Source organism: Dermacentor andersoni, chromosome 3 (assembly GCF_023375885.2).
Source record: "Dermacentor andersoni chromosome 3, qqDerAnde1_hic_scaffold, whole genome shotgun sequence".
Taxonomy (NCBI): domain Eukaryota; kingdom Metazoa; phylum Arthropoda; class Arachnida; order Ixodida; family Ixodidae; genus Dermacentor; species Dermacentor andersoni.
In genome coordinates, this window is record NC_092816.1 from 24,091,284 (window position 1) to 24,163,372 (window position 72,089).

At 44.7% G+C, this 72,089-nt stretch overlaps 2 protein-coding genes across 2 annotated transcripts; both read left to right on the top strand.

Moving 5' to 3' along the window:
* The first annotated feature begins 8,212 nt into the window (after positions 1-8,212).
* On the top strand, positions 8,213-25,431 carry LOC126520751 (solute carrier organic anion transporter family member 4A1-like). Its single transcript, XM_050169531.3, has 6 exons — positions 8,213-8,481; positions 15,873-15,975; positions 18,211-18,310; positions 21,228-21,349; positions 22,555-22,956; positions 24,942-25,431. Exons 1-6 carry the CDS (start codon positions 8,218-8,220, stop codon positions 25,145-25,147), a joined length of 1,197 nt encoding a protein of 398 aa, XP_050025488.3. The 5' UTR covers positions 8,213-8,217; the 3' UTR covers positions 25,148-25,431.
* A 1,117-nt stretch (positions 25,432-26,548) lies between these two features.
* LOC129388266 (solute carrier organic anion transporter family member 4A1-like) lies at positions 26,549-32,083 on the top strand. The gene is made up of 5 exons (XM_055078412.2): positions 26,549-26,760; positions 27,758-27,914; positions 29,162-29,432; positions 30,765-30,967; positions 31,555-32,083. Exons 1-5 carry the CDS (start codon positions 26,549-26,551, stop codon positions 31,765-31,767), a joined length of 1,056 nt encoding a protein of 351 aa, XP_054934387.1. The 3' UTR covers positions 31,768-32,083.
* Positions 32,084-72,089: the final 40,006 nt, after the last annotated feature.

Here is a 72,089-nt window from a genome sequence, read left to right on the forward strand (position 1 = left end):
CTCTTACATACACTTCTAGCCTAATAATTTTGTTTGCGAATATGGGCCAAAGTTCGCATGCTAATTAATGCTGTATATTCATTTATCTATTACCCTTAATAACGGAATAAAGCATAATTGTGATTCGCCAGGCAAAAAAAAGAAAAAAAAGAAAAGAAGGGAAGAAAAGGACCCGCAGCTGGCACGAGCGGAACGTACTAGTTCTGCGACGGTGTAATTCAAGGATTCCTTTCATCCGATTCTATTGCTTTTTTTACCGTCCGTTGTTCATCGTTGACCGTTCCCGATGACAATGTGGGCGGGGTGACCGCCGACGAAGCCATTAATTAAAGGGAAGCTGAAGAGTCTGTCAAATTCAATAAGACGCTCATATACGGATGCGGGAACCTTATAAACCATGTAGGTAAAATTAGGAGCGACGTAATCGTCGGTTGAAATTGCGCTGTAGCTCCGCCCCCCGTCGAAAGCCGCGCGCTGCTGCTGACGCTGACGATGCGAGCGGAGACCGGAAACCGCGGTGTTGTGACGTCAACTCTAGTGTTTCGTTCCTTCGCAGCGTCCGCGACCGTGCCTGACCGCGCTTGTTTCTGCGTGCGTGCCATCGTAATCTGCTTCGATCGACCCTGCATTCCTTTGTTGGTGCGTCTGCGTGTATGTAGAGTGGTAGTCAACGTGCGTGGTAGTCAACGTCAGAGGTAATCAACTTGAGTGGTAGTCAACGTGGTAGTCAACAGATGAAGGTCACTACACGTACTGCATGAACCGGGAAGCTTTTCACGCGTTTAAACCGTCTTTGTAGATTGCCGACAGCTTTGGACAGCGCACAAATGCCGACGATCGCATCCCCGCTTACGGTTCACGAGGAGGCATGCAGGAACACAACACTACAGTTGTTTGACCGGAAACGAGCTCACTAGATCGGCGAAAGATCGGCGAGATCACTAGATCGCTTTGCAAAAAACATACTCACCAAAGAGCATTTCCAACACGAGGAGATCCCAAGACTTTGCTTTCGTTCACGTCGAAAGCACTGCTCGCATCAGCATCGTTTGCTTCTTCGAGAGGCCGGCTCTTCGCAATCGGCTCGTACATGTAGGGAGTAACGCCAAACTCCTCAGAAAAACGCAGTCTCTCTATATTTTCCATTACTGTCTCAGAAAAACAGCACCAAACTACCTGACACCGCGCTTCATGTGTAGCGGCAGTGGTCGGTTACTAGAGTTGACGTCACGAGGCGCCCGACCAATCACAGGCGGAAACGACACGCGCCAGCTGGGCGTGTCCGCTGCTGCACTTTTCGTCGAAATAAAATATATTTGCGCTTTCTTTCGCTCAATTTCGATACGATATTCGAATTCGGAGGGTTGAAAACCATTATGTACAGATGTTCACTCATTTTTTCTGGAAAACCTTTCAGCTCCCTTTAAGGGAATGAAACTATGATGAAACAGATTCAAAGCAATAGTTCCTTTTTTCAAATGCCCAACATGGATTCAGGCCTGGCTAATTGCCCTGCATGTCTCAACTGGTAGAATTCTGCCATGATCTTTTTTATTCTTTCAATTTAGGTTACCAGGTAGACTGTACTTTCCGACATTCGAAAGCCTTGCATATTATTCCTCATGCTGCTACATAAATCACCATGTATCTACAATACTCCTAATATAGTCGATTAGATCAGAAATTATTTTCTTGGGCGAACGTAGCATGTCTTGATCAAGAGAGCTAAATCAAATGGTGTCACTGTACCTACTGGCGTGTCTGAAAGGTCTGTTTTGGGGCTATTGTTATATTTAGTTTATATAAATGGTATTGTGCAACGACTTCATTGCGAAGTGCGGTTATGTGCAGACGACTGCGTCATTAAAAGAGAGATATACAAAGTGACCGCCATGTTAGCTCGTTACAGAGTGACTTAAATATAATTCAAGGTTGGCGCTCGAAGTTGGCAATTTTTGCAAGAGGGCAAAATGTCAATTCATGTCTTTCACCCGTAAACGCCTCCCAGTGTAATTCGCTTATAATTTGGACGGACTGCCTCCTGAACGGCTTGAACATATCTTGGGGTCTAGATGGGGTGTACTATTTGGCCCACTAAATATCTTGGGGTCTGCTTTTCAGAAAGTTCGATCTGCCATAAAGTCCTACCTTGCCATTGACCTACCTTAATGTCATCAAGGATACTCAACCTCCTTTAGACGCCATTTTCATAAAGCCCCCAAAATTGTGAAAGAGCAGCTTTAGAACACAAATGCTCACACAATATTCGAGCACGCTTGCGCGGCTTGGGACCCTCAAACCTCTTATCTTATAGACAAACTTGAACACATTAAAAACCGCGCTGCCAGGTTTCTTTTCTGGAAATTACAACTTCCGTAGCAGTATTACATTAATTAAAGAAAACCTTGGCTGGTAAACACTAGCACAGCACCGCTTAGCAACGAAATTAGAACTTTCCGAATTTACTCTGTACTCAGAGGAATAAACAAAACTTGTACATATTTTCGCTCCATTTCATTTCTTTACGAAGCGATCACGAGCTAGAAGTTCTTGAAACACGCTTTCACACTGATGTTTTCCGCAAATCATTTTCACGCTTACTTCAACGCGCTGGAATAAGTTTCTTGGGAGTATTGCTGAATATAAGACTTGCTCTGAGTGTCAGTCGATTTTATCGTCTAACCTGTCGTAAGCGCATATCATTGCACTTCGCGCAATAAACCATCTTTTTCTTTTCCATGATGTGAATGCGACTGTGAGCCTGCCGCGACGCTTTTTTTCTTTTTTCTTTTTTTTTCTTTTATGTTGCGTTTGTGCCTTGCTGTATACTTTTTGTGAATGAGGTCATTTTCCTTGCTTATGTTTTTTGTTTCGTTACAAATGTCCCCCACCCCTGCAATAATGCCCTTGTGGCAATGCAGGTGCGTGTATAAATAAACAAGAATTAAATACATTTGGAATAGAATCGCCGTACATTATCCGGGCCTGGTTGTGTACGCGACACGCTTTGCGCAGTTTACGAGTCGGTTTGAGTTATACGCATTAAACATTTTCGCACAGGTGCTCGTTTGCCCAAAGGCAAACAGCCTTACCACTAAAGCTGTAAAAAATAATTTACATAACCATGAACTCAAATAACACGTGGAACGTGAGATGCGGCAGTTGAATCACCACCACTGCCGCCGCCGCCGCCGCCGCCGCCGCCGCCGCCACCGTCACCGTCATGATGATGATGAATAGTTGAATAGTGTGTAATAATTAGGGGCATCTGGTGCGTAGTGAAATATCTGACAGGAGAGTCTGACAACCTTAGCTATTAAAGCTTATTTGACGCAGTTTTCGTTTCATTTGTCGCAGTTACCATCATGTTTTCTTGCCACAATATGTCGCCAAACAGGAAAATTTCATTTGTCGCCATCAACAATTCGATCTTACCCCTTGAGGGTGAATGTGTTGGGCATGGCACCATCAAGGGTCCAAAAATTGTTATGTACTGTGTATGCGTGTTTGTTAACTGAAAACAAAACATCGCCCAAAGCCGCCAAAAAAAAAAAAAAGATGCCGCAGAATTGTCGTATTTAACGTGACAGGTCATCCATCAGTGTTGATTACAAAAAAGAGAAGACCACATGGCCATTACAAATGCACATATACTACAGTCAAACTGAATAACTTCCTTCTTGCACTTGGTTGCGCAGGAAGTAACAATAACAATTTTGTATTTCCTATTCTGTATGTGGTCACGGTCAGAGCTTAATTAAACGTCATGCCGTATGGGCCTTTATGGAATGAATGAATGAAGGTCGTTTATTAATAAATGGGGAGGGACTTGAAAGACGAGGACTTCTTTTCCAGCAAACAAACGCGAGCCTCCTGCGCTCTAACAAAAGCCTTCGGGTGCACGTCACAGCAGTTGGCTCGTGAAGCTGGTAGACAAGACGTCTCGCGGGAGCTTCACGACGAGCACCCGAAATGAAATAAAGCCAGTAATTCCCTGTACTTCAACGCAAAAAAATAAAAATAAAGAGAACTCAGAGAAATTCTTACGGCCAGATGTTCAATTCTTTAATTAGATCCTAATATGCGCGTTAAAGGTCAGATACAGCGTTCTGAGGAATATAAAAGTCAATCTTGCTTCACCTCCCCTTTCACTTATCTCATTAGCGTTTTTCTTAGTTCAGCAGACTCGTGCGTTTCGCGAGAAGCTGTTCCGAGAAAGTCAGCCAGCCAGCCGCTTCCTCTGCTCTCTGAGGGAATAAACGTCTCGTCGAATCAAAGCACCTGCATATGGAAGAAGCCTCAGACTTTTAGCGGAGCAGCCAAGTCTGATTGTGTTAAACAAATACCAGCACCTTTTTTTTTCTTTTTCGCGTGTGCGTCGTCTTCCGGAAATGTAAAAGAAAAGCGGGTTCCTAACGTCATTATTTCCGTTTACCTGAGCAATATTGCGTCTCGCGAAGGTGCCACTCCCGTAGGACCTTTGACTAAACTTACGCACCACATAGCCATAAGCAGCGCCCAACTTAGGTTCGTATTAATTGAAGGGCGACTGTCAGTGTGGAGTAAGGATGGTCTTCCTTTGACTCTTTCTATTAGGAAGTGCCGACAGTCGGAAGCGTGGAACTGTATGCGCTCAACTTTCACTAAAGGAGGGCTGTCGCTGCAGGAAAAAAATAAAAATAAAATAGAATACGGGCTTTCCTTTTCGATAAAGAGCTTCGCGCGTGTGTGTTGATTTCTCTCTCTCTTTCTTTCGCCACAATTTAGTAGTAGAGCAATGATGAAAGAGGGCAAGTTGGAATTACCTGTCGTGATCACAGCGCAAGCGAGCGAGTACAGCAGAGAGAACTAGAGAAATTACTGTCCATCAAATAAAAATTTTATATTTTTCAGAACAACGCGTGTAGTACTAAGCACATTCGTTAAAAGGGATGTAGTGCTTCCCGGCAGAGTCATTAAAGCACTAGCAAGCCGATCTAATAAAGCCCGCGTGATCCTCATTCTCCCTCCCGTTTAGCTCTGTGTGCGTTGGTGCACTCTCCCGGGGTCGTCTTGCTAGCGTCAAATTTGGTTGTGATGGTTGGTTTGCTAACTTTTCAGCAAATAAGTTGCGCGAAAATTCGAAAGGGAGAGAAAGTTTATAGAAACTGGAAATCGTAATCTAAGCGGAAGATGGCGAAGCAGCACTCTTACTCGTCACAATTATTAGCTTAGTAACTACGAATATCCTTAAACAATGGTTTATGGCAAACTATCTTCTTTTTATTTTGGTCCCGTGCCGTATCACAATTCTTGGCCTTGACGTATATCTCCCGTTAATGGTTTTTGCCGCATTACGTGTCATCAACAACTAGTATTCCGACAAAGCAATGGAAACAGGATGCAACAGGGATTGCAAATTTTCAATTCCCTCACATTTTTTTTTTACTTTGGTTCTGTATTGTATTCTAGGCCCTTCTTTTTTCGATACCCTCCTTACTCAGTGCCGAAGACATCCGGACTGTCTTCTTCATCATTTCGACACAAAAACTTCCAGCATAAACGGCTGTCTTCCAATATGCACAACCCAGAGCAACATTAAGAAAAGAACAAGAAAATGAAATACCACATGACACGGTTCTAAAGAAACATGAAAACGGAAGGGAATCTTTTCAAAGAGGTTATAATCAAGGAGAGAATTAATAAAATGTTAATAACGAATCTGGAGAAACAGCGTTCGTAGAATGAAATAGTGATCCGATAGGTAGAATAAAGCCCCGGTACCTAGCCGGGTAAAGGTTTCGTGTCTGTTAAAAAATTAAGAAGAGAAAAATGAAATAACCGACGAAGAAGAAACAAGACGATTGCGCGTGCTGCACGTGAAGCCTTCAGCGCGGACACGTACAAGGTCGCATCATCCGCCGTCACCGTTCTCCGCCACTCTTTGCAGGATTCTACGCTGACGTGAGCAAACCTTGGCGTTGATTTCAGCCTTTCAAACTGCATTAACTACCATGTGTCGCGGTCTGCTTCTGTTGCTATTTGGAAACAATGTAAACGTTTGCTTTTGCGAAGCTATCACTGCGATTGACGCGAGAGTAAGAATTAGGCCACTATGGTTTTGAACACGATCTCGAGAAAGAAGCTCCACGGCAAGCTGAGCTCTATCCTAAATTGGTGCAGATGGACAGGTCTGCCAAATTATGATGTTAAATCGAAGTTTTCTTTGCTTCCTCTCCCCGTTTTGTGGTGGCTTCCTGCTGTCTTGCAAGATGATCCTTGAAGGGTCCGTGTTGAACCATATCGCCATTGGTGGTGGTGGTTGGCTGGAGGGCTTGGTTCAGCGCAGTGGTGTAGAATGCGTGGCATGCTGCCCGAACTTGAGGAGCATCCATGTCGAGAATAAACACCATGGACTGCGATCAACATATCGCCCCCCCCTCCCCTCCCCCCCCCCGAAAGAAAGCGTAAGGCGTAGCGACGTCGATATGCAGCGAAACATGGCTTCGAACGGAAGTGCCCACTTGGTCGTAAATTTGCCAAGCCAGGTGGCGTCGATAGGCAGTGACTGGCATAGTGAAAGGCAGAGAGGCAGTAGTGAAACCTGACCATGTCGGTTTACGAGCGCGAACTAGTACTTTGAGAAACACTTCGTTGCGAAAGGCTTTGCTTCGGTTTGTATAGTGTGCGATAGACCCTGGTTTCAGTCAGACGTGTCTGCTGTGTTGGAAGCGCAGAAGCTTACGTTGAAAATGTGTTAGAATTCATCTTGCGTCCATACATTTTTGTGTCAATACTTTCGTTTTGTACCTCACCTGCTTCTAAGGTAACTATTGTCTGACTCCTTTTGTATACTAAGTTCTTATGTGTTTTCGCAGAGCAATTTACTAGCGCTAGCGTTTCCTTCATTTACTCTTTTGTGTTGTTGAGTGCCTCTTGGATAGGTTTCGCATTTTCCGGCTTGGCGAATTTTGACACGTCACTAGATTTTACCTAGTTTCTTTGTTTTCCTTTACAATGCTGATTGTGCCATGTGTTTACTCCTTTCTTTTTTGTTTTTTGCAAAGACGAACAAACGCTGGGCTTAATCTTATTCGCGCAGTGCGTAGGATCCCTTATTTATAAAAAAATTTTTTTGAGACGCCTTTCCTTGCATGAATTTACATGAGATGAGCTAGCCGAAATATAACGTTTTGTAAGAGGGAGCTTATTGAAGCAAAACGAGTAACAAAACGGGGATTGGTGGCGATCACTGGGAAATAAATGCCTCCGTGCTTCAGTGGACGCTGAAATAGGGATGAAAATAAGCCAGACAGGCACATTTTTTATTTTACCAGCAGATCATCTCGATGATGAAGTGGGTTTCATTTAAGCTTTCTTTCCAAGACGCAGGTCGGCGTATGCTCATCCTTTGCCTCCGAGATGCACAGCGCGCACGCTGCCCGATCTCGCAGGCCGTGGCTCGCGCATAACTTTAATGCAGTGGCCGCGCGTGCTCGCTTTGACACGCGTCCGCAGGGCTCCTGCCAGACGAGCATGTGGTCCGGAGAGAACCAAGGCTCGGACTTTTCCGTCTCCTCCTTCGGCATATCGGTGCCGCAGCTGGTCAAGGGTTCGCCGCAGCTGCTGGCGCGCGATCAGCCCGGCTCCGGCAGCGACCACGACGTGCACTGCGGCCTGCTCGGCTTCTACCCGGCCTTCCTGCAGAGCTACCGCACGCCCCGGTGCTACCTCGTTTTCCTCTGCGTGCTCGGCATGACGCAGGGCTTCGTCGTCAACGGCCTGGTCTCCGTGGTGACGCCCACCATCGAGAAGCGCTTCCAGCTGCTCGGAATCGAAGCCGGGGCAAGTCTGCGGGCTATGGCTTCACGACTCTGCGGTTGTTTCGTGTGTCGTACCGCGTGTGATAAATTGATGTGCAAAGTGTATATACCTTTGCTAAATGCGTTTACGCAAGACGCCAAAAAGAATTGATGTGTGCAATTTTGTTGTTCTGCTATGCGCAAGTTATCGGTACACAGTTTTTATTGGAGGGTAGTTATGAGGCATTTACTTGCACTGCTGTCATTGTATATGTATAGGGTCGAAGGCCTGTAAACAACGCTCTACGTTTCACCTTCGGCTCCCGTCCGTCTCACCATGGAAATAAACATCCGCTCCTTGGTCTCTACAAAGCGCGCGAGCTGCGACCGTCTCCTGACAGCCTGGTCTGTCGCAAAACCGCAGATGATCCAGAGCATGTTCAACGTGGCGTCGTGCGTCATGATAACGCCCGTGAGCTACCACGGGGGCATCGGCCACAAGCCGCTCATAATGGGCATCGGCGCGCTGGTCATGTCCGCCGGCTCGATGGTGTTCGCCTCGCCGCACTTCCTGGCGCCGCAGTACATGGTGGTGGACAGCGGCGCCGCCGACGTGTGCCCGCAGCGAGGCCCCGGACAGTGCGGCTCCTCGGCGTCGTCCGGTGCCACCAACGCCAACGCCTTCAAGTACTTCTTCATGGTACGCGTGCCCCTTCGTGCGTCGTTCAGCTGCCGGGGAAACACACTGTGCGCCGTTTGCGTTTAGCAATACATTTATTAATGAAGCTAGATATGACAGCCGCGTAGCATATCCAGGTGAAACCTGGCTATAACTATCAATCAATCAATCAATCAATCAATCAATCAATCAATCAATCAATCAATCAATCAATCAATCAATCAATCAATCAATCAATCAATCAATCAATCAATCAATCAATCAATCAATCAATCAGCGGCACAAATAAATATCTTAATAGAGTGACTTCGGTACACTTGGACATTCCACGGATAATTTGCTGTATCCCGAACAAAGTTCAAATAAATAAAGTATTCTTCTGCTGCCAAGTCTAGCTTAAAGTAGGAATATTTCATACAATTTGCCTCACATTAAAACGAATATATTGCATTCTTTAAAGACGTACTCTGCGACGAAAGTGCTTGGTGGTCGTCTTCTGCTCTCTAATTTTGTTCTGTACGCCATCAAATAATTAGGCTTTTATCTAACATGACGCCGTGAAAGCAACGGCGCTTTGTCAAGATTCGACGTAACCGTGACAGCTCATTCCGTTCGGCTCTAATGAAATCGTTCGTTGAGCGTACAAGATGTCTTACTTGTTCACCCATGGTTCACCTGTGCTGCTGTTACTAATAAACCCCTTCGCGTTCCCCAGATATGTGTAACTCGAGGTATCACCAGCTATATTTACATTTGCAAGCCTCGAGGCGTAAATGGATCGAGGAGTAAATGGCGGAATCTGATTGCAGAAAGAAGGTAGCTAATGTACACGGGGGTGGGCCAGTATGAAAGGGAACGCCATATTTGTGGTAAAACTAAGTTTACTTGTTTCCGCTAAAATAAAAATAGTTCCATCATCTGGATTTGTCAACACGTGAACTACATGGGGAACAGCAATGATTAGGATTCTCACTTATACATTTGCAGGAATCGCACTCGGAAGACAGATGAATTGTTTCCTTTTATGTTGGTGCAGAGTATACATGTTTCATACCTTTGGATTACGCCACCTGCAGACTGCGGGCATTAAGTGTTGTTTCCACCAATGCTCAAGCCGCTTCGCCTGTAACAGCTTGTTTAGTCAGTAAGATAATTGGTCACATGCAATTGGTCAATAAAAACACTAATTGAATTAGAGTGAACGTTACTGAGTAAATAATCATTATATTACATTATACCAAGAATGTAATTGATCACAAGTAATTACATGTAAATTTGTTACGTACACGTTTGGCACACATACACGCGCACACACACTAACACCCAAGAAAGTGGGTACATGGGACGACAGACTGCAGCTCGATGGGGCGCACGCATCATACGTAGGTTGTGGGTTTGGCTCTTACCGTAGCCGAGTTCTCGATTTTCCCGCTTTCATTTCCCTTTTCGTTATGTCTACATTTCAGTCAAAAAGCAGATAAATTTTCCTATACATTCATTGACTTCGTTGTCTGTTCGCTTCATACGAGGGAGAATCAGAAAGTCGTTGCCCCCCCCCCCCCCTTTTTTTTTTCTAGCCACATTACGGCTGTAAATGCGAAGTCAACATATCCATTCCAGCGGCGGACCTTTCTTGGACCGTCCCGGCCTTATTTGCCGGTAGCTCCGCTGCGCGGCGCTGCTGTCAGTTGAAGATGTGGTTGGATTTTGTGGCGAATGGACGTGCTTTTTCGGGGCTACGTGGCGGCGATGAAATCATAAGTTTTTGTGCATGCTTTGAGCTTGCTTCTGTTCTTTATTTGCTGGTTTTTCCCCTTTAAATAGTAATTGGGTGGTTTTCCTTTTCTTTCCTTGTTTTGTCTCTCGTATTTCGGGTACGCGGGTGTGCTTCGTGTACATTTGTTTTGCAGGATGGTTAGAGCGTCCTTTTGTGCCACGTGCTCCAACACGTGCAGCTGGGTGGGACGTTGAGTGTTTGTAGTCTTTAAATGGTAGCTTGGAAGTGGCAAGGCAAATAGCTATTAGTGGTTTTACTGTGCGTGTTTTGGTAGAAAAGTGAGAGCGTGGCCGCGTGGTTGAGCGCGTACGAGAGTGTCATACCTTCGGTCTCCGCGGCATTGATTGTTTTTGAAACAGTGGTGAGAGTTGCTTTGCGGCATTTTGAGGATTTGGATCCTGCGCGTATCGGTTTTTGCTAAAAGGCACGTGCTGTGCATTGATATAGTATTATAGTATTTGCATCAGTAGCAGCATTATAACAGTATTATAGTATTTGCAAAAAGCCGTGCAATACATGGCGAGAAAGCCGGTAAAGCAGGCAGTACGCGGGGGTTCCCTCAAGGCAGATGAAGAGACGGATGAGAATGGAGAGGGCGTCGAATCAAACGGCACACAATGTGAAGTCGATACTAGGCTGCAGAAAATGGAGGCTTTCCAAGAAGAGCTTCTCAAACAGGTGCAAGAGCTCAAAAATGAGCTAAAAATGGAGCGTGATGCATGGAAGGTAGTTGAAAAGAGACTTGAAGCAGCCGAGGAAAAGCTGAACAGGGCCACCATTGTGACCGAGAATGTGCGTGACAATGAAACGCAGATCCCCGACGCGACAGGCGAGGGGGGGTCAGCAAAATACGTGGAACGCATGCAGGGTCATGAAGGGTTAGCTGAAAAGAGCGGCGCCTACCTTGAGGCCGCCACGCGGAAAAAGCAGGAGCCCAGGGGACAATGCCCCATGTCGAGTCCGAATCACGCGGAAAAGGACAAAGGGAAGCAGGAAGAGGTAGGAGAGAGTGAAAGGGTGATTATCGCAGGTGACTCAAACCTGGCTGGGTGCTCAAAAGCAATTCTGAAGAGGGTGAAAGGCGACAAAACAGGGGCGGTAGGGACATTTCCAGGGCGGACACTGGGTTCTGTCATGGAGCGAGCAAAAGAAAAGCTCGCGGAAAATGTCCATGTGCGCAACCTTGCATTAGTAGCAGGTGGGCTAAATGACGTCCTAAACAGGAAAGGGCCAGGACTAGGCCAGCACTTGACGAAGGGGGTGGACGACTTGCGCGAGCTATCCCCTCAGGTGCAGATCGTGGTGTGCACGGTGCCGGAGGTGCCTGTGCGTGACAGTCACGTACAAAGAGCCGTAGTGGCTGCTAATGAGGCAATATAGAAAATGAGCCGAGAGAAAGGCTTCGTGGTTGTCGAAGTAAACAGGGAAGCGTGAAGTTGTGGTGGTTTCAAACGAGACGGGATCCACTTCAATTACAGGTTAGCACGAGAATTGGGCTGGCGACTTGGTGGTCGCGCTGTTGCTTCTTTAGGGGGCCCGCGGGCGCTCAGGAGGTCAGAGTAGATAGTAATGATGAAGGTCCCCTAGGGGAACATCAGAAGAGCATCGCCGTCGATAACAGAAAAAGGAGGAAAGCAAGAAAAAGAGCTCACCATGCAATAGGCTACATAAACATACAGGCTGGCAGAAGAAAGGAAAAGTGGGCAGAGATTGAGGAGCAGTTACATAGAGAACAAATAGGGGTGTATGCGGTTACAGAAACGCACCTTAGAGACTCGGAAGAGCCGCCAGTTATTGAGAATTATGTTTGGCAACGGTGCAACAGAACTAAGTCGGAAAGAAAGGGAGGGGGAGTCGGAACGCTCATCCACCAGGGAGCCAAATAGAAAAGAGTAAATTCACAATGTCAAGAGCATCTTTGGCTATCAGGTACAATGAGTGGGAAAGAAACTTGGCTGGGCGTTACGTATTTGTGGACCAGAAAAAAATTACGCAGAGAAGAATAAAGAGTTAGTGGAATGCATAAGCGCTGATATTAAGGGTTTCGGGAATGGTGCTGAAATTGTCCTATTAGGTGACATGAATGCCCACATACATGATTTAGATGGCTATGCCGACAATAACGGGAAGTCCATGCTAGACCTTTGTGAGCAACATAACCTCGTGATCGTGAATACAGGGCCTAAGTGTAAAGGACAGATCACGTGGGATGTGGGAAACCGGCAATCGACCATTGATTAAAGGAATTCATGATAAGTTGAGAGAAAGGGTCGTCGATGAGGAAGGGTTTAGCAGCATAGGGAGTGACCATAAACGCATCATTTTGAAAATGGGATATGTAGTTGGGAAAGAGAGCAAGGAGACCAAAATGGCCAGTCCAAATTTGAACGCTGAACAAATAGCAAATATAGTCACTAGAGTTGAGGAAGAACTTGGCAAATGGCCAAGAGTGGGAATATGGTGAGGTTCTAAGTGTAATAACGACAGAAATACGTTAAGAGAAACAACATGTTCGTCGGAAAGGAAAAAAGAAACCGAAAAGCTGGTGGAAGAAGGAGATACGAGAAGCGATAGCCGAACGACAGAAAGCATCTCGAGAGCACAGGCAGGCAAAGAAGGCGCAGTTGCCACAGGATGAAGTAACCAGTAAATGGGAAATATACCGGGATAAAAAGTCTATGGTTCAAATACTGGTGCAAGCAAAATTAAAAGGTGAAAGTGAACGTTGGTTGTCAGAAATACGTGAGAAAAAGAAGGCCGCACCTAGAATATTTTGGAATCACATAAAATTATTAGGCAGGAAGTCAACTACAATACAACAACATATCCTAGGCGAAGATGAAAACAGACTGGAAGGAGAAGCGGCAATAAATTACATCTGAAAAGTAAGGCGAATCTTTCCAAGGCAATGACGAGGTTGTACTTGAAGACAAAAAGAGCATGAAAGAGACCCAAGTGGAAAAGGAGCTGGTGCTGACAAATTTAAACTGGAAGAAAGCGGAAGAGAAAATTCCTAAGCGCACAGCCACAGGGCTAGACGAGGTTCCCGATAGGCTGATAAATGAACTAGGACCTAAAGATAAGGAAGCTCTGATGAAAGCAGTGGAAAAAACTTTAAAAGATAGACGAATACCAGACAGTTGGCGACAAGGTAGAATGAATTTAATTTATAAAGGTAAAGGGGAGAAAGACAGAATTCACTCGTATAGACCGTTGACCATTACATCGGTAATATACAGGCTAGCAATGCAGGCAATCAAATTAAAGCTTCAAGCATGGGCAGAGAATAATGGCATTTTGGGAGAGCTTCAGAATGGCTTCAGAATAGGTAGGCGTTTGGATGATAACTTGTTTGTTCTTACTCAGTGTATTGAAATATCAAAAGCAGAAAGCAGACCGTTGTATGTGGCCTTTGTAGACATTACAGGAGCCTACGACAATGTAGACCGCAACATTTTGTGGGATATTCTGGAAGGGGAAGGCTTAGGTAACGAATGTCTACAACGTTTGAGAGATTTCCCTCGAAAATACCGTTTGCGTTGAACGGGAAGGGATGAGTAGCGAGGAGAAAGTTCATGTCAACAAGGGACTGAGGCAGGGGTTCCCTTTATCCCCGCTGCTGTTTATGATGTACATGGTGAGGATGGAGAAGGCGCTAGAAGGAAGTAATATCGGGTTTAATCTCTCATACAAACAGGCGGGTACAGTAATAGAGCAGCAACTCCCAGGTTTATTTTATGCGGACGACATTGTGTTGATAGCTAACAAGCAAAGTGATTTGCAACGTCTGTCCAATATCTGTGGACAGGAAGGCAACAATTTAGGTTTGAAATTTAGTGTTAGAAAATCAGGTGTATGGTATTCAATGAAAACAGTGAACAGACAGTGGAGATACAGGGCCAAGAAATACATCGGGTTACAGAAAATAAAAACCTTGGTAATATGGATAAACGAAGGCAATGTATATGTGGAAACAAAGGAAAAAACCATAACAGTAAAGGGGAAGAGAAATGCAGCCATAATGAAGCACAGAGCGCTATGGGGATACAATAGGTACGAGGTCCTCCGAGGCATATGGAAATGTGTAATGGTTCCAGGACTTACTTTTGGAAATGCGGTTGTTTGCTTTAAATCAGGGGTACAGTCAGGACTCGACGGGAACCAAAGGTCAGTGGGTCGCCTCGCATTGGGCGCTCACGGGAAGACTACAAATGAAGCTGTGCAGGGTGATATGGGCTGGACTAGTTTTGAAGTGAGGGAAGCGAGCAGTAAAATTGAGTATGAAGAACGGCTGAGGAATAGGGAAGAAAGTAAATGGGCTGGGAGAGTGTTCAGGTATCTGTACAGGAAAAACATTGATTCACAGTGGAGGAAAAGAACTAGGAAACTTACCAGCAAGTATGTGGCCTGTAGGGTGGGCAACACAGCAACAAAAACGGTCAAGCGGAAAGTCAGAGGCTGAATTAATCTCATGGGTGGTGGCAATGGAAAAGAAACCTGCCATGAGTAACTACTTAGGAGGAAAAAAACGAAATTAGGAAAGAAACCATTTATGATAACTCAAAGGGAAGCTCATTACTTTTCGAATCGAGATCGGGATGCCTTAGAACACGCACCTATAAAGCGAGATATAAGAAGGAAGAAGAAGCATGTGCTTGCTGCGGTAAAGCTAGGGAAACGACGCAGCATGTTTTATTAGAATGTGAAGACGTCTACCCAGCGGTCGATTTAGGCCCCACTGGCCTGCTTGAAGCCCTTGGGTTCAGCGGGAGCAGTGGTAAAGCAAACATGTCCGCAATAGACATTAGTAAGAGGCGATTGGAGGATTGGTGGAAGAAAAGTAGGGAAACGACAAAAGACGGAGATGTATAGAAGCCCAGTTCGCAATAGGAGATCAGAATATTTGGGCGTGGTAGTTCATAGTTTTTTTTTTCTTTTTTCATTGTTTAACCTAGGTAGGACATTAGGCAGTATAGTAGCAAGAGCTTGGTGGCGCAACCCACCACTCCGTTCAAAAGGGGACGCCCATAACATTCATCCATCCATCCGATGGCAGTTGGGCTTCACAGGTCCACGGCGTACAAGCAACGAAGTGTGATTCATTTTCTATAGATCAAGGGACGAACATTCATCGAAATCCACAAGGAAATGCAGCCCACGTAGGGGAAAGGTGTCTCGCTTTGATAAGTGTGAGATGGTGGTGTTGCGAGTTGGCAAAAGGCCGTGGGGACTTGCAAGACAATGAGCGTTCGGGGAGGCCGCGTGCGTACGAATTCTACCACAAGGGCATCTCAAATTTAGTGCTGCGATGAGACAAATATGTGAACTGGTGTGGGGAGTACGTGGAAAAATAGTGTAAGGTACGTGCAATAGTACGTATATTTGTAATTACCTGTATGGACCTTACTTTGGATAATAAAGAAATAGGGACAAATACATTCTGATTCGCCCTCGTTTATTGTGCTTACTAACGAAGTCGAGGAACTTCGATCGCTTGTTTGCTCTCACTCGAAAGGAAGAGTTTTAAAAATTCCAGGAGCTGCGAAACAGATGCTTCGAGAAAAAAGCGTTGAGATGTCTCTAACACAAGATGCCGTTGTGGATGTGATGTAATTTCTCTCTCTTTATCATGCAGGTAGGACATGCGCTGCATGGCGTCGGCTCGTCACCCTTCTTCACCCTCGGCGTGGCTTACTTGGACCAAAACACGCCATCGGCCAGCGCATCTATCTACATGGGTAACTATACCTTGGCTACAAACCAATGAAAGCTTACTAAGTGCCTTATAGCTCTCATTCAGATTGACGTCAATCGATGTGAAACGATGTGAAACGCTGTGGCGCTGTCATTACAGAGGTGTGCAACGCTGGGCCAGTTTATTAAACTCAGCTTGTGACCGCAAACGACGCAGCAGAACGGAGGCTGACAAAAGGAGCATGCGCAAAAAGCGCTCATGCTAAAAACTGAGGGGTTTTATTTCGAACGGAGAATTTATAGCGCCAATAGCCTACACGATTGGAACACGAGCTCTTTGCCAGATAAGGAAGGGGTGAGCATGGCGCAGAATAACAGCTGACAAGCAATTCTACTTGACAAGAACAGACAATACGTGCTTTGTCGTTGTGCAAATGTTCAATCGCTGCTTTTCTGCGATGTTTCTCGTCACGAGCCATGCTGTCATTAGGCAACCACCAAACCGATTGAAAAGAAAACTCAATTTCTAGTGACACTTAGCAACAGATGCCGAATGCAGAAATGCTTTAATTCGTAAGTGTTCTTTGGGATTCCCTAGTCCCATTCGCTAATTATATGTCTAGTATCAGGAATAGCCGGAATGCTCTCTTACGAACAATTCTTTCGTAATAACGGTCTTTCTGAATACATTCCCGGCTGTATTGTCTAGTTCCTCAATCACTTGCATAGTAGATTGGTAAATAACAGAGGAAGAAAAGAATAAAGTTTACAACTCGCATTCCGTAACGAAAACATGTAACACGCAACTCTACTGGGTACCTCTAGTCATGACGAAAACATTTGTGAGACCTAATGGTGATACTGGCAAAATGCAAATGAGCTGTAAATTCAAGTACTTGTTCAGAACGATTTAAACACTCCATATAGAGAAGTGCGCACAGCTGGTATTTCTTTCTTGTTGTTATGCGCGTATATTCGGCTAGTTCTTTTTTTTTTTTTTTTGCTACGAAGTCACAGAATTTCAAGTTACAGAATTTCAAACATGATGCTTCACTGTTTGTGTCTTTCTAAAATTTTCGCCATCTTTTGCAAATGTAGTGAAAATATATGCAGAAAATATAGATGAGGCTGCTTTCTGCTTAAAATGTTGAAGCGTTTTGCATGTTTGAGCGCTGGAGCTTCCGCTTGAGCTTACCAACGAAGACAGATAGCTCTATTTTGGCGGGCGGGCTCATGACACCAGGCCTATAGTGTATGTAGTAAATGCGCATTTATGAGAGTACATTTTAGGGTCATAATCTGTCTAGGCATGACAGCAAGTTACACTCGAGGAAAGGTGCTCCTTTCCTTATACCATGCGCCTAACACCAGCACAGTATTTATGACTTCTCGGGTGTCTTTGTCATGAACAAAAACCATCCGGCTGCAAAAATTTCAGTGGTCATGTGACAGAACACGGTAGGAACGGCGGTTTCACACATCCATTGCAAGGTGTTGTTGAATAGCAAGTCACATTTAAAGCACAGCTTTCGGTGTTTTTGCTGCCATGGTTGTTATGCGCAACATTCAATATACCACAAGATGTATAAGCAAGCACCGGTATATGCTACAGCTACCATTGGAGAATCACTTATTCGTGAATAGGGTCAATCCCATGCGCCTTACACGTCATGATGCTTTTAATATGCAAGTGTCAGTGAAAGGTCTACTTAAAGTTACTGGCTGCGCAAGTGCTTTTGTCAAGGCACGTGCTTTACGACGCATGCGCACAATAACCGCTAAACGATGGCGGCGGGAGACCCGCCCGAAAGGACTGCCACTGCACATTTGATCTCTTATAACTTGTGGCTGGCGCAGCATGGCCTTAGTCGCTTTTGCGCCATTAAACCCGAATTAACTAACTAACGTTGCACGAGGTGTTCGAAATCTGCATCCCTGGAGGCCGCTGCGACTCTGTGCAATGCCTGTCACGTGTTTCCTGTAGAGTGATCAACATAAGTGCATAAGACACCTTCAGCTATAACATTTCATGTTTCGTGATGTGTGCGCAGGTCTTGGCCTATCGCTTTTTGTTTATACATAGTTCTGCATAACGAGTCAACTCAATATAAAATTAAAGTTCATGCCTATTCAAGCGAGAACCTTACTCAGTGGCGCCTCCAGCAGAGATTGTAGGTAGCTAGAATGACGGTGCTTATTTTTAATTTTCGCGTGAACGCGCAGAGACAATAACTCCATAAGAGGCTGCCGAAACACGAGACTGAAATGCTGTCTTGCAGGTATTTTTTATGCCACGTCCGTCCTGGGTCCCGCCATGGGCTTCCTCCTAGGCGGGTACTTCCTTTCAATGTATACGGACATAACAGCCGATTCCTCAAAGTGAGTACATTCGTATTTTCTTGGCCACCTTTCGATTACTAAGCTGGAATAAATTTGGGGAGAATATGTATATGCGAAGAATCCCTGGAAAGTATCCGACCATGCTCCTGGTTTATGCGTTGTCCTAATCTCCTCCAAAGTAGGCCCCTACTATTTGCACCACAACGAGTCCCACTGTCTTTCTACTTCTTGAAATAGTCCTGGAACCGGTCCTCGGGAAGTGTTGTAGAGCAACAACCGCGTTGCACTATAGTGATGTCGTGTATGAAAGTATGTTCTCTTCAGGGCGCCTTTCAATTTTCAGAAACAGCCAGAAATCCCGTTAGACCATGTGTGGAGAGTAAGGAGCTTGTCGAAACAAGTGTCTAGGGCCAAAATTCTGAATCGCATGAGCCGCGTGAGCAGCGGTGTTGTCGATAGCGATTTTCCAGGTGCCCTAATCTTGGGCACAAACTTTGGAGGCACCCACTGCGTATGCAAATTTGTTTAAAAAGGTACTCACAGCAATTTTTTGTTCGTGTGCATTAGGGGCCCTCTAACGGAAAGCTATTCCAATCTGCTTTTATTCCGAACTCCCGACGTAAAAGTTGCGTAACCGCCGACGCAAGCATCGGGCGGTGACCCGCAGTGTTTTTTGAACGATCCACTCAAACGCTCTTCTCGTTTATACATCACTTTTGTTTGCTTTAAAAACTAGTAGCATTGTCTATATTTACAGGATTTTCTTATCGAATCGGCTGACAAGAGCGAGGAGCACGCAGCAATGCCGAAAGTTTCGGTCGGGCTCAGCAAGAACAGTGAAACTAGATAACCGGAAGAGAACGTTGCCGGCGTCTGCGATTGGCCCGCTTCCCCTTGCTTAGCTTGCGGTGGCTGGTCGAAAATCGCGGTTGCGTGCTACCCAAGAAGGTCAAAAATGCCGCTAAAGCAGATCCTCAGCGAAGAAGATTTAGCAGAGCAATGTTGTAAACGTGCCGAAAGGGCTTGGCAACGTTATATACTGCCATGCGAAAATGTTTATTATACTCAAATAAAGTCATTTTCCTCGGCAGCTTCAAGTATCCAGTGTGCGAATGATCGGTAGGCAGACAACTTCTATTCCTTTCGGAACGGGGCAGTCTCCGGCCATTTCGAAAAACGATTAGTTTTGTTCGGCATACTAATGGATCTTTAATGTGACGTGGCGAGTTTTCGCAGTTTTCTGACGTCGCGTGACAGACAGTCGAAATGGGTACAGCCGGAAAGCTTTTGACCGATAGCGGAGGGCTAATGGCAAAAAAAGGTATTTGGAAATAATTATTTTTATTTTGTTCAGCCTAATCATGCATAATCAGTGTGTATACGACATATCAGATGGGGAGTTTTCGTGGTTTTTGTGACGCTGCGGGACAGACAGGCGAAGCGGGGGGTGGGGCGAAAAATGTGACCAATCGTGGAGAGCTGATTGTAGAATTCAAGTAAAAACAGTCAGGAATAGCTTTACGTTATAGTGCACTAGCTGAGAAAGTTCTATGACATATAGCCGACGATCTCTCATTATTAAGGTTCGCATATAATAAAAGATTACATTATTATGCCTGGCTAAAGGGCTCTTGAAGCGTGGCTCCCAGTCGACACATGTCTGGGCTTCCTTAAAGTGCTTGCGCGACATTTCTATCTGCATAATGCCTACAGCATCATATCCAAATTCTGTTGGATCTTCTGAAATTATTCGGATTGGCTACACGATGCTTCGGCCAGAAATTTATACAGTAACTTCGTTCAATTCGCTTCGTCATTTTCACCCGCTTGGAATCACGCCGTGACCAGACGACAGTAGTCTTGCACAATAGCAGACGCAAGTGAAGGCGGCGTCATCTACTGGCTAAACACATCGCGGAACATTATTTTACGACAAAGTGAGTCGCCGGCTTCCACGTTGCGGTTTTCCCTAAATTAAAGAAGCTCGGATACCTTTCAGACAAAAGTTGTAGGAGTACGTGCAAACGCAAAGATGCAAGTCCTGAGCTTCCCTATAGCATTGTTTATGTCGTTGCTCCTAATACCTTTTAGTCACGCATAGCTTTAGGCTATATATATAAATTCTATAATTGTCGTAGATAAATATTAAATTCGGACGTTTAGAAGACGGATGTTTGCAGCAAATTCTGCAATGCCGTCGTTTATTACGCACCAGAACGACAAGGCAATGCATGCAGTTCATTTCCGACGGTGCGAGAAAGACGGCTCTCCGACAAAGTGGGCGACAGGGCCTACTGCTGATCAATTCGAGCCCCCAACTTCCTCTCGTTCTTTGATCTTGCATAGACGTACGGGCCAATTCCGGCCGAGGAGCCATGGACAACGTCCGCGAGCCAACAAATTGTGCTACATTACACGATATAAAGTGACCTGCAGTAACACGTAATCAATGACTCGCCATCTACATTTTTAGCCTACTCGCATCGTCGGTAAAGCTGCCCTCTCCGCCTGACACGACACCATGGCTGTACATGCGTTTATAGAAACCAACCAGACGTGCTCTATTAACGAACTCCTAGCGAGGCACAAAACAGGAGTGACCATACAGATATATATTCAAAGAGCTACGAAAGTTGTTGCTTAATTTTCAACAGTTCACAGCAAAACATACCTGTCCTTCCTGCTAAATACATCGGGTTCTCGAGATGGCCAGATGCATCGATTTGTGGAAACTGCTGTTTCTCCAAATTTCTCCAAACGTTACAAATCCACATCTGATTTGTAACGGACATTGACAGTCTGACAGTATATGCATCCTCGAGATGAGCGTCATGGGCTCGACAACAGTTGTGTAGTCAACTCTTGCCGAGACACTTCGTATAAATGTACAACTTGAGACGTTCATTCTCTGTGCCGGAGTTCAGCTCAATATGTAAAAACCCGTTTTTCCTTTCAGGCTGGGCATGGACTCTTCGAGTAACAACTGGGTGGGCGCTTGGTGGCTTGGCTTCTTCGGCGCCTCCATTATCGCTTTCTTCACTGCCTTTCCCATCGCCAGCTTCCCAAGGGCATTACCAAGTACGCAAAAGCCTATATTGAAGCTAACGCATTAAATGTGGTTGGCTACGCCCCTCAACGCATACCCAACGAGAGGGCACGCTGAAAAGATGACTAGAAAGATCTGCACCAAAATGATTGAAGCTATCACTTCGAGCTTTGCTAACGGCGTACTGTTTCCATTATCTGAGTTATTGATTCCACATCCACGTGGGATACCATAACTGACAACTAGACAGTACCTGGATATTTGTACGGGTGTAGTATAGTATTTAATAGCGTATTTGTGCACCTGTAGAAATGAAATCTTGCTATTTATGCCAGGCAAAAAAGAAAACATTTTGGCGTCCTTAATTCGTCCACTATTGAAAGCACAGTAGCTAGAGTAACATTCCGAACACAAACGTTATCGTGGAAAAATTGTAATGGAAGAGAAAGATTCAGGCCAGTGCATTAAAATTGAAACATTGATACCAATGTAGGCAATCCGAAATTTCATAATATAACGCTGTCGTTTGAGAAAAATAACAAATACATCATTCCTTTTACGATGCTATTGGCGAAGCTAATATATTTTCGGTTCATAATAGACACGGAGCAGCGCAATACGGCAGGGCCCAAGAATAAGAAAGACGCATACACAGCGCCAACTTTGAACTAGATGCTTTATTTGATCGCACGTATTTTTTCAATGTTCAGTTCAGTTGTGTTTGTTTTAGTACCATTATGTTATATTTTATTTCACTTTTACAATTTGTCGCTAATACTGTATAACGCTGCACGTTTCATTCTGTTATTTTCTTTGTTTGCATGTTGTCACCGACTCCCCTCTGCAATGCCTCGGCGATTGAGGGTATCGAAAATAAATAAATACACAAATGACAGCGGATCGATAATAAAATCAAGGAGAGACAAACTTAAACATATAGTACCGAACCCACACCTGTCATACTATACTATACTATACATTACTATACTATACTTTACATTCCTATACTATACTATACTATATCTTTAAGTTTATCTCCTTGGTTTTATTATGTCATAGTATAAATAACACGTGCATTGCGTTTGTTAATGATAAGACAGCCTTGGCAATTTGCACCTAAGTAGTTCAGTCATTGAGAAGACTTGCGCATAAACGGCGACGTTCATCATCGGACATTCAGTGGACTTGTAAAGGGCGCGGAATGCTCATCGCGAACTTCCCCCCTTAATCGTCGCAGCGGCCATAGAACGGGCGAAAGATCTGTCGAGGCTGCAAAAGGAGAAGCGGATGCTGTCCCTGAAGCAAGCGCCGAGCGCAGCCAACGTGCAAGCTGCGCCGGACGCCCTGGCTGCACCGGGTTCGCAGGCAGCGCCAGATGACCAGCCTGCTGCTACGCCGGCCTCCCAAGCTCAGTCAGATTGGCAGGTTACCCCGGACGCGCAAGCTATGCCGGCTCCTAAAGGCGCGGCGAGCGCACAGGGAGCACCAGACCCCGGCGCCACGAGTGCACTGCCCGATATGCAGATCGCGACGGAGGTGACCACCGGGGCCGAGCAGAAGAGGAGTTTCGCAAACCACGTCAAGAGGCTCCTATGCAACCCGACCTTCGTCTGTCTCACGCTCGCTGCGTGCGCTGAAAGTGAGTTCTGACTGCCAGTGGTCTCATCTTTAGAAGGACTCGCTGTTGCGCCAGTTGATCTTGCATTCTAAATATATGGTGACTCAGCGCAAAACGGTGGACAAATGCGCACCACATTGCGCTCAGTTGACGTAGACAGAAAACAGTCTCAACATTCAGCCCTCCTAGCAGTATTAATTCTATTTTTCTGTCCCTTCATAGCACTTTATGTCCACAACACACCTCACTGTATCCATGGTCATACCAATAATACATATGCACTTTAGACAGTTGACAGTTGACAATAATTTTACGCTTATTTAAAGCCATATTACATCGACAACAATAACCAATCATTACTGATTGCACAAATTTAGTGCTTGCGCTCTTAGGCCATTCCTGGCCATTGCGCCACAAAACTCCACCTCGTTATCAACATTCAACACTGGGAATTTTTAAAATTGCAACATATCTTAAATGTTGGCCTAGCTTTCGAGGCTATTAGATGAGGCTACGCGTGAAAACGTCGAATGAGAAAATATGCATGTATTCTAAACGACATCAATCGTTGTGGCAGGCGTATGCATCACCATCGAGGCTGTGTTTGAAATTGCTGTGTGAAGTCCTTTGAGGGCATGTGTGATGTAGTTAATATCGTATTATGCATGTTGTCCTGCGTATTAAAGCTTTATTTTGGGCTAGTTGGATCATTAAGGCAAGAAAGTTGCAGAAATCATGGTCGGACGACAATAAGAGCATGTTAACACTTCAGCATTCCGATGCATTATGGCACAATTTACAAGTTTGTATATATTCGCTGTGACAAGATCTACGCTATTTAGGGTTATTAACGCGATAGCGTTAAAGACTCCGTGTCTCAGAAATTCCGGCGTCGGCGTCAGACGTCGCGCCGGCAAAAATAATTTCGCACCAAATTTCGAACCACGCATACCCAACGACTCTTCTGCCACCAAAGTTGCTCATACTTTGTCTTTCATTCTTTGCAAAGTTATTCCTCGGAATTTTGAGAACGGTAGTCCACAAACAAATGTAACTGAACACACACACACACACACACACACACACACACACACACACACACACACACACACACACACACACACACACACACACACACACACACACACACACACACACACACACACACACACACACACACACACACACACCGACACCGCATATCTTTTAGTATGTTAGCTCTTCTCACACTGCAATATTAAAAGCGTGAAACAATAACAGGAGATCGACTCACGCAAGAGGCCGCGTTTCTACCAGAAAGCTTGCCTTCATGCATAGCGTTCGCTGCAGCTGCCGGGAAGCATAAAATACAATCAGAGGTCTTTGAATGCTAACCTTGCACTCTTAAAGGTGAAGCTTGAGCATCCTCCAAATTTTCAAGGGCTCCATAGATGACTGACTTTTCATGACAGCGCGTTATGCACTTAGTCTGCTCAAGTAGGAAAATATATCTTCTCATACTTTCAAGCTCTACGTAGCGTACGTACCTCCTGCAAATACAACTTCGTCTCGTCCTTGCGATGGGGATTTATTTACATGATGATAGCAGGTATTTCATTTTTGTGTGATACAACCTCTGACTAAACAGAACCTCTGAGGTGGGCTAAATAAATCCCTTTTATGAACCGGGGGAGTAATGTAACGAAATAACTTTTTTTTACAGCTCATGCAATGGTCTCTGTAGTGCTATCACAGTGTGCCATGGTATGAGAAATCATTCTTGAGGAGTCGGCTAGAAATTACCTCTAGCCACAAGCGTACATGAACAGCCAGAGTTGTCCAGCTATTTAAACGAGGATCGTGGAACAGCGGCTGCAAAGCTGCAAAGGGTTTAATTAAATACGAAGCATGAGTAGACTGCATTTGGATCTTGACGAATAATCGCGCTTATAATATAACCCTTGGTGGTGCCGCTTGCTAGAAGCTTACCTTGTTAATTTCTGATGAGTTCTCGTTTCGATATGCAGCGATGATCGCATCAGGACTCACCGGATTCGCAACGAAGATCTTCATCTCCATGTTTGGAATCTCATCTAGCCGGGCTTCCAGCCTTCTAGGTGGGCTGCACCACGCGGAAATTTCCTGTCGTAGCACGAAGTTGTTCTTCGAATGCGCAACTGCCGGTTCGCAATCGTTATTGGCGAATTTGCATAGGGATCGCAGTCTATTATAGAACGGGTTTACTGATGTGAATTTGGCCCGTTTCTGGGCGTATGTGTAGGATTGATTCGCACCGCCAAAGCGGCACATCGAATGCAAATGCAAGGCCAATATCTTTTGTAATTGCTTCAGAGTGGCAGTGCATTGTTAGCTACGGATATCTGTTAATTTTCCTGTTAACTCGCAGTATTAGGTCAACGCAACAACTCTGTGAGCAATAATTTTTCGATTCTAAATGAGTGACGCCTGTATTTCCATCGGCAAGGCAAACACTTTTCTCTTCATTAAAACTTCTTGCTTCCGCCAGCATTGTTTGTCATCGCTTACTTTTCCTGTTTTAGGAATGTGTAGTAAACCTTCTGGTATAATGGTATGCTTTGCATATATATATATATATATATATATATATATTATAGAGGAGAGGGGGTTAACCGAGGGTCCCGATTTTTATTAGTCATATTATAAGAAGCCAACAAACATTGACACCAAGGACAACATAGGGGAAATTACTTGTGCTTAATAAATGAAATCAAGAAATGATAAATTAATGGAAAGTAAAGTGGATGAAAAAACTTGCCGCAGGTGGGAACCGAACCCACAACCTTCGCATTTCGCGTGCGATGCTCTACCAATTGAGCTACCGTGGCGCTGTTTCCCCATCCACTTTCTTGGGTATTTATGTGTCCTAGTAGAACCCTGGGAGTGTTAGCCAGCGCCACCACTCACATACCTTGGCGGCGGACGTGGAAGGTCCTTTTTGCCGCAGGCGCCACGAGCACGTGATCTTTTTGGGTGAAGACAACTGGTCAATAAACCCACACATGCTACCTGAAGGCATCAATGTTGTCGGATTCGAGGCCCTCGTTATGTAATAAACGAGGAGAGGGGGTTAACCGAGGGTCCCAATTTTTATTAGTCATATTATAAGAAGCCAACACTGACACCAAGGACAACATAGGGGAAATTACTTGTGCTTAATAAATGAAATCAAGAAATGCGAAGGCTGTGGGTTCGGTTCCCACCTGCGGCAAGTTGTTTATATATATATATATATATATATATATATATATATACATATAACATTGAGAAACAACTATAATTGAAAACATACATTCAGTGTGATTGTACTGTTGGCACTGTGAGGAATAAAGGTTAAGCATTAACGACTACTCAATTGGGTAGATAAGCATTTTGGCTACGTTTGTACCTATGTTATCAACATTTGATTGTCTTCGTATGTAGGTTTGTCTCATTCTAATAAAAAGATAGTTCGCAATGCATAGTGATTCTGTGCCGTAGATTCTCTTGGCAACGTTTAAGCGAATAAAGTAATTGTAGAACTTTTGACGTTATCACCGTGCTTATTCTGTTCCGCACGGCAAATAGCACTGCCTCTAACTCGATCGCATTGCGTATGCGCACTGCAGGCATTGTATCAGTGCCGAGTGCTTGCGGTGGAACTCTGCTGGGCGGCTACGTCATAACGAAGCTGAACGTCAAGTCGTCCACGATCGTGCGTTACTGCGTCGTGCTGTCATTCATACCGTGGTTCACGCTCTTTGTCTTCATGCACTCCTGCCCCAGCAATCACAGAGCACTTTTCAACCTCACCACCAATGCTGACGAGTATGAATCTATTGACCATTTGGAGCGATTGAAACCATACTCTATAAGCTAACATTTCCTGGTTGTTTTCGGTCATTCTTGCATATGGCGCGTCGCTAATTAAGGACGTTTTCGAGACTCCTATTCGCTTGACTCGTCTGTGCGCATACTGGCACAATTTAATTAATTAATTAATTAATTAATTAATTAATTAATTAATTGTGGCCAGATTGCTTTATGATAGAGTTCATACACTTTAAGAGTGAAAAGCGTTCGTGTGAAAGCCCCATACGACTTATAGACAAAGACACCTGTAAACTGAAATTATACAAAATTCTGCATGAATAACACACATTCGAAATACAATGCTATGTTTAGTACTGCAGTACCTGTGCAAACATGATTTATTTTCTTTGAGTTTATAGACGGGTTAATGAACAGGAAAAAAAAGGAAAGAGAACGTCTGAACGCAATGCAAAATAATTTACTCTACCTGAAGCCCTTTTTGCAGTGCTAAAATACGTTAATATGGGTCAATGAATTCTAATAATGTAGAATAATAGAGGACTTGGGGTCTGACTGGTTTAATATAATTTTGCTTACCGACTGTATAGCCGGTAGAGGACAACTTAAAAAAAGAAAAAAAATTCTTAGTGTAAGCCTAGATTTGCTGCTTGACTATAATCCGGATACTGCGGCACTGACACTAACAGATGTTTAAATGGTGTACATGAAGAAAAATAACAATGAGAATAGAAACAATTTAATTTCATAAAATAGAGCTAACTTTATATGGACATAATCGAATCAATGGAAATTAAATATCGGTGCAAATTCCGGTTAGTGCAAGAGCACGAAGGATTTCGTCGAGTCTCCGAGTACGAATGTGATGGGAAGTTAGTGCGTTCGGCTACGGTGCGTGTTATAAATAACCAGGCATGAAGGAGGATTGCATCATGAACATAAAGCAACCGATGCCGTGGCAATACGGTGATGTGCGTGACTATGCTGCACGCAGCCGGAAGCTCACCTTCCGTGACCTCGAGCACAGCTGCAACGCGTACTGCAACTGCTCGGGCGTCGGTTACGACCCGGTGTGCGGGAGCGACAACTTCACCTACTACTCGCCCTGTATCGCCGGATGCGGCAACGTGAGGAACTTCAAAAGGACTAAGGTGCGAACCCCTTAACTGGAACTACGCTGGTGGCCGAGGAAAGGCCGTTTCACATGTTGGGAATTCTCTGCGATTTAGGCGGCAGCGGCCGCAGAAAGCCCTTTCGCGCGGTAGCTGCGACCACCGTGGCTGCGACGAAGCCGCGGAGTTCGGACTTGTTGGACATTTTCGTAGTGGCGCTGCGTGTTGCCAACGGTAGCGTGGCAGCAGAGTGCGATGCACGTGCTGGACGTGACTGTGGTAGCAAACACTCGCTGATCGCAGAGTGGCGGTCGCTGCGTAGGCAGACGCTCGAAAGCGAAGCGTGTGAAGTACACCTCCTGGAGCAAAATAAATGTTTACCTCTCTCGTTCTCTCTCTCTCTCGCGGAAGCGGCTTGACGCCTCTCGTCCGAGAGTTTCGCAACGCAGAATCGTACCCTCTGAACGAGAATTTGTGGGCATGTTGCGTAAATGCTGAATGTTAATACGAGTGCTAGGTATACGTGACTCTTTCAGCTAAACTGCCTGGTCGTTCACGCTCAAATTTCGCAAAGGACTAGCGCTTCGCACTGGGTTCGGTTCAACAACCAAGTCTACGGACGTTACTTGCACGTTGCGCTAGTGAAACACTGCACTGTGCTACGAGAGCGCAGTATAGCTATTGAGCGAATCGGCATATACAATAATGTCGTAGGTAGAGTAACTATTAAGCTCTGTGGGGATAGGCTTCTCTACGAAGTACTTTTTAAGGGCAGCAGGAAGGGGAATTAGCAAAATTGGACAGTTGTTGTTTAACGTACTGTGCCTAGACAATGTCTCCGTTCATTCTTGAAATAGATAATTTCGGCCGTGCACTTCGTATACCTGTCTCGCCGAAGATGGTCACCAGTTCTCGTATTTACAAAAAACATCCTTAAGCTGAAACCGTTCGTAGGAGCAGATGCTAGCCAACCATGATGTCGGACGGATTATTAGCGAAATTTGCTGGCCAATGGCAGATGACACTCAATCACGAAAGAAAAGCTTTCTGAATTCGGCACTCAACACGGGTGCAAAAGGAGACGGTGACGAAAGCAAGCCGGCAGCACGAGGCGTTACCACGTGGTCTCTCTCGTATACGAGTACAATAATGCTGTTCAGCTTCGGTGAGTGATCTGACATGTGCTACCAGGGTATGCAGCATGACACATGCCTCACTGCAACCATGTTTTACTGCATACCGGAATTTGTGAAGATCTTTCTTATAAGCATTGCGCTCGCGTGCAGCTGTACACCACGTGCTCGTGCGTGAATGGTCCGACGCTGTTCATGGCTGCCGAGGAAAAGAGCAACGAGACTGGAAATTATTACATGGCCAGGCGTGACCCGTGTACCGCCAAATGCCGCCTCATCTTTGTCTACGCTGTCGCCATATTTGTCGCGCTCTTCTTCACGTTCCTGCTCATCGTGCCCGCCCTTACGGCGTTGCTACGCTCTCTCGACGAAGACATCAAGTCCACCGGCATCGGCGTCAATTACGTCGCCATTAGACTCTTGGGTACGCGGGCACGCTCTCTATGGGCATTCGTCTGGGCTACACGATGTATTGGGTGCCTAAACGATTGGCTGTTGCCCATGATTGCAATGTGGTAATAAGTACTCCGCTAAAAAGTACAGATTCGTCATCCGATGTTGCAAGATAAGCTATATACTAAAATCTCATTGACGTTGAAATGAACGGATTGCAGTACGAAAGAAGAATCGCTGAAAGAAGTTGATGCACTTTTAGTAAAACTAAACAGTCATGTTCAACTTACAGAACGCTGTGTACTTTTCCAAGTTTGACTACCTAATTTGACTTCTGTGGAGACTTGAAAGCAGTTTTAAATGAGGACGGCAACCGAATAAAGCTCGCGGAGGTCATATAGTTACAAGGTGAGGATGCCTACGGCAGATGGTCGTGACCGAAGTGGCAGCTTGTTTTGCGCAGGGCAAGCGCTGTTTGCCGGAAAAGTTGAGCTAGACGAAAGTAAAACGACATTAGTGGGCATTATATAGCATGGCGGTGCACTGCGCGGGGAAGGAGGTGAAACTTAGGCGAATTCGGCAAATCGCACCGGGGCGTCCTGGGGCGACGATGATTGGATGAAACGGCGCATTAAGACGCTCCGTTGCGCACCGGTGCGATTTCCTGAAGTCGCCATTAGAGAGACACGAGCATATCGCTCTGAAAAAACAGGCAACAAAATCGTACAACAGATGGATACTTCTACAGGCACAGACACAAACGTATACCCCTATAGGTGCAGACACGAATGCATAAGAGCGATAGTCTCTTTGCATGAGCACTCTTCGCGCTCATGCAGACTGGTTTCTTTATGCACTAACTAGTAAGTGGCCAAATATGGGAAGGGAACTGTTTCATTCGGTCTCTCAGGTGGTTAACTAAACAACGAAAAAAACAACAACTAAAAGAACAGAAAAATAATAAAAAGAACAGAAACTGAAAGATTCTTGTGCGCCAAAAAGATGTCTTCGTGAGCCTTTTCACCTTTGGTAGCATATTCACATAATCGCTAATGTTTTACATCGCGACTTCGAAGGCGCTTCGTTTTCTTTCATGTGAATTACTTCTATCAATATGTGAGGCCTGTGCATATAGTACGCTTGCTTAGAGCGCGTGGGCGGCATAGTGCGCATCAAAGAAGCCTGCCAGGCTTTTAGGTAGGGTAGTGCAAATGTTTTCAAGCACTGAACTCCTACGTATGCGCAGCTGCGTTCACCCACAATTAATTTTAGCTTAAACTTATTTAACCGCTCTACAAAGTCTCCTTCTGCACGAGCTCTATAGATACCCGAGTCGAATGCGCGCTTCCACCCTCTTCGACAGGCACCATTCCGGGCCCGATAGTGTTCGGTCACCTGATCGACCGCAGTTGTTTTCTGTGGCAAGGCACGTGTGGTGGTGGCTCGGGTGCCTGTGCCGTCTACGAGAACTCGGCCATGGGCATGAACCTGTTCCGCATCATGTTGAGCGTCAAGTCGGCGTCCATAGTGTTCTTCTTCTGCGCCTCACTTAGCAGCAAGACGGAGGTACGCTCAATCATTTCCACATCCCCATAGTGCACGCGAAGTACACGTAAACATTCTGTATCGTGCCAAGGCCTTCGATACCATGCATGGGCTGACCGGTCTTTCAGGATAATATGCATGTTTTATACCTTTCCTAGTTGCCTCGAAACTTACACCACGCATCAAATGAAATTGAATTCATCCACACGGTTAGCCAGGCCACTCAATCGAGGGAGGGAAGGAAGCCAAGTGGCGTAAATGTGGCCGTCGCTACATTTATTCTGCTTAATCTGAATAATCTTAGCTGAATATCTTTTTGTACTTCGCACCCAGCCCACGTTCGCCTTTGTTGGTGGCCATCGCGAGCGACTCGTGGTGGTGCCGCTGCAGGCTATTGTGCTTTCATCAGGTAACCACATTGGATAATTTTCATCGTGCGTATAGCGACGAGGGCGAACCATGTCAGTGCGCTCGTGGCGACGCCAGACCGAGGAAATGTCCCGACAGTGTATTTCATGTCGCTGCACTTGCTCGAGCATCTTTCTAGTGCTTGATGAAATTGTCATTTTGCTTCATATGATCACTCAAAACGGGGCGAATATTTACAGAGCATTTCGTCAACCGTGGCGGCAGTGACACCTTTAGTTGAAAGGCCCGAGGACGACGCGCCCTTCAAGCAGCAAGGATCCGACGGTAGTCTTAAAACGGACACTCTCGGCAAGGAGGAAGAGAGGGGAGAAGCCGGTGAAAAGTTGAAAGTGGCGTGCGACGAACAGAGGGAGGAAGAAGCCAGCAAGGACAACCCCGTATCAAAGGGCTGAACCTTCCGTAAAGCAAGCAAAAAAAAAAAAGAGCAATTTGAATATGCAGTAAAGAGTAAGGAGGTCCCTCAGTTGGGCATACATTGACGTAGCCGGACTTCTCTTCCCTGTTTGTCTGAACAATCTTGAGTGATAGAACAAAAGACGAGTGGGGAAAAGTGCGCGTTGTTGCTGCAGGCGAGGTAGAGCAAATTACAAGGGAGGAGCTAGACGATCGTGATGTCGGACATACAAGTATATAGCGGGCAGGATAATGGGGAACGCCTCTTAAGAAGCTTTGTGGATTTTGTTTCTGGGAAGTAATTTAGTTTGCTGCTCTTAGACCCCTGGAGTCATGGTGATAACGGTGACAAGGCGCCGTGCAGAACCCAATGAATAAGCGCGAAATTAAACAGAGAGCATTGGTAGAAAATACTTTCCTTATAATCTCAAAGGAAATAATAATAATAATAATAATAATAATAATAATAATAATAATAATAATAATAATAATAATAATAATAATAATAATAATAATAATAATAATAATAATAATAATCGGCCTCGAAATACCCTTGTCCTGCGCCAACCAATACCAACAACATATTACACGGCAAGAACTGTGAGTTTTGAGGGACTGAGATTTTCACTCTTCACTTTATTATTCTATTTTTTATTTAATATACGCTCAGGGCCGTATACCATTAAAGGGAAGCTGAAGAGTCTGTCGAATTCAATAAGACGCTCATATACGGATGCGGGAACCTTATAAACCATGTAGGTAAAATTTGGCTTTTTTTTCAATTAGGAGGGACGTAATCGTCGGTTGAAATTGCGCTGTAGCTCCGCCCCCCGTCGAATGCCGCGCGCTGCTGCTGACGCTGACGATGCGAGCGGAGACCGGAAACCGCGGTGTTGTGACGTCAACTCTAGTGTTTCGTTCCTTCGCAGCGTCCGCGACCGTGCCTGACGACGCTTGTTTCTGCGTGCGTGCCATCGTAAGCTGCTTCGATCGACCCTGCATTCCTTTGTTGGTGCGTCTGCGTGTATGTAGAGTGGTAGTCAACGTGCGTGGTAGTCAACGTGAGTGGTAATCAACGTGAGTGGTAGTCAAAGTGGTAGTCAACAGTTGAAGGTCACTACACGTACTGCATGAACCGGGAAGCTTTTCACTTGTTTAAACCGTCTTTGTAGATTGCCGACAGCTTTGGACAGCGCACAAATGTCGACGATCGCATCCCCGCTTACGTTCCACGAGGAGGCATGCAGGAACGCAACACTACAGTTGTTTGACCGGAAACGAGCTCACTAGATCGGCGAGATCACTAGATCGCTTTGCAAAAAACATACTCACCAAAGAGCACTTCCAACACGAGGAGATCCCAAGACTTTGCTTTCGTTCGCGTCGAAAGCACTGCTCGCACCAGCATCGTTTGCTTCTTCGAGAGGCCGGCTCTTCGCAATCGGCTCGTACATGTAGGGAGTAACGCCGAACTCCTCAGAAAAACGCAGTCTCTCTAAATTTTCCATTACCGTCTCAGAAAAACAGCACCGAACCACCTGGCACCGCGCTTCATGTGTAGCGGCAGCGGTCGGTTACTAGTGTTGACGTCACGAGGTGCCCGACCAATCACAGGCGGAAACGAGACGTGCCAGCTGGGCGTGTCCGCTGCTGCACTTTTCGTCGAAATTAAATATATTTGCGCTTTCTTTCGCTCAATTTCGATACGATATTCGAATTCGGAGGGTTGAAAACCATTATGTACAGATGTTCACTCATTTATTTCTGGAAAACCTTTCAGCTTCCCTTTAAAGAGGGGAGTGGTTACAAAGCCGCAGAGTAAAACAAACACAAGAGCAGTGAGTTTTGGTAATACAATAATTCTCCTGATTATACAATGTTAGCTAATGTATTGCAAAAAAAGTTACGATACTTGAGAGAAGGTGGTTCCATTCCTGAGATGTACGGGGGATGAAAGATTGAAAGAAAGATTTCGTGTAGCAAGAATCAATCCCTGCGTTACAGCGATGATCGATGCAGTTTGAAATGTACTTGAGGCCGTGGTATGAAGTCGTCGTGAAGTGTGGTATGACGGAAAATTTTATGAAATAGCGAAACATGGCAACTAGCTAGGGGAATAAGTGCTGGTTAGCTTCATTAAGGCTATACTCGCAGTACAGTTACAATTAGAAAGAATGATACGAGCAGAGTTATCTTGTACTAGTTCAAGTGAAGTAGTAAGACTAACGCGACTGGGATCCCATATTGCAGATGCATATTCAAGTTTTGAGCGTATTAGCGTCTAGTAAAGGTGTAGTTTTAAAGTAGGCAGCGCTTTGGAAAAGTTGCACTGTAAGTACTCGAGCAGGTGAATTGCATTGTTAATGACATACTCTATATTTTTCCAATTTAATTTATTTGTAATGTGTACACCAATATATCTATAGGACATGATGAAATCTAAGGGAGCACTGTTAAGATGGTAAGTGATAGGGTTAGAATTCTGGATATCGCATTTTTCATTTGCAAAAATTGGTAACTAGGCTAGCCCTGCACAGTAAGAAATGGCTAGAACTGGCAACTTCACCCAACTAGCCTACTCCACACTTCTCAAACATGGCGAACCAATAAAATCAACTTTTCTTTCTCTTCAAACAGCAGATGACATACCTGAGGACAGTGTGTTCACAAAAAGATTTTGAAATGTACTCGAAGTTTGGCTTAACATTCAGCCAATCAACAGTGGACGAGCAAGGGAAGCCTCAGCGTGGGAACTTATCTTCGTCACCGCCCTCACAAATATGTTTGATTTTTGAAACGTTGGCTACAGGCTAAGGCTTTCCTTGCTCATCTCTGTTACTCAACTGACGTGTTCATCTTCTTGTAACCTTTTTGCATTGTTTGAACACGCAAACCGAGATGTTTTTTCAACATGAAACCATACATTGCATTTTACAAGGATCCGTGAGCATTAATGGGCATACTTATATGTTTACTTAGTGTCCTTGTTTACACACAATATTGGCAGAGGTCCTTGGCTCTGTCGTCTCCATAACGTTCCTCGCCTTCCTACGAGTACTCCACTTGTGACGTAGCTTTTACTGCTGCAGCTGAACACTAAATGTGCAGTAGAAATATCAAGGACACACAATATGTGATCTAAAATTTAGCAGAACGTTCTTCCCTCTAGACTTCGCGCCTATCGCGCAATGTGTTATGAAAACAATTCGACATTGCACCTCGAGCTTACCTTACTGACAGTACATATTTGCTGAGCACTTCTTATGTTTCTTTTTTTAATCTAGCTGATGTTGTCCAAGGCAGACAACATACATATAGTATGGAACACGTCAAACAGTACTGTATGCAACCCAAGTACTAGTGTAGGCGAGCACAATATCGTTGTCCTTGCTTTAGCGGCACGCCAAACGCGATGAGAAAACTTCGCTCCAATTCAGCTTTCAATTCCGTTAAATAGATTACTATCTGTGTTTGTTTATGTTGTAAACTCGGTAACTGACAGCATTAGCTCCCCCTGGCCTGAACGAAAATTGTGGTCATGTACTGCTTCATTCACGATTGCCAATAAACAATGTAAGCTTACTGGTCTGACGGTTTTTTTGCCAGTTGAGGCCTCTCGGTCACCTGGCGATATAATAAAGGTATCGATAGTCATTTTAGAGTATCCTACACACGAACACTGCTCCGAAAGCGGTAGCAAAACACCCAAAACCAGCGAGCGAGCAGCACAACGAACCCCACCAGCCGCTACCGTAGCGGCGATATTGCTCACTACGTAATGATGGATGGATGGACGGATGTTATGAGCCTCCCCTTTGGAACGGAGCGGTGGGTTGCGCCACCAAGCTCTTGCTACTATACTGCCTAATGTCCTACTTAGGTTAAACCGTGAAAAAAGAAAAAAAAGACACTATGAACTACCATGCCCAAATTTTCTGATCCCCTATTGCGAACTGTGCTTTTGTACGACTCCGTCTTTTGTCGTTTCCCTATTTTTCTTCCATCAATCCTCCAATCACCTCTTAATAATGTCTATTGCAGACATGTTTGCTTTACCACTGCTCCTGCTGAACCCAAGTGCTTCAAGGAGGCCAGTGGTACCTAAATCGACCGCTGGGTAGACGTCTTCACATTCTAATAAAACATGCTCCGTCGTTTCCCTAGCTTTACCGCAGCAAGCACATGCTTCTTCTTCCTTCTTATATCTCGCTTTATAGGTGCGTGTTCTAAGGCATCCCGATCTCGCTTCGAAAAGTAATGAGCTTCCCTTTGAGTTATCATAATTGGTTTCTTTCCTGATTTCCTTTTTTCCTCTTAGGTAGTTACTCATGGCAGGTTTCTTTTCCATTGCCGCCACCCATGAGATTATTTCAGCCTCTATGACTTTCCGCTTGACCTTCTTTGTTGCTTTGTTGCCCACCCTACAGGCCGCATACTTGCTGGTAAGCTTCCTAGTTCTTTTCCTCCACTGTGAATCAATGTTTTTCCTGTACAGATACTTGAACACTCTCCCAGCCCATATACTTTCTTCCATATTCCTCAGCCGTTCTTCATACTCAATTTTACTGCGAGCTTCCCTCACTTCAAAACTAGTCCAGCCCATATCACCCTGCACAGCTTCATTTGTAGTCTTCCCGTGAGCGCCCAATGCGAGGCGACCCACCGACCTTTGGTTCCCGTCGAGTCCTGATTGTACCCCTGATTTAAAGCAAACAACCGCATTTCCAAAAGTAAGTCCTGGAACCATTACACCTTTCCACATACCTCGGAGGACCTCGTACCTATTGTATCCCCATAGCTGATCCCCGTAGATGATGATAATAGTGCCAGCGCCATCTCTCGGTCGCATACTTTAGTTCGCAACGCCACCGCTACTCTTATTTCCGTTGCACTGTGGAAGGTACAGTTTCCCTTCTCTAAGTTTGTATAGGTGTTCTGTGGTGGTATTAGGAAAAACCCCGCATCCTTATCCAAGCGAGCGGCGGGTGGAGAGGGGAACGATCGGCGTGCGCAGACAGAAAAACAGGTGTCGCGTAGCTGACGTCACGTGGCGGCGGCGGCGGCGGTTGTGGTGACAGCCGACTGCGAAACGAGGGGTACTGTGATGGAGGACGCTCGCCCGGGGCCTAGCGGACTGCATGGTAGGCCTCCGAAGTGCGCTACGGCCGAGGATGCTCGCCAAGCAAGAAACGAGGTGCAACGTGCAAAGTGGCGGGAGCAAGGTGTTCTACCGTGAGTGCTCAGCACTTTCCCCGGCTGAGAGGATGCAACGTAATTGTGTTCGGCTTGTGTTACACATTTGTAACACTTACTGGCGACACGCATGGTGCACCTTTAGGTAGTGCACTAAGTGCTCGAATGTGTCATTGAGGAGGTTGACCTAAAGCGCGACAAGTGTACTTCACACTGCGGCTCGTTATGTCTTGCAAGAAGTCTGACCCCTCCAATCGTATAACCATTACAAAGTGTGAAACAGACTTTCTGCTTAACGTGTTACATGGGTGTAACATGCTGCCAAACTTTTCTTTTCATGATCACATATTTATTTGGTGCAATATTTACTTACTTTATCCTCCATACCTGTAAGAGTTGACAATTAATTTCACAATTACAAGTTAATAATTTCATTTCAATTCACTTTCCTCTAAAAAAAAAAACAAAACATTCTTAACCCTTGCACTGGCCGGTTCATGGCCAATCCCCTCGTGTGGATTGCATCCATTTCACCGAGGCACTGCCAACCGAACATATATCTTAGGCTTTATCTCGTGAACCCCAAAAAGACAGTCCCTGGTGGGTCTGCTGCCTCTGAGGCGCATACGTCTATCATTCTCATATAAGTCTGTATAATACACGCATTCTTCGAAGCGCTTCCTGTCCAGTAAATATTTTTTTCAAATACTTTCCTGCTCACATTGGAGAGCTGTGCGCTGTTCAGATCGTGAAACTACATCATACAGTGCCGCCCGGGCACAGAACAAATATGCAATCGGTGAGGATCTCATGACGAATATTTGTTTAAGGCATTTGGAAAAGCTACGTTCAAGTGTAGAACCAGGGGCCAGCACTACCCATAATATTCCGAGGCTTCAAACTGTGAAGCATTTCCTCATTGGATACGTATACTTGAGGAATGACGACCAGACCTGAAGCTTCGTGGTAAAAGACAAAATGACCCGGAAGTTTGTAAATATGACATCGAAAAGTGGAAGAAATTGACTCATCAGAAAAGTGCCATTCCAGAATGATATCGGGCGCAGCTGGTGAAAGAAGCGGTAATCCTCACGAATTCGAAAGCAACCGTGTGGCTGTGGACGCGGAGAGCGCAGCAAATTTTTCTTGAAGCTATCTGATTTAGAAGCGCGTGCCCTTCTTTAGCTCTTGTGTTTGGGTGAAGTTCCTTTTTGTTTCAACGAAATTTCCAGTCTTATTTTACTGCAGAGAGACCAAAGCTACCACTGAGGAAATGTATGTGCACGCTTTAAAGCGAAAGCTTTACAGGCCGCGAACTTGCGATTTCGACGTGGCGGTGCTCCGAGGAGGCACATGACGTCACAACGCGCGCCTCGCCGCGGATATTGCTCTCTCTCTCGCTCCCTAGTCACTACTGCGCATGTGCCACTAGTAACACCGAGCCACAGGCGTTCCGCCGCTGCGCAGCGCCGCGCCTTTCCGCTGCCACCGTTTGGTATGACGTCACACCGCGTTCCTCGTCGTTGCACTCGCCTCCTCTCGCTTTGCCAACTGCGTCGCATGCCTGATAACATGTCGGAGGATTGAAAAGGAGAGCTCGCGTGCGCCGCAGCCGCAGTTGCGGCGACAATTTTGATAAGCAGGAGAAGGCCTGGAATCGACATCGGAACGAGATGAAGAGGATACGAATCGCCCAGGAATCAGACGAACAGCGAGCCGAACGACTGGTTAAACGCCACAACATAGCTAGACAACCAGACTAACCTGGACTTGCAATCAAGATTAACCAAGGCTGACCATGCTATGCCTTAGCTTTCGCTACGTATATCCTGACATAGCCGAGCTAAGCCACTGCCAATTTTTATACATTAGCAGCAACAGTATCCCATTGCATCGCGGTAAAACAGCTTAAAGAAAATCACGAGAATAAGTTGAAAATCCAGCAAATGTTTAAGAAAGAATGTATATGTGACTGGAGCTGAATATGAAAAGACATAACTGTAGAGGCCATGTGGGGAGACGAACTTCTAATACATTTTCTGTCTGTTTATGCAATCATGAAACATGATGATGATAATAATAATAAACGTAATAATTAGACCTGCAACAGGTGACACGAAAACTGCAAGAAGTACGCAATGATTGCGGGTTATATGTAATCATCATCATCATCATCAGCCTAGTTACGCCCACTGCAGGGCAAAGGCCTCTCCCATACTTCTCCAACTACCCCGGTCATGTACTAATTGTGGCCATGTTGTCCCTGCAAACGTCTTAATGTCATCTGCCCACCTAACTTTCTGCCGCCCCCTGCTACGCTTCCCTTCTCTTGGAATCCAGTCCGTAGCTTTTAGTGACCATCGGTTATCTTCCCTCCTCATTACATGTCCGGCCCATGCCCATTTCTTTTTCTTGATTTCAACTAAGATGTCGTTTACCCGCGTTTGTTGCCTCACCCAATCTGCTCTTTTCTTATCCCTTAACGTTACACCCATCATTCTTCTTTCCATAGCTCGTTGCGTCGTTCTCAATTTCAGCAGAACCCTTTTCGTAAGCCTCCAGGTTTCTGCCCCATATGTGAGTACTGGTAACACACAGCTGTTGTACACTTTCTTTTTGAGGGATAGTGGCAACCTACTGTTCATGATTTGAGAATGCCTGCCAAACGCACCCCAACCCATTCTTATTCTTCTGGTTATTTCAGTCTCATGATCCGGATCCGTGGTCACTACCTGCCCTAAGTAGATGTATTCCCTTACCACTTCCAGTGTTTCGCTACCTATCGTAAACTGCTGTTCTCTTCCGAGACTGTTAAACAGTACTTTAGTTTTCTGCAGATTAATTTTCAGACCCACCCTTCTGCTTTGCCTCTCCAGGTCAGTGAGCATGCATTGCAATTGGTCTCCTGAGTTACTAAGCAAGGCAATATCATCAGCGAATCGCAAGTTGCTAAGGTATTCTCCATCAACTTTTATCCCCAATTCTTCCCACTCCAGGCCTCTGAATACCTCCTGTAAACATGCTGTGAATAGCATTGGAGATATCGTATCTCCCTGTCTGACGCCTTTCTTTATAGGGATTTTGTTGCTTTCTTTGTGGAGGACTACGGTGGCTGTGGAGCCGCTATAGATATCTTCCAGTATTTTTACATATGGCTCATCTACACCCTGATTCCGTAATGCCTCCATGACTGCTGAGGTTTCGACTGAATCAAACGCTTTCTCGTAATCAATGAAAGCTATATATAAGGGTTGGTTATATTCTGCACATTTCTCTATCACTTGATTGATAGTGTGAATATGGTCTATTGTTGAGTAGCCTTTACGGAATCCTGCCTGGTCCTTTGGTTGACAGAAGTCTAAGGTGTTCCTGATTCTATTTGCGATTACCTTAGTAAATACTTTGTAGGCAATGGACAGTAAGCTGATCGGTCTATAATTTTTCAAGTCTTTGGCGTCCCCTTTCTTATGGATTAGGATTATGTTAGCGTTCTTCCAAGATTCCGGTACGCTCGAGGTTATGAGGCATTGCGTATACAGGGTGGCCAGTTTCTCTAGAACAATCTGACCACCATCCTTCAACAAATCTGCTGTTACCTGATCCTCCCCAGCTGCCTTCCCCCTTTGCATAGCTCCTAAGGCTTTCTTTACTTCTTCTGGCGTTACCTGTGGGATTTCGAATTCCTCTAGGCTATTCTCTCTTCCACTATCGTCGTGGGTGCCACTGGTACTGTATAAATCTCTATAGAACTCCTCAGCCACTTGAACTATCTCGTCCATATTAGTAACGATATTGCCGGCTTTGTCTCTTAACGCACACATCTGATTCTTGCCTATTCCTAGTTTCTTCTTCACTGTTTTTAGGCTTCCTCCGTTCCTGAGAGCCTGTTCAATTCTATCCATATTATAGTTCCTGATGTCCGCTGTCTTACGCTTGTTGATTAACTTAGAAAGTTCTGCCAGTTCTATTCTAGCTGTAGGATTAGAGGCTTTCATACATTGGCGTTTCTTGATCAGATCTTTCGTCTCCTGCGATAGCTTACTGGTTTCCTGTCTAACGGCGTTACCACCGACTTCTATTGCGCACTCCTTAATGATGCCCATGAGATTGTCGTTCATTGCTTCAACACTAAGGTCCTCTTCCTGAGTTAAAGCCGAATACCTGTTCTGTAGTTTGATCCGGAATTCCTCTAGTTTCCCTCTTACCGCTAACTCATTGATTGGCTTCTTGTGTACCAGTTTCTTTCGTTCCCTCCTCAAGTCTAGGCTAATTCGAGTTCTTACCATCCTGTGGTCACTGCAGCGTACCTTGCCGAGCACGTCGACATCTTGAATGATGCCAGGGTTCGCGCAGAGTATGAAGTCGATTTCATTTCTAGTCTCACCATTCGGGCTCCTCCACGTCCACTTTCGGCTAACCCGCTTGCGGAAAAAGGTATTCATTATACGCATATTATTCTGTTCTGCAAACTCTACTAATAATTCTCCTCTGCTATTCCTAGAGCCTATGCCATATTCCCCCACTGACTTGTCTCCAGCCTGCTTCTTGCCTACCCTGGCATTGAAGTCGCCCATCAGTATAGTGTATTTTGTTTTGACTTTACCCATCGCCGATTCTACGTCTTCATAAAAGCTTTTGACTTCCTGGTCATCATGACTAGATGTAGGAGCGTAGACCTGTACAACCTTCATTTTGTACCTCTTATTAAGTTTCACAACAAGACATGCCACCCTCTCGTTAATGCTATAGAATTCCTGTATGTTACCAGCTATTTCCTTATTAATCAGGAATCCGACTCCTAGTTCTCGTCTCTCCGCTAAGCCCCGGTAACACAGTACATGCCCGCTTTTTAGCACTGTATATGCTTCTTTTGTCCTCCTAACCTCACTGAGCCCTATTATATCCCATTTACTACCCTCTAATTCCTCCAATAACACTGCTAGACTCGCCTCACTAGATAGCGTTCTAACGTTAAACGTTGCCAGGTTCAGATTCCAATGGCGGCCTGTCCGGAGCCGGGTATTCTTAGCACCCTCTGCAGCGTCACAGATCTGACCGCCGCCGTGGTCAGTTGCTTCGCGGCTGCTGGGGACTGAGGGCCGGGGTTCGATTGTTGTATTCATATAGGAGGTTGTGGCCAAGTACTGCACCAGGGTGGCCAATCCTGCTCTGGTGAGAGAGTGCGTTACCGGTTCTGGTCACCGGGATCAGGCCGCACTCCAGGCCTGTTTGTGCAATTTTCTCAACACACGGTTTTTTTTTTGTATTTTCCGGTGGAGAATAGCGCGGCACCGGGTTTCGAATCACGGTCCTCTTGCACTGGAGACGGATACTCTACCGTCCCCGTAGGCGTTAAATTAAAAATTAATTTATGGGGTTTTACGTGACAAAACCACTTTCTGATTATGCACGCCGTAGTGGAGGACTCCGAAAATTTCGACCACCTGGGGTTCTTTAACGTGCACCTAATTCTAAGTACACGGGTGTTTTCGCATTTCGCCCCCATCGAAATGCGGCCGTCGTGGTCGGGGTCCGATCCCGCGACCTCGTGTTCAGCAGTCTAACACCATAACCACTGAGCAACCACGGCGGGTCCCGCAGGAGTTGTACGCCTCATTTAACCTACAGTGGTGCCCTACTTAGTCAGTCAAGGTGGACCAATCTGAGCTCGGTTATACCGCATGGATGGCACTCGGCTAGAGAAACTGGCATTTATGACCTGCACATGTGAGTGTGAGGCCATACATATTTGAAGATATATATCTTTCTGTTTTTTTTTTTTTAGGGGAGTTCCCGTACAGTGATAAAATAAAGGCAAAGACATTAAAAGAAAGAAAAAAAAAAGAAAAAGGGGCGGAAAAAAAAAAGGAACATAACAGGTGATTTGAACTCGTGACCCTTCGATGTTGCCTGGAAAGATAGCTCAGTCGGTTGGTTCGTCAGGCCCCAGGCTACTTTCAAGCGCCGCAGCTCCTGCTCCGAGCCTCACACTTACGTGGAAAGAGACTCATGTTGTCCGCGGTAGTCGGACAACATGAGAAAAGACAAGAGAAACAAGAGAAAAGCAAAAAACTGCAGCGCCGTGGTTTTAAAGCGCACCCGTGGTAGAGAAACGGAATGCGATATAAGCGTGCGTAGCCATGATACGCACACGACAAACTGCCTTAAAATATTTAGACTTGAGGGAAAGCTTCGTTAGCAGACGATAGCACGGCAATCAGCACTCGTATATAATTATAATCCTAATACTAATTGTAAATATTCATCTCATCTATGGGATCTAATGCGCGCGCTGTTGCTTTGTCTCTGCGTGTAGTAGTTGAGAGAGCCAGTTTAAGGGTGGAGTAGTTGGAAGGCATACTTTCTAGGAAAAATAGCCGCTCAAGGAGAAGAGCGAACTCGAGCGGCTTTAGAGGCTAGAAAAACTGCCTTAAAATATTTAGACTTGAGGGAAAGCTTCGTTAACAAACTATAACACGGCAATCAGCACTCGAATACGACGAGAGAAATTACTGAGACGTGGAAAATTCCCTTGAAAAAAAATCTGGTTTGCTAGACAAATGCTTGTATGTATTGAACCTCTTAAAAGATGAGGGGTGAAATATGCGCTCACCGAGAGGGCATCTTCAGCACGAGACATCCACAAGGCACCTTACAGAGATGTGGAGAGCTTCGCGGCCGGAACGAAGCCTCCCTTCTCCGCCGGCCAAGAGGGGGAAACGCGCTTTCCGATCGCTCAAGGTTGCGTGGACAAAGCATAACTCTAGCGTCTAGGAAAAGCTTAACCAGGTGCGATGGCGGCACGCATAGCGTGGGAAGCTAGCCGCCAGAATAACTATACCAAGGACTGCTACTGATGAGGGCGAAATACCTTCGTGTAATTATAATAACCCTAATAGGACTACTTTCGAAAAAAAAAAGGAAACAGCCCAGAGGGCTATACTACGAGAGCTATGACTGATAGTTTTCTATATATATATATATATATATATATATTCATCTCATCTATGGGATCGCATGCGCGCGCTGTTTCTTTGTCTCTGCGTGTAGTACAGTTAAGAGAGCCAGTTTAAGGGCGGAGAAGAAGAAAGAAGAGAAAAGCAAAAACTGCAGCGCCGTGGTTTTAAAGCGCACCCGTGGTAGAGAAACGGAATGCGATATAAGCGTGCGTAGCCATGATACGCACACGAAAAACTGCCTTAAAATATTTAGACTTGAGGGAAAGCTTCGTTAGCAAACGATAGCACGGCAATCAGCCCTCGAATATAATTATAACTCTAATAATAATTGTAAATATTCATCTCATCTATGGGATCTAATGCGCGCGCTGTTTCTTTGTCTCTGCGTGTAGTACAGTTAAGAGAGCCAGTTTAAGGGCGGAGAAGAAGAAAGACGAGATGAGATGCTAGGTAACACAGATCTAAAGCATGCTAATACAAATGAGCGATAACCTTTAGGTTATCGCTTTCTAATTTAACGTCGTGATTGGGACTTTGTCCCTCTTTCCGCGCTTGAGAGAACGCTTGTCCTTCAGCGTCGACGACACCGGGGTTTTTGGATCGACGTCCATCGCTCTCTCTGAAGCGTTGGAAGACCGAGAATCGGGTGCCAAGACACGCGTCTCGTGCCTTGGAGTTCGGCAGATTTTAGGGCCTTGCGGGACTGGTGTCTGCAGGGCCTTTGAAGGGGATGGAGCAGCGCTGGCTGCTTCCACCACAGGGGCGGGAGGGGTCACTGCGGGACCACCACGCGTGGGCTCGGAGGACTCCTGAGCCATCTGTGACAGTGATCCCACCTGCGTCACATCGGCATAACTTCTTCGTGAAAGGTATGACAATCGTTTTCTCGCTTCAAAGAACGAGAGTTCTTCTGTAACAGTTAGAGCAATGACTTCTTTTTCTTTTTTTTCCAGCAAGGGCAGGACCGCGAGTAAGCTGGATGATCTCCTTTGCAGTTAACACAATGTGGGGAACAGGTGCAATTGTCAGTTTGGTGATCGTTGGAGCTGCATTTAACACAAGTTGTCCTCGGCATGCATGCGAATCATGTCCAAACCTTTGGCATTTGAAATATCGTCTAGGGTTGGGGATACATGGTCTAACATTTACCTTTACATAACCTGCATCCAACGAGGTAGGCATAACACTTGTTCCGAAGGTCAGTATAACAAATTTTGTCGGGATTTCGTGGTCGTTCCTGCGGATGACCATTCTTTGGACTTTGGTAACATTTTGCTCCTGGAAACCTTCCAGCAGCTCCTTATCGCTCAATCCAATAAAGTCTTCCTCCGATTCTTTTTTGTGTGCATTAGACATTTAAAGATTGCTGCTGCATCGAATGACACTGTCGTTTGAATCTGCCCATTATGATGTCATATTTCTGCTGATAACGATTTCTAGGATCAATTTAGCAGCACAAAAACAAACTGCTACAATTCCGCTTCGCTTTAGTATTTATTTTCAAGCAACTGCAGAAGTTAAATCTGAAAGGTGCTACATATGGCATACAGGTAGTGATAGCAACCTTCTAAATAAAAATTCTGTTTTTGATGGGTGTATGATGAGGACTGGTGGCCGTAACCTTCTCCTGAGGCTAAGAAGAAAGGGGGTTAACTGAGAAGCCAGATTTTTAATAATGATATCATGAGAAGCCAATAAACAAAGCCACCAAGGAATACACAGGGGAAATTACTTGTGCTTACTAACTGAATTAAAGAAATGACAAATGAATAGCAATGAGAGTGGATGGAAAAACAGCTTGCCACAGGTGGGGAACGATCCCACGTCTTTGCATTACGCGTGCAATGCTCTAACCAATTGAGTTACTGCGGCGCGGTTTCGCCATCCAGTTTCTTTGGTATTTATGTGTTACTACTAGAACTAACCTTGGTAGTGTTAGCCAGACCCACCACTTCACAAACCTTGGCAGCGGATGTGGAACATCCTTTCTCCCGCAGGCGTCACGAGTACGTTATCTTTCTGGGTAAAGGCAACTGGTCAATAAGCCCGTACATTCTACATGAAAGCATCTATGTTGCCGGATTGGAGACCCTCGTTATGTCAGAACGAGAAGGGAGGTTAACTGAGGGGCCCAATTTTTCATCGTATCATCAGAAGCCAACAAACAGACACCAAAGAAAACATAGGGGAAATTACTTGCACTTACTGATTGAATTAAAGAAATGATAAATGAAAAAGCAACTTACCACAGGTGGGGAACGATCCTACGTCTTTGCATTCCTCCTGAGGCTGTTGCTTACAATGGTGTGTGCAAGTTTATTTTGCTGATGACTGTTTTACATTACTAGGCAGCGAAATTTTTTTCTTGTCTTGTGCGATATCTACTTGACTCCACCTTTATAGATAGTTATATTTTAGCAAAAAAAATAACTGTTTCTTTTCATCACTATCTTAATGCAGGTAAAACTTGTGGAAAACATCTTCATGCCATTGGACAAATGGCTCTTTGTCATGAAAAATGTATCAGATGCGAAGTGTTGTTTAAAGCTAGTCAAACACTTTTGGCTACCCTCCGAGGCTGCCACACGCAGCCTTACAGGCCAGGCTTGCCGCAGCGTGGCCACAAACGCAACAAAGCTGCCGGCCACACCAGAGAAGGTGGAGATGGTAAAGAGTAAGTATATCCTACAGCAGAGATTCCTTGCAGACTATTACACATATTGCACTGCAGTGCCTATGGTGTTATGCTGCTGACCATGAAGGCTACAAGCTTGACTCCCACTCACTTCCAATACGGGAAGAATTCAAGAACATTCCTGAAGAAACCGAAGTGGTCATAAAAATCAGGAGCCCTCTACTACAGCATTTCTTGTAGCTCAGCTATTTTTTTGCTATGTTAATTCTGATCAGTTAACCAATCGGTTTACTCAAATAAGTAAGTGGAACCAAAACGTATACACTTGACTCCAGTGACAGAAAACTCAACTCAGCGGAACTACTGTATAAACTTAAAATAGGGTTGGGACATTGGCTGGCTGCCCATGGAATGTTAACAATAAGTATATTTCTGTTAAGTAGCCTGGTCAATTCGATCCTGTTCTGAAAGCTCCAGATGGCGCTCATACATTTAGTGGTTCAAATCCATTATTTCTATCTAAAGTTGGCGTTCGCTAGATAGTGCGAACTAATGTAACCATAATCAGCATACATGCATGTGACCCCCCAGGAAGGTGTTCAACAGCTGCTGCATTTGTCTTGCTGTTACTTAATGCACAGTGAATGCGTCGAAGACATTTGCCTCTAAATACCCCATTTATGGCCTGCATGTGGACATTTTAAGAAGTGAAAGTTTACAATGAAATATACAGTATTTGCCTGAATTTAAGGTGTACCTTTTTTTTTCAATCACATTGGCCCAAAAATTTCTTCCGTAGTATAGTCTAATGGAAAAGATGAGAAAACAGTGCCGCGCATGCCAAGCGAAGCTATGTGGGCTGCATGCAGTGCGTAGACAGAGATGAGTTGGGGATTACTGGTATAGACTATCAAAGCAAACTACTAGTTTAAATTAGCTAGCATGAAACAGAATATGATAGCTGCACTATTCTTTGGCAACCCTTTGTGCACAGGTAGACATATTGTGCAAAAGAAGCAGCATACAGTACAGTTCCTCACTTAAATGTCCTCAATCTACGTCCTTCACTTCAATGAAACCTCATTGAACCATACACTTTTTCTTTCCCCAGATGTCGTTTGACTGGATTCTACTGAGCATCACTTCTGCAATATTTTTCAGACTGCCTGGCAAAGTACATTGAGCTGCATCCTGCACCACAGCCACCTAAGGATCATCGAATCAATGCAGTGAGAAAGTACCTGCGCACTTATTTTACTGAAGTTGCACGGGAAGGCAAGAGGGTGCGCAAAGCACCAAAACATGCGGAAGTTCAATAAATGGATTCACTAAGCAAGAGTGTTACATCACTTATTGCAAGCATGGTGTTCTAGTGTCTGTTCGGCTTAATACACATCTCACCTAACTTGCAAGTTTGTTTTTTTTCTCCATGGGCAAGCTGCGTTTTATGTTTCTTGGCTCCGAAATTATATATAGTAAACATCAACATTGCAGGTCCGTTCGATTCACCTGCTCACTGGGAAACAATGGGTCTTTTCCCCTAGGGTGCCTCGATGCGCGCGCCCTCTCGGAGGGTGGAGTCATACTATGAAGGGGTCAGTGCCGCCTTCCGACCGCCGGCCGCCATCGCGCTTCCCACATTTCGTTACGGTCGGTCGAGAGAGACACGTGCACGGCGTTTTCTGGTCCCAAATGCCCGGGTGTTGCGTGCCCCAGCGCACGAACCACTCACAGAATGACTGGAAGAAGCACTGACTTCAGTTGAGTGCAGCATTTTGCACCATATTGGCGGCTTTCTTGAGAAAGGAATTTGGAAAAAAAAAACTAAAAATTGCGAGCAGTGCAGGGCTGCAATGCTGGGCTCGACGAGCCATGAGCATGCATATTTAACTGCACTAAAAGAGTATGCTCATGATGGTAAGAACTTATGTTATCCGAGCGGTGAAGTTATGAGCTTTCTCACATCCTGCAAAGAGCACTTTAAAGGAATCACATCCTGGACTGACAACCTGTTCCCCCTGAAGTCTCTTCTAAAGGCTGTGACAGAATATTTAATCAAGAGGACTCAGTGCAGTCTGGAGGCATGCCAGCGACACAAGGATTCTCTGGAACACATGCTGATATCAAGTTATGCAAGAGTAAGGCTACGCATTCACGTGCGCCAGCTCGAAGCTGCGAGAATTAGTGGGCATGGAAGCAAGACATGCGCTGCAGTTAATTTGTAGTGAGTTGTAGCACTTCTTGTTTTTGAAATCCTTAACGTTCCCGACCAAATAAACAAGCTATCACATCGGAAATTGCTATCTATTGAATGCACTTTTTCTCAGTGTTGAGAAGCCGTGTGGCCACTTTATTTTAGCAGCATCGATGACCGGTTTATAGCAATTACCAGTTGACAGTATATTCATGCATAAAATATGCTAAACAGGGCTTTATAGTCAATCACTACGTGAGAGTCGTGAATCTGGATTTCTTGAACGAGGACCAGCAGGCTGCCTTGAAGAGAAAGGGCCGGAAAGGTAGTGCATGGAGTGCAGAAACCATAAAGAAAGCGCTGCAACTCAAGTTTGCTTGTGGCTCTGCAGGCTACGACTTACTTTTAGAACAGGGCAATCCTCTTCCCTCACGAAGAACACTTTGCAGGCGACCGCAGCGCCTGTCATTTAAGCCCGGCGTTTTGATTGATATAGTAACTATGATGAAAGTTAAAGTGGCCGCAATGTCAAACATAGAAAAAGACTGCGTCATATTTCTCGATGAAATGGAGATTCGCAAGGGTGTCGAGCTAGACAGCAATGGTGACGGCTTCCTTGGCAAGGTGACGCTCCCTGAAACCGACCTAGCAGCAAACCGTGTACTCGTCTTTATGGTTGGGGGCCTAAACACCCGCTGGAAGCAGGTGATTGCTTATCACTACACAGGTGCTTTTGTCAATGGAGAGAAGCTGAGAGACTTTGTCTTCCATTTAATCAACCTTTGTGCGGACATTTCTTTGCGTGTGCTGTGCGTGACATGCGACATGGGGAGCTCCAACCGTGCGATGTGGCGGAGCTTAAACCTGTCAAGCTCCCGCTACTCTATCACTAGATGCACTGTTCCCCACCCATGTGACAATTCTATGTCATTGTTTTTTATGCCGGATCCTTCACATGTGCTAAAATATATTAGAGGGCACCTCGTACGAAAAGATCCCATGAAACTTAGTGAAGAAATAGTGGCAAAGTACAATTTACGCAGCAGTGATGTGTCGATTGAGTACATAGAAGCAGTCCTAAAGATGGACTCAGAACAACTGAAGGTGGCACCTAACCTGAGTACCGTGCACATTTGCAACGGCCACTTCACAAAGATGAAGGTAGGGGTAGCTGTTCAGTTATTCTGAGAAGCACCTGCAGCTATAAGGTACTTTGTAGAGCGCACGAAGCTGCCGCCCGAGGCTGAAACAACAGCCTGGTTTTGTGAAGTGATTTTCAAGTGGTACACAATCATGACTGCACGGCACCCTGTTGTTGCTCTGAGCTAATCAAATGAAAGCAAATATGAAGAGGCTATTGCAACGCTGAAACTCGCTGTTGAATTCATTGAGAGCTTAGGCATTGGCATCAAAAAGGTCTGAAAGCCATGCCAGGCAGGGGTGCTAATGTCCACTGTTGTAGTGCTTCAACTGCATGAATTTGTGCTAAAGAAATGTGGCTACGCATTCTTCTTGACAGGACGATTGGCCCAAGATTGCCTGGAGAACTTGTTTTCGGTCATCCGGATGATTTCTCCCGTGCCCAGTGCATATGATGTCAAAAATGCGCTCAGAATTGTGTCAGTTAGCCAGTTTCTCAAGGTACCTAAGAACTCTGGTTATGAAGCTGACGACAGTAACTACTTAGTGGATTTCTTCTCTGAAGAGATTCAAGAACTTCTTGATATGTAATATTGTGGGTTTAATTGTGTTCTTCCTGTTCTATCTTTGCCATGCATGGCGTCGCGTGTTCTTTCCGTCGGGAACTTACTCCATATATTTTGGACGGTGAGGCATACAACGGAAAGAGAAAGAGAGATAGATAGAGAGAGAAACAGTTAAAAATTACGCAGGGACTTCTCTGGGAGTAGTCTAAGTATGCGTAAGCATTATGCCCCTTGCTCGGTGTCGTAATCAATGTAATGAAACTTGATCCGACTAGTACAAACGGCAGCACTGGCAACACAAACCACAGCCGACGGCTGCGCAAGGTGAATTGCTTACGAAAGCAAACTACTGCAGGTGGCGGCGCCACGTGCGCTGATGATGTTACGATGATTATAAGCCGTTATCGCTCTTTAGCGCCTTATCCATCCGCGTCGAACCATTATAAACCGTGATCAACCGCCCTTCGGCGGCGGCTGCGTCTGGCGCCGCCGCGAGGACTGTATCATATGCCTTATCTTGAAAGCGATCTACGAAGGAGACAGAGCGCCGACTGCTAACAGCTTCGTGTGTTCCCTATTCTCCCCGCGTAGCTCGCGTTGAAGCGAGAGACAGCACGGAGGTGAATTCGCGCGCTGCTGCGTGCGCTATCTTGAAAGCGATCGTCTTACCGGACGGACGGACGGTTTCTTTCATTGGGCAAGCATGGAAATGCTTACGCGTTTAAAACAAATCGGATGGCTGTTTGATGATGACACGTGATAACACGAACATTAACAAACATAAGTTATCCTTACATAGAAACAAGTCTGTTTACAGCTGCGGTTGAAAAAAATGCAGAGTCGAATAACATTGATTCAGCATGTAATTGACATCATTAGTCATTCAACTAAGGACGCCGAATGCACATGACAAAGATAACTTACAAGAAATATTGCTTCGCAAGACCAAAGTACCATCGTAGAAAAACTGAAAATGGAAGAATGTCTTTGGCAATGTGATCTCTGAAGCTGAAAGAGAAACATTCTTGCAAGAAATAGTTTTAAACTAACAGAGAAACTGACTCCTGAGCACGGTAAGAGACAGCATTGATTTTCAGGCGAGAATAACGTATTAAATCATAAAATTTATTTCAGGCACTGAAGCTAGAACTGTATCACGAATGCGATGGCTGTGGATAGACTTCTTAGTTTTTAAGGTACAGTTAACACAGCAACATCATTAGTAAAGTTTTCTAAAAGAAAGAAGGTGTTGTTTCGGTTTATTAAAATAATGTAATTTTTATATATGACTGGAAACGCGTAGGGAAGGACTTAAATAAAAGAACAATAGAAAAAAATTACACTTAGCAGGAAAGAACCTGCTAGCGAAACATACGTGCACAACATACGTAGGCAACAGGCCATGGAAAATGTTAAAATTATGTGAGAATGCTATATTTGCAAAGAAAACAATGTCTAAGAAACTTCCCTTTAAACCTCTACCTCACACCCACGGCCTAAATATCGTCTTTTTATGACATTTTTAGAAAGTTTTATATTTGTGGATAGTAAGTACGCACCACTACAGAGGACAACCGCAAGCTGTGGCAATACGTCGCAGAATGCATGTTAAGAAAATAAGAAACACATGGAGACGAGGAAATACAATATAATAAGAGATTACTTTCACGAAAGATGTCCTGTTCATGGAAAGCAAATTTCTACAAGGAAGAATACGCTTTTCAGCTAATGAAGATGAAAGAAAAATTTAATAGGTTTCAATGGGATATTTTACCTATCCCAATTTCGAATCAATAAGGAAACTGCATTTGCAAAATAAAACTCAGTGCCCTTCCACTCTGTGAAGGATGACAAGCGAAGCTGTGCATGTTGGCCCCTTAATGGCAAACTGCACCTCCGCAGCGGGTCGGCCCGGCATTGCACTATCTTCGGGATCGATCCACGTATGGGGAGTGCTTAACGCCTGCTTCACCTCCGCCGCGTGTAGGCCTGGTGTTGCACGATCTTCGGGATTTTGTTTCTACACACGGACATGATCCTGGGGGAACTAGCCCTTAACAGCTTCGCTGTAAAATTCAGTGCAATTTCACTCTGTGAAGGCGGATGACCAGCGAAGCTGTGTATGTGGGCTCCTTAATGGCGAACTGTCCATTGCGGTGCGTCTAACGCCGTATGCACATAAATGGAAGGCGAGGCGCGTCTAGTCTCCTCCACGATGTTGAGCCCCGGAAGATGATGAGGCACAGGGGGGGTGGAGTTATGCATGCCCATGTGTTGTTGCAAAACGCGGCAAGACACCTTTTACTAACGAATCCCTGCACGTAGAACAGACACGACCTAAGATATTAAACTAATTTTTGCAACTTGGCGGAGGGCTTAAAGCCTGCTTCACCTGCGTCGCGGGTCGGCCCAGTATAACACTATCTCGGGATCGGCCGACGAATGGGGAGAAATCCTCGATCTGCATGGCTGGATAGACGCACGCAATTTTTCCCAGAACCTAGCCATATACAACTTCGCTGTAAAAAGTAATTACCTTTAAGTTCTTCAGCACCTTCTGTGTCAGTGCTCTTACTTTGACGGTGAATGAAGTCTTTTGCGAGCTGTAGTCTCAGCTGATGAGATGACAGATCGCTCTCGGAAGAAAAGTGCCTGGGGCCTTCGTCAGGTATTTCTTTTTCGTTTACAAGGGCCACAAAAGCCATACTACACTCCTTAAGCAAAACTGGATTGATCTACCACCTGTGAAAGTGCATCAACCAATGTTAGCCTGCAAGTATACCTACACTGACTAGCACTTTATTTTTATTTCCGCCTTTTCCCCTTCCCTACGTGTACGGTAGACAACCTAGTGTAGCCTTGGTCAACCGTTCCAGCACTTTTCCTTTATTCACTATTCCCCTCTCTTGTTTTATTATTTCTGTGTTACTCTCTATCAGACTGTTGCGAAAAACGTGACAACGGACGTGACCTTTGTGCTAAAAGAAGGTCGCTCACCGTAAGAGCCATGGAACGTCAACATTGGGCAACTAGTCAGACTACGAACATTGCTTTAACTTCTTGAAGCTCGAACAAAACCAGGCACTTCACAAACTTTCACTTAGCGCCCTATATTGTGCCGCCGTTCGAATACCGCTGACAGAAGAGTTATTTGCACAATAGACAGTACCCAGTCGTCCTCGCTGACTTTTTTGTCACAAGTTTTCATTGCCTCCAGCGTTATTTGTAGCGCAAGTTGAGCCAAAAGTTTCGACAGACAAAGAAGGGAGAGGAGCCTCGGACGCCCACCTTGCAGATAACAGTGCGATGACACATTGCCTGAAACGCTGGAGTTACGCAATCGACATCAAACCAGGGAGAAGCGACTCAGGTGCAACTCAGCCAAGAGATGAGTCACGGTGTTCAGCTTTGGACTCCGCTGGCAAAAATGGATGAAATAATGAAAAACAAAATTCAGGATTAACCCTCGATGAGTGGCTTACTGGCGCATCGACAAAAGAATGTTGTGGCAATGATCGAACTTGTCACAAAGGTTCGTCTCGCCGAGGCAGCTCACACCAAACAGAAAGTTTACTTCAAAAGACCAGCGCAGTAGGACACCTAGGTGCCAATATCTAGATGCGAATTTCAAATCCTGACGGGGGAGTCAAGAATAATAAAGTTCTTGTCACGATGACCACTGACTTTTTTGAGTCAATAAACTTGAGATTCTCGTGCCAAAACCACAATCTCATTACGAGGCACGCTATTTGGGGGAACTTCGAAATAATTTTGACTATCTGAAGTTTTTTTTTTTTTTTTTTTTTTAACGAGCACCAAATGCATTGCATATGAGCATTTCTTTTTAATTCCGTTCCGATCAGAATGCGGTCATGGCGGCCGCCATAGGTCAGATCAAACCCTTGACCAGGTTCTCAGCAGTGCAATAACCACTGAGGTACTGAAGCGGTTCTTCCCAGTTCTGTTGGCTAAAGCAAGACTGGATTTGGGAAAGACGAAGAACAGCTTTGTTGTTGGTAAAACAAATTTACACACAAAAACACTTCTATTAGAAGCAGAAAGACAGCGTTACGAAAGGAAAATTGAGAGAACAGGTTCGCTCAGGTATACTACGATCGCGCGCAAAAATTTAAGGCCCCCGGGTGCGGCGAACAAATGAAGTTTCTTGACAATTCATAGCGTACACGTGTAGTTCATAACGAAGTAGCCCAACGCACGTGTTCTACCGACGTAGTACATATTCCAACTCCAGACTGTGCTTTTCCTACAAAAAAAAAAGGTTTCGCTCCTGCTGTGTTCTCTCAATACTTTTGCTTACAGAGAGCAATAGAAAATATATAAAAGAAATAAGAACCACAGGGCGCTCACATAAAGTACCTTTTCTTTTTCGAAGGTGTGGAAGTAGAAAGCAGACCTGTATTCACAATGCGTTCACCTCTGTCAGTCGACCTGCTGTGTTGGCAAGGTAGCTTTGAATGGCAGTGTGAATTTGTCATGCCAGACATACCACACTCTTTTCGGTGGTTCAACACAGTAGCTAGCCACACATTCTGGCGCCTTGCGAAAGGAACGAAACTCAAGAAATGTCTGACGGGCTGTGCATTACGCCACAGCTGATGGCAGACGGCGTTCACTTCAGCACTCTTCTATGTGCGACGTTCACATGAGACTTTTAGGTATTTTCAGTAACTTGCTTTTACAAGTTCTGTAGCACTGGTAGCAATACAAAACAAAGAAAACTCTCCAGGATAAACTAGAATGTTAAGAAAAAGTACATTCAAGCGGATAATGACCCCGGTGGGCTTTCGAAAGAAATTCAGTATTTTAAAAGCTGAATCGTTGCTAGAACAATCGCAAATTACGCTCCTGAATAAGTGCCGCGAAGCCGCGTGCGGTACATTGTGCGCCGCTTCGACAGCTTGTTATTGTTTATGTAAAGGGAGTAGGGGTGGCCTTTGTATTCCGGGAGTGGGCTCGTCAACAAATGGAAATTGGCCCCTTGTTTACTCTGCCTACCCACACCAAATTTCACGACATTTGTTTGTATTTATAAACGGCGAAGCTGCTTTTAGGCTTGCGCTGGTTGCTCCGTTGTTTACTTGTTTTATACTGAAAGCTTAAATTACGAAATACGCCCGTTAGAGCGCTTGCTGCAGGCCCTCGCTATTAAAAGGAAGCAATGCACGTCAGCGTCTCCGTGTCTTTCTTACCGTCAAAGATACAGAGATTTCTCCCGCGGAGGGTGCCGATGGACGGTTCAAGAGAGAATTCCTTGATCGTGAGTGCAGCCACAGCTGCAAGGTGTGTGATAGACTGGTTTGATCCCAACCCCACACAACTAAAGAGTGTGCACGATCCGGAATCGAAGTTCGAATCTAGCAAAACGACGACGAGGCAAACGACCTTCATGAAAATCGCGCTAAACAGGGGAGCTATAACGTAAACCTATTCCAAACTTTTTCTATTCCAATTCTGCAATCAGCCCTCCGCGATTGGTCAAAAACTTCTTGGACCACCCCCACTTCACCTGTCTGTCACACGACGTCACGAAAACCGCTATAGCTCCCCATTCGATATGTCGCATACACACTGATTATGCATGATTTGACCGAACAAAAGAAAAATGGTTATTTCTGATTCGACGCCTTTTCACCATTAGCCCTCGGCTATTGGTCAAAGGCTTTTTGGCTGCACCCACTTGACCTGCCTGTCACGCGACGTCACAAAACCGCAAGAACTCATCACGTCAAATTGACGTGTACGCGTTAAAAATGTATTAATATGCCGAACAAAACTGAATTTGCTTCTGAATAGCCATAGGCTGCCCCGCTCCGAAAGGAATAAAAGATGGCTGCCGCCGATGGCTCACGCACTGGCTACTCACACCTCCCGGAGAGCATGGGTTTATTTGCGTGTAGTAAAACTTTCTGCGGGGCCGTGTAATGTTTTCGAGCACTTTCGGCACGTTTACGACCTCGTTCTGCCAGCTCTTCTTTGCTGAGGATCCGTTTTGGCGTCATTCTTAAGCTTCCGTGGCATGCCACCGCGATTTTCGACCAGCCACCGCAAGCTAAGTAAGGGAAAGCGGACCAATCACAAACGACGGCACCACCCTCTTCATCCGTTATCGATTTTCAGTCCAGTGGCTTGGCCTCATCGAATCCCCCTTCATTTGAGCGTGCTCCACGCCTCTTGTCAGCCAATTAGATAAGATAAGCCACTCAGTGTAGGCAATGTTATTCGTTTTTCAAGCAAACAAGAGTGGCCTCCTATGAACGAGAAGAGCGTTTGATTGGTCTGTTCAGACAACCCTGCGGGTGACCGTCCGATGCTTGCGTCGGCGGTTAGGCAAATTTGACGTCAGGTGATTGGAATCAAGACATATTGGAATAGTTTTACGTTATAGGGCCCCAGGAGTTGAAACTTGAGAAAATAACCACCAGTTTCGCTGTTTTGACAGCTCTCTCTGCGTGGAACTGGCTTTACTTTTTGTTTACTTTTATATTATTTCGTGGGTAACGTATTTGCGATTGTGGTCTAGCTGGCTCGCTCTGACGTAGCCTACCTTCGCATGTTTCTACACCTAAAAACAAGAAAGTTAGTTAGTGAATGTGGTCACATACTGACTGTTCTGCACAGTAAAGCTTAAATGTGGACTGGTTTATAGGTGGTTCACTTGGAGATACTAATACACTATACACATACACTAGAGATACTAGACACTAACATGAAATACGGCGAAAGGAGTTACCAAGGGAAAATTTCTGGTCAATACTAAATTACTTTCTTTTTATTTTGAATGCAGAAAAATGATAACGTATGCCTTTTTAGGCTATACCAAAATTTCAAATGCAGAACTCGGTCCCAATCAATAATGAAGAGAAAATGCAACGAAAATGCAACTTTCGCCCGACAGGCGAAACATTGATCGCTATAGCAAATTAATAAACAGTTATACGCCGTAAGGTTAGTTGTTCTATAAGCTGCATAAACTGCTGTAAACATTCATTTGCTAACTAAATTAACAAACAAGGTGTCACGCGCACACAGGCATACATCAGCACAACGCCCTCGATGACCGCGGACACTCGCTAGCTGTCAGAACGCTGGCGCGATGAAGAGCGGCATCAGCGGTGAGCAAATTCACCTTCATGCTGCTTCTCACTTAAACTCAAACAGGCCCGTGAGAACACAGCGCACACGAAGCCATCAGCTTTCTCAGGTCAGCTAGCCTTCGAACCCACCGAAAATTACCTCCAAGGTAGGAGCACGTGGTCGGGCTCATGCGAGCCATGCGCAGCAGCGGCCGGAGTATATAAGTGAAATCATGCTTTATACGCAACCTCAGGGCGACGACGACACTGAAAAGAAGACACCAACGCCAATGACGATCACGATGGCAGAAATTCGCTTGAGTGTCCATATAATTGCACAATAAAATTATTGTGGTCCAGTTTTTGTCTAGCCTGCACATCTTACGTCATTTCTTAGTCTACAGGAACTGGTGAATGCATGAGTGGCCAATCATGTCGCACTCCTACGTTTTTATGGCTTCGTAAAAATACAGGTACCAACATTTTTAGGACAATAAATGATTAGAGGCCTCTTTAAATAGCACATATCACCGAATTCAGTGAATGAAAGATGGATAAAAAAATTGTCCCACGATTACGATACTCCGTAATGCGAAATTTGAGCGCAGCGGCATACGTGTTTTGATTTCACGAAATATTGAGGCGAAGAATTCGAGACCGAGACGACAGCCCCGGCTGCCAGTGGTCAAGTGCTGTCAGCGCTTTCGCGGAGGTTGGGGCAGTATGGGAACGCAGGCATGATGAGCGGCATCGGAACAGCTGTGGAAGGAGACAATGACGAATGCGCGAGCAGTGGCACGAGCGCGAGGGGCAGTATGGGAACGATGGCATGATGAGTGGCGTCGGAGCTAGCTGTGAAAGACGACGGCGAACGCCCTAGCAGTGGGACGAGTGCGTTCGCACGGTTACGCCGAGAGACACAGACGAGCCAGCTGTGGAAGAAGACGACGATGAACGAGCGAGTAGAGGCGCAAGCGCGTTCGAGCTATCGCCGTCTTTCATCCCCCGCTGCCCTCCGCGTTGGATCATTTATGGGACACCGTGTACTTAATGCGAGTGAGCGTGTACTCCACATGTTCAATATTAGACCCCTAGAAGCAAGGGGAAAATGTCCTTATTACTTATTCTTGCAGAAACTAATTCGCAACCGCTTCTGTCCGCGGTTACTGTCGGCTGTAACATTCCGCATGCCTCGCCCAAATTTGCGTGATCCCACATTTTTCTACGTGAAGTCAGCTTGCACCTCTGACCCTATAAAGAGTCTTGCAACACGACAAAATACTTTGCGTTATGATCTTGATAATTGCAGCCCTTGCATTTGATCTTTATCCGACTGCTGTCATTGATGTCATTCAATTTTTGTTGCATCTTGTACCACGAACTGATCTTTCAGGTTTTATGTTTTCTGTTATTTGTGTAACACAAGTGCACCACTACTAAGGCATAGAACTGTTCTCGGGCACTTTCGCAAATAAATAAAATGAAATCAAATGAATCATCATCATTATTTCATCACTGTAATCTGATGAAATCTTCCCCAACGATTCTCACACCTAATTCTTCCAGTTCTAGCTGCTTGAATACTTCTCGCAAGCACGGAGTTAATACACTTTCAGAGATAGTATCTCCATGCATTAGCTTCTTGATTGTGTCCACTTTGCTTGATCCAACGGGGATGCTGTACAGGGTGTTTCAGTTAACTTGGGCCAAACATTAAAAATATGCGAATGCCACGTAGCTAGACAGAACCAAGGTAATGTTGTTTGCCGTCGCTTGGTGATGCTCAGGTTATTTTTGGTATACCGCCTAATTAGATAGTTAGTCCTCATTTATTAATGAATTTATGAATTATTATAATTAGATGAAGAATGTCAGTGAGAAAATTGTAGAGCAGCATGAGAAACTCTCGATACAGCTTTTTGTTGCTCAATATGTGCCAATGTGCCATATAAAAGTGTTTTTCCGAGCGCAAAAGAAGCCCGCGAATACAAGCAAAATTCGCGCGTGACTGGCCGCTCGAGGCACTGCGTGTATTCGTGGGTATCTTTTATGCTCAGAAATAAATATATCCGTAGCACGTATTGAGCAACAGAAATCTGTATAGGGAGTTTCTGAGGGTGCTCTATAATATTCTCAATGACACTTCTCATCTAACCAATGTAATTGAGCAGGTGATTAATTATTTAAGAGTAATTATCTAATTCAGATGAATGAGAAAAATAATATGAGTACAACATTACCTTGGTTCTGTCCAGCTTTGACGAACAACGAGCCAAGACACATTGGTGGCAAATGGGAGACAGAAAGCAAAAAACTGCTTAACGGTAGCTGAAGATGTCAGTGTATGCAAGGGCTTGTTACTTAAGATGAAGCGCTGGAGTTAACTTAGGTGAAAACTAAACAACATAAAAAAGTGTCCGGACACTTCTTACCTCGAGACCAGCAGCTACCGTTAGACGTCGCTGGCTGCCTGTCGCACGGCCCAGCGGCCCCCGTTCCCACGCTCTACACAAACGTCACGCCGACTATACTGCTCGTGTACCTGTGATCGCTTATGACCACCTGGTGCTCATAATACATAGGGCGCAACACTGCCAAGGATACGGAGCGTAATAGTTCAGCTACGTGGCGTTCGCATATGTTTAACGTTTGGCCCAAGTTGAGTGAAACACCCGGTATTTTAACTTATTCCAAATTCCTTGTTACCGAGGCAATCTGTGTTAAGCGAGATCAAGCAGTATCAGCGCAACGTAAGTGACCTTGCCTTGCATTTCACTTTGGTTTTCCAGCAATTACGTCTAAAGCACAGATCAAGAGTCTCGGTTGTTTGTCTTGGCTCGTTTCTGGTCGTCCCACGTGTTGTCTGCAGCTGGCTAGTCCAACGCATGTCCCTAATTAGGACGACTGCAAAGCAGCCGTGCTGCTTTGCGCGGTGCACTGGCCGGAGCAAAAGAGCACGGTTGCTGAATAACGTTCGCGCATTCTGAAAGAAAGCTTGCGTGGGTAGCAAAGTTGATTGTTTTGTTTTCTCTTCTTCTGTTAACACATCGGGGGCTGCTCTAGTGGGCAGCGGTGGAAGTGACAGAAGCGCAGTTAGTGGTTTACCTAGGAAGGCTTGATGATCGGGCGTCTGGTGTGATTCAATATGCGTAAATTGCTTTCTTTCCTTCCTGCCATAGCTGGCGTCGTCAGTGTGACGTCAGGGTGAGCGTCAGTGCTGTCTTCGTAGTTGTTATTGTTGACATGATTTCATCATCGTCTATAACCTCGGTATGGACATCCGACCAATTAACACCGTTTTCAAAGGCCTTCGAGACTGGCTCTCTTTGTAACATTTTCATGACATATTTTGGGCCATCTCCTAGTCGCTCCCGTCAGGACTAACAGACATTTATTACCTTCGGTCAGTCCTATGGGCTTGATTTGTTTGTTTCTATTTTTTTATTTCTGTTTTGTTTAGTTTTCGCTTATGTTAACTCAAGAACCCCATCTTAAGTAGCGAGCTCTTGCATACACGGAGATCTTCAGCTCCCGCTAAATATTTTTTCTTTTCTCTCTCCCAATTGCCACTGATGTGTGTTGGCTCGTTGTTCTTCAAAGGCATTTATTTTGACATAATCAGTGATTCCCCAACAGGTCCCCTAGGTGTGTGTGCGTGTGGGAGGGTGAACCACCCCCTTGTTTTTCTGAAGGTAGCCCCTTAATTCGTAAATACTGTTTTTTACATGTAATGGAGAATCTTGTTGGGGAATAGTGTCGGAAAAGGGGCGCGTACGGGAATGGACACATCGTTCATAGCTGACTTGTGGTGGAAAAAACCACGACTTTCACGTAATTAGTAGGAAGTATACATAGATGCTCCCATATTGGTTTATATTTATTTTACTAGTTTAGTTATCTAGTGAATTGTTGGGATGTGCAAAGCGTCTGTGCTTGTACAATATTGAATAATATTGAACAAATTGTTGTGTGTAGCAGCCGTAACTTCACATCTAGATGCGTCAATATCATGCATATCGTCGTGGCTGATATCAAATATCTGATATACTCCTTCCACATGTATGTACAGTGTCGAGCATGGATTCGACTTCCCAGTATTTATGTAGAGGGCGTATGTTACCTAGTCTTTGTTCTTTAGTTTCGTCAGTTTGTAAATACAACTTTCGTCCTTGTGTAAAGTTGAGTAATTGTACGCAGTTCTTGCCCTGAACGTTTATAGGCCAACCCCTAATACCAATTCCTGGGGAAAACCCTGCACACAATGTTCGGCCCAACGTGACTTTTGTCATAGTGTCGACGAGGCAGAAGTGTTTGCTATAGAGTTTGGCCAGGAATATACTCTGTGTAAGCTTCTTTTTATAATTTCTTTGGCTCTGTCTGCGGCATGGCTGAAAAAGCTCCGCTTCCTCGTGAAGTCAGTATCCTTCCAGGGACCTGTCTTTCTGTCTTGCATTTCCAACTACTGATTCGCCTTCTCCGAACCAGTGAACTGTCTTGGCTCGAAGTTACTTTCTTAGAGAAGGTGCCTCGACACAGAAGATACAATAAGTCAAGCCTAGCTTTGTCTTCATAGAAATAAAGAAAGCTTTGTGCAGCTTCAGCAGAGTTAAAACCTATCAATGGAATCCTGACACAAAAGAGAAAGGACGGAAGTGTACCGCTAGTCCGACAGCGCGTCTTAAAACGGCTAGAGCGACTGAAAGGGTTGCTCTCTGCTGGTGGAATAGTTAGATTCACTGATTTACTTTTTTCTCTTTTGCGCTGAACACACGGTTTTGAGTTTACAATCTTGAAGCATCCCAAAACACTCTCTCTGTGAGTTTTTAGTATCGATGCGGAGTCTTTTTCAGTGGAGTTCAGAACGGCAGCCTTGGGAGTGAAGTTGAAGTGAAGAGTGTCATGTTTCCATAGGACAATGGTAAAACATACGGTTTTAGTGCCATAGGGTGTTTTTATTTTCTGTTTCATACATAACCTGCAACACTGTCAAGGCTACGGAAAATAATAAGGCACTGCTTGCAACGAGAAAAAGTCGTGCAATACGCTGCTCAAAGCAACAAAATTTAATATACTGTGAACACAGGAATAAGTTAGGATTTTGTGACTTTTTTGTTGTGAGACGAAGTGATGCACGTTTAATGCTGCAATATTGAAAGTCTGTTGCTTTCAATAACCGTGTTATAGTTCGCATCAGCTTTTTCGCCAACCGGACAGCCGACACGAAGAAAATGGCATCTCCCGCTTCACCGGGAAGCGCATCGCCTCCTGGCTTGTTTTCTAAGGTGCGTTCAGCGAAGTTGTCACAGCAATGCAAGCAACTTATTGTGAAATTCTAAGCAGCGAGAAGGACACGCTTTGCGGAGAAGACGGCACGCGAGATTCTTGATATCGTGAGCGCTGATACTGGGATGTTCGCTCGCACTGTTGCGAAGTAAAAGGTCGAATGTCTCTCCAGCTGGCTGACCTCACCGAAGAACAGGCCTCGCAAGGCGACTCTATCAAGCCCTCGTTCCATCAAGCACGACAGGTTTAAGTTACACACTGTTCGGCTGATGGTACATCGTATGCACGCCGAAAAAAAGCTTTCAACTTTTGGGATAGTTCTGCAAGCGGTTAACGAAGACGACAACCTGCCGCAGTTCAGCAAGACGACGCTGTGGAGACTGCTGCACGGCATTGGCTTCAGATATGACAAAAACAAACGCGAGCTGGTGCCCGCCGAGTGCGACGACATCACTGCCTGGCGTCGGATGCACTTGAGAGCCATCAAGGAATTCCGAAAGCAGGGCAGGTACGCAGCACGCTCTGTATATTAGCGAATTCAATGCTGAGCTCAGTTTACTACATTTTCATGGCGCTTTGAAGTTAGAAGACAGAAAGTTTAGGCGCTTTAATGACTGTCATACCACAACACGTGCGTTAATTCACGTTTTATTTGTTGTTTACGCGCTGGCACGCCGCTAAGTTTTGGGTGTTTCGCAGTTGTAAATAAAATTCCAGTTAGGTTGTAAACATATATGCTTCTCCCACTTTTGCGCAGGACAATCATTTACCTGGACGAAACGTGGGTGAATGCTGGCCATATCAAGCGGCAAGCATGGCAACACAGCACAATGTAGTTGCCTAAGGGCGCCTTCATGAGGGGCCTAACAGAGGGTCCTGCAGCCCGTCCTGAAAGGGAGTTGGCCTAATCATTGTACACGAGAAACCAGTGAGACTGAATTTGTTAAAGATGCAGCAGACTTCTTCAGGGCCTAGAAATGCAGTAATGTAGACTAGAATTCGGAAATGGACGGCACGTATACCTCAGGCACTGCTTGCATGCCAAAACTGTTGCCCAACATTTCCATCAACAGCGTCATTGTTATGGACAATACATCGTATCCCAGTGTCACGCAAGAAAAAGTGCCCACAATGTCGACACGAAAAGGTGACATCCAAGCGTGGCTTACAAGGCAGGGAATTACTTGGAGCTCAGATAAGGTTCGTGCCGAACTGTTGGAACTTTCAAAGAGAGTGAGCGCATTCAACGCTGGCACTGTGTACCATGCAGACACCATTGCTGCTCAACACAGTCATAATGTGTTACGACTGCCTCCATACCACTGGTATCAGAACGCCAACAAATGGGGACAAACTGTTGCGCTTTTGTTGACTGTGTTGAAGATGATTCCTGGAAATGTAATGCGATTAAAGATAGTCAAATCGAGCCGGTCAGTTTTAGCGCTGGTGGTTCAAGTGACTCTTCTGACGAGTTTACCTCAGCATTGAGCGGTATCGATGAGCTTGCTGAAGTTTGCTTGTTTATAATTTGAAAGGTCAAGCAGTTGTGACAAGTGTTCTACTGCATGTATATTTCAGAAAAATAAAGTCATGTGTTGATTTTCAACAATAACGCAATTTCTTTTTTCATAACCTGCTAAATTATTTATGCGCATGTTTAGAATTATAGCCAGCGTATATAGTGGAGTCCATTCACATTGTTTTTGTAATTTATTGACTGAGTAATGCATCACAATGACATTACACCCACTAGAAAGTCATGGAGTAATTTGATTTCACGGCGGTAGCACGTGGGATAAAAAGACAGAAAATCGTTATTTTGCGTGCGCTTACTCTTTCTTTAGCGATTCATCATACATGTCCTTTCTCTCGCACAGCTCCTTCGAGGAGCAAGAGAGGGGGTTAACCGAGGGGCCCAATTTTTGTTAATCGTATCATGGGAAGCCAACAAACAAGGACACCAAGGACAACACAGGGGAAATTATTTGTACTTTCTAATTGAATTAAAGAAATGATAAATTAATGGCCATGAAAGTATATGAAGAAACAACTTGCCGCATGTGGGGAACGATCCCACGTCTTCGCGTTACGCGTGCGATGGTCTAATTTGCCCTATGTTGTTCCTGGTGTCTTTGTTTGTTAGCTTCTTCGAGGAGTACTTCATTGAGAGAAAGAGTTAAACAAATACCATGCACTTCAACTTCCTTTTTTTTACTGCAAAAACCTCACCCGCACAAAAGTTTAAGCCTTTGTCGCGGAGGTGCAGAGCCAACGCACAAGTCGTAACGCTCGCTTGCAAGCTCATTTACAAAAACTTTTATAAGGGTGCTAGCTGATTTCAGATTTTCACCTACATGGGTGAAAACAAACGTTTTACAAGTAATCCACGATGAAGCCGCTTCGACGATGCTAGAGCAAAAAGCAACACTGCGCCTGCAGAATACCCTGCGTGTCCGCTTGAGCACTCATTCAAGTGTTTGGCTGATGCCTCGCTCTGCAGATTATCCATAAACCATCACTGAGGAGAAAAACAAAAGAAGCGAAATGTAAGTATCAAACGGCAGGATAGGAAAAATTAGGGAAAAAAAAACGCCGTGTCCCTTCACCTCTTTCTCCACAATAAGAGAACTCTAATTCCACGAATAAAACTGCATCATCATCATCATCATCATCACTACCACCACCACCATCATATTGTTTATCTTCTTCCTCTTCTTCTTCTTCTTATTATTATTATTATTAGTATTATTATTTATTAATATTATTATTAAAATAAGATCGTTCTCGTGCATCTGCGAATGTTTATTCCTATACGAATACTGTAAGAAACAGTCTATGGCCTACTGCGCAAGAAGACGCGCCAGCTACCGCGTTACTTCTTCGCATTATGGTCGGAACCACAACTTTTTTATTTCTTCGTACTATCCACCATCTCGTTAAAGAGAATGGTCGTAAGGAGCACTGAGCTAATGAAAGTTTACGAGGGATCGAAACATAATTTCGCTTTTCCGGAGGCTTGCACTATGATCGCGATTTTCGCAACATGTATCAAGCAAGCCGTGATACTCTGGATACGCCATTAACCTCTTTCGGTTCTCTTTCTTTTTATGTTGTGGCTTGCTTAGAGTTGTAAATGCTAAGGAGGCAGCGTGACGATACACGAACGGGCGCGTCGAACAAGCCGTTACTTATCGGCTGAAGCAACAAGCGTCGTAAAGCCATCGTAAGGCGCGACGACCTAAAGCACTTTCTGGAAGAACGGAGAAATAACGCCAAATCTTTCTTTTACTTGCGTAATAACCTGCCAGCAAGACGGAAATCTGTCAAATGCGTCGGGTAGATTGCGTTACTAGTTATTTGTTATTATAGTGCCCGTCACAACTGATAGGAGCAAATATTCTTGGAATTTTATTTCGCAATCTCTCGTCAACTTGCTTTCATATATTGCAGTAAGAGTTCACTAACCTCAGCGCACGAGGTAAAACAAGATATGGCTTAAGAATAAAGGAAATAAAAAAAATAATATGATCTGTATGAAGACATGGTCGCATAAATTGTTGAATGGAGTTTGGGTAGAGTGTTATCTTGCAGCCGCAATAGTCCAAAGTAATTGAACCGGTGGTTTTCTATATAGCGGTATGACTTATCGCTTATTCGTTCGAAACATGGGCGTTTTCTTTTTCGCACTTATGCATGATTCGACGAATTAATGGCCTTTTCAGACCTTGTTAATATCCCCTTTGTAGTGACTAAACACCTTGGACATGTCAATTCCCTTATGTCTTATACTCATGGCGTCTGACAACATAACCACCCTTCGTCTATTTCTCAGTTGTTCATCTAAACAATCCACATGCTTCCCTGATTATCCCCACACAAGGACAAACGCTTCTCTTCGTCCCTTTAGATTTGGTGCACTCCTATGCACTCAAGCTGCAGTGCCGACTCGCCCAAACGTCCACCTTGTCGACAGGTGGTTTCCTATAATGCTGAGGTCGTCCACGTGTCATTATTCGTCCTATTTTCATGATTACCAAGTAAGTAAAACAAGAGTTTAGAAATTGAGCAGTCATTGTGGTGATGATGAGGTTGTAGCTCCTGACCAGAACAAGAAAGAGTGGGAGATTGCGACGTTTTGCAGCTGTGTAAAATTCTTCCCCTTCCAAACAGTGCAGAGTAACTTGGTAAATCGAGAAAGGCAGTGCTCCTAAGACCGACGTTTCTGCCCTTAACATTAACTCTCTATTTCACCTCTTGCTCAATGGACTGAAAGAAGGCATTTATTATTCCTCGTGCACAGTCAGCCTGCAGCAATGATCGTGGGAAACATTATTCGTAGTCTCCGTCAAAACTAAGCAGATACATTTGCGGATTCCTGGTGGAAACTGGCCCGCACGTCACCACCACACTTAGCAGTTGATTCTTTGTTCCTTGGCCAACCGTTTGGTGTAGGCCTATACTTCCCAGCACACTTGATTGCATCGAGTTTAATGAGCGCATTTCCACAAATTCACGCGTTACCAGCTTTTTTTTCTCTCACGTGCTTTCTCTCGTCTGCGTTTTTCGTTTTGTTCCTCTGTCCAATGAACCTCTTTGCCATCGTTTGCCTTCGCAAAGAGGAAGGAGACATGGAAGGGTACATGGCGGGAGCAAGTTATTGTTGCGCGGAAAAAGCCAGCTCTCCGAAGAGATATGCTACAGGAGAGGGGCCAGGACCTCTTTCTGAGTTGTGCCTTCACTCTTGATATCATAACATTCAACAGGAACTGAACACGGTCTAGTGTGAATATAACTGGTGCATTCTAGAGCGCGGTCAAGATGAACTTTTTTGGACAAGTAAGAAGACGAACAAGCTAAAGCGCTTCCGTCTGTCTGCCTCCTTTCTTATCGAAAACGTTTCATCATGGCAGCGGTTGCAAATACTTAAGTCTTGGATAGTTCATTACTAGAAACTTGCGAGGAACCACGAAGAGTCGTACCCGTTTAGAGTAAGTAGAACCTTTCCAAAAGCATAGCAGATAGATTCTTCGTTCTTTATTCATACGTATACTTCCATATAATAGCCATAGAAGCGAAGTAAGCGGCCTGTTAACAAGCACAATTCAGTCAAACGAGGTAACTCATTAAGCGCCCAGTAAATAGGAAAAGAAACAAAAACCAGCTTACTCGTCAGGGTGGTTCAGTGTTCATATGGACATGTTGTTTCAGTTTTAAGGTCATGTTAGGGTCCTTTGTTCTCTATTTGAAGTTTTTGCTAGAATTACGGGGCATTATGGCATCATATGTGTTAGTTTATATAGTTATAATAATTAAAGCAGGAGGCCTCGTCAAGTAAAAACTTGAAATACCTTGTATTTGTTTTTATACACAACGCTACTCATCGACCTCTGTAAAAATAGTGAATAATTAAAGAAGACTTTATACTTATATAAGAGGACAATGGAAGGGTAGGCATGGCCTATTTGAACTTTCCTAGTTTGCTATCTTAAGAGGAAGCTTTAGCTCGAGTGCTCCTATCTAAATACATGTAAAAGGAGAATTCGTTTTTCTCGGCAACCAGTGCACCAAATTTGACGAAGTTTGTTGCATTTAAAAGAAAAACTTAAAATCTAGTGACAGTTGGTTTCGAATTTTTGAGTTAGGTTGTCAATTTTTTATTAAACATCGGCAAAAACCGAAAATTTTCAGAGAACGGTAGTATCAAGTTTACAACTTTGTAACTCAACAACAAAAAATGATAATACAATTCTGTGAATTGCATCTAATAGTACATCTAAAGCGGACAAAATTGATATGTTACACATGAATATAAAAAAAAAATTTGTAATATGGAAATACAGCTTTTGCAGAACCCTTGTAACCAACGTAACAACTTCACGTAAGATGTAAAATGACATGAAATTTGTCCGCTTTGAATGGTCTAATGGATGCCGTTTACAGAACCGCGATATCTGCTCTTGGTGCAGAGCTATGAATTTGTAAACCTCGTGCTTCTATTTTTTTCAAACGGTCGAATATTTGAAAATCTTTTTAACAAAATTCAGGGCCTAAATCAAAATTCCGCTTCCAACAGTCACTAGAACTTTCTCTCTCAAATTCAACAAATTTTATTAAAATCGGTCTAGGCGTTATCTCAGAAAATGGTTTTTATGTTTTACATGTATTTGAATAGGCCGCGTCGGAGTTGGGCCCGAGCTAAAGCTTCCTCTTAATGCAACAAAGCAGAAGAAATAAGGGTCTTTCATGAGTGACAGTGAAAACCGAGAAAGTAACCTCTGAAGCATTTCAGCATCTTTGTGGCGTAAAACGCCGTTATGATTGGTTAGTGGGCAGAGAGAGATGTACAAACAGAGGCGAAACTGGAAGCTTATTGTGATTTTCAGTCATTGATAACTCGACAGATTATTCAATCAATCAATCGATCTAATAAATAATGATGTATTTGTGATTAAACAAAATTGATTGATTGATTGATTAATTAATTTATTTATTGATTTATTGATTTATTGATTTATTGATTGATCGATTTAGTGAGTGATAACGGGAGCAAACGAGTAAGCGAACTAGCGTCGAGCACTTCGCAGTCGAAAAAGCTCGCACAATGCTGAAAGTCGGATATATTTCCCGTCCTCCACCGTTACGAAGAAATGAAGATGAATCTGACTGGGTTTTGTCAACCATGTGAGACAATGCCGATTGGGAAACCGTGTTCTTGTATCAAATGCTGCTGAACTGAATATTGTGGGAACAGTTTCTATGCTATATCAATCTTACCTGACCCAATGAACGCAACCGTACATGTTGATGCGAGCAGCTCGAATATCAACTGAAGAGTTGCTCCAACGGGATGAGCTTGTCACACGAGTGATCGCTGGTGTTGTAATGAATGTGGTAGTCGTCTGTACGAAGCGTTTTAGACGCGAGTCGATTGACGTTGTCGATTGACCACGATGAAGCCTAGGCGTCACTGCGTTGTTGCTTGACTACTTACGTGCGTGTAAATTGTCTTGAGTAAGCGCAGCCATGTTCCGCACGCTACTATACGCCGGATTTTCTCATACGTTTGCTACGCCTAGAACAGAACTTCAGTCGGCATTACCGCTTAAGTATTGCATGTACTTTTTGATGTGTGTTAAGTTAGAAACGGCGTTCTATTGTACTGCAAATTGTTTCGTAGCGCACGTGTTTGCATGATTGTAAGAATTAACTTGTACTAACGACACCTATGAAATAGACTAAATAAGCATGTTTACGTAGTTCTTTCTATCTTTATAAAGTGAGCTCTGCCCAAATCGCACTGACCCCCCCCCCCTCCCACCACCACCCCAGACACACACATGTTATTTAAATTAAATAATTCAGAAAAAAGAAAACAAACAAACGAAAAACAACAACATAACGAAATCCTAACTGCCATCTGAAAACGTGCCCACGTGCCGCATCCGGCAGTAAAGTAATTTGTGATGCAACAACCCAAACATTACGCAACTCTTTTTCCAGCTTCAAAAGGCACGTCGGGTGCCTAAAAGGACAAACTGCCGCAGGAGGTAAGCTGCATGCAGTCAAAAGAACAGAAATAAAAAAATGAAGGGTGACAGGACACTAGAAAACAAAAAAGAATAAAATTTTTTCAGAAGGTAAATGTGAAAAAAAAAAGAAACTAGAAACTTTGACGCCATCGCGAACTATCAGGCACTTTGTTGCGAAACGAGACTGTCGCTTTCTTGGCAGAGACGAGAACTCTTCTCCGTTAGTGACTGCTTAGACCAAAGCGGCTTACGCGTCGCCATTTATGCACTAAAAGCAGTGAAGGACCGCTAAACCAGGTAATGGAAAACCAGGTAAGTATCGCCTGAAGAGATGGCCTTCTTATAGTTCCGATGCAATATGGTTTCGTATAAGCATTCAAAAACAAGCCTGCCTCTCAGAAGCTAACCCACACTGCGTCCACAGAGGGAAACCTATACTTCTACAGCACCATGAATGGCTACACCAATAAGTGAAATGTAGTAAGAAGTGGAGTAAACCACCCCTTTTTCTCTACCTGTACTCTTTCATTCTGTCTGCCTCTCACGGTACTGCCATCACTTCAAATCCGTCCCAATTCTCCAGTTTGCTTATTTTATACTGGGATTTGCCCCTACTTCGCTTCGAAAGCCACGCAATATTAAATGTTTTACATAAACGCGTATTAGGAAGACGACTGAGGCTGTTGTACACGTGGACCGATCAGCACTTCTCACTGGTCGAGTGCTTCCTTGTGATACCTGATCTTAAAACAAAACGACACGACTTTTTACGTTATCGTTCCTTTTCTTATCATTGATGTAGTGTGCACAAACATTAGTACATTTGAACATTCGAAGACGCCTTAGTTATTTTACCATTAATAAATGGCGAGTGTCATGCACGTTTCCGCAGCCACCGGTGAGCGTCTGAATCATTGCGCCGATGAATTGTTAAGATAAAGCGCGGACCTGTGAGTTTACAAACAAGACGGCACATAATTAAAGCAGATGGACGCCGAAGGTACTTGATTGATGAGTACTCTCAGAATGCGTAATAGCAATTTCTGCATGGCAGTCTAAAAAAGCAAGACGATTAACAATTGAACGAGTGGCGATGGGGAATATTGTTTCAAACCTGGGCAGGAAGTCGCTGGAAGAAACATGCAACAAAAGCGCTGTTGCATTAAAAATATAGAGAGTGCAAGGCATTCCCCACAGAAACAGGGAACAAACCCAGGTGCAAGAAAAAAATTAACGCAATGCCTAATAATCATCTCAATCAAATAAATTTTGTTTCCAATTGGGGGTTTCTTTCCTTGCTTTTTTCCTCTTCCTTTATACAAAGTTAGGTAACAGGCAAAGCTCATTCGACATTTCACATCAGAAGCTGACCGTTTCTTCCCCGTAAGTACGAATCGGTAATTCCAAGGATATAATCACAGCAAGCAGTGACACCTACATCTACAGCAGCAGCGACAATGCAATTATGGTTAGATATGACAGGGCAAAAGCAAATACCTGTATTCGCTGCTTCTAAAAACTTTTCCGCTGACTTCGTTACCATAGTTCTTCACTTACGCAGCTAGCTAGGCGCCAGGGATTGTATTGAACTTTATCACCTGTGGGCGCCGATTCCGAAAGTGATAAGAAAGGAGTGCCCATGTGCTGTAGGTAGTTCGGGCGCTTCCTTTTTGTTCTTCGCTTTTCAGTGATGTCGTGCGCTTTTGAGACTGGTAAGGTAGCGATAAA

What these genes read in the sequence shown, in the direction of transcription:
- LOC126520751 (XM_050169531.3), top strand. Translation starts at nt 8,218, where the DNA reads ATGTTCAACGTGGCGTCGTGCGTCATGATAACGCCCGTGAGCTACCAC. An exon ending in CTTCCCAAGGGCATTACCAA is followed by an intron (nt 21,350 to 22,554) that starts GTACGCAAAAGC and finishes TAATCGTCGCAG; the next exon opens with CGGCCATAGAACGGGCGAAA. An exon ending in GCTCGCTGCGTGCGCTGAAA is followed by an intron (nt 22,957 to 24,941) that starts GTGAGTTCTGAC and finishes TTCGATATGCAG; the next exon opens with CGATGATCGCATCAGGACTC.
- LOC129388266 (XM_055078412.2), top strand. Translation starts at nt 26,549, where the DNA reads ATGCGCACTGCAGGCATTGTATCAGTGCCGAGTGCTTGCGGTGGAACT. An exon ending in GGAACTTCAAAAGGACTAAG is followed by an intron (nt 27,915 to 29,161) that starts GTGCGAACCCCT and finishes GCTCGCGTGCAG; the next exon opens with CTGTACACCACGTGCTCGTG. An exon ending in CGTCGCCATTAGACTCTTGG is followed by an intron (nt 29,433 to 30,764) that starts GTACGCGGGCAC and finishes CCTCTTCGACAG; the next exon opens with GCACCATTCCGGGCCCGATA.